This window comes from Dendroctonus ponderosae, unplaced genomic scaffold (genome assembly GCF_020466585.1).
Source record: "Dendroctonus ponderosae isolate FM_Combo_2020 unplaced genomic scaffold, Dpon_F_20191213v2 Dpon_F_20191213_2, whole genome shotgun sequence".
Lineage (NCBI taxonomy): Eukaryota > Metazoa > Arthropoda > Insecta > Coleoptera > Curculionidae > Dendroctonus > Dendroctonus ponderosae.
Genome location: NW_026018165.1, coordinates 10,512,134 through 10,572,789, shown reverse-complemented (window position 1 = coordinate 10,572,789; position 60,656 = coordinate 10,512,134). Strand labels below are relative to the sequence as shown.

The 60,656-nt window shown below is 32.5% G+C and overlaps 1 protein-coding gene and 2 long non-coding RNA genes across 3 annotated transcripts; 1 reads left to right on the top strand and 2 right to left on the bottom strand.

Annotated features, from left to right (window-relative positions):
* Positions 1–12,010: 12,010 nt before the first annotated feature.
* Positions 12,011–41,933, bottom strand: LOC109539018 (protein drumstick). The gene is made up of 4 exons (XM_019906529.2): positions 41,662–41,933; positions 17,171–17,742; positions 13,997–14,079; positions 12,011–13,827 (listed from the first exon to the last, which is right to left on the bottom strand). Exons 2-3 carry the CDS (start codon positions 17,389–17,391, stop codon positions 14,055–14,057), a joined length of 246 nt encoding a protein of 81 aa, XP_019762088.1. The 5' UTR covers positions 17,392–17,742; positions 41,662–41,933; the 3' UTR covers positions 12,011–13,827; positions 13,997–14,054.
* LOC125503477 lies at positions 22,508–23,773 on the top strand. The gene is made up of 2 exons (XR_007280897.1): positions 22,508–22,672; positions 23,470–23,773. It is a non-coding gene; the product is annotated as an uncharacterized LOC125503477 (long non-coding RNA).
* Positions 41,934–54,468: 12,535 nt separating the features above from the next.
* LOC125503475 lies at positions 54,469–55,294 on the bottom strand. The gene is made up of 2 exons (XR_007280895.1): positions 54,969–55,294; positions 54,469–54,914 (listed from the first exon to the last, which is right to left on the bottom strand). It is a non-coding gene; the product is annotated as an uncharacterized LOC125503475 (long non-coding RNA).
* Positions 55,295–60,656: the final 5,362 nt, after the last annotated feature.

The window sequence follows — 60,656 nt, the reverse complement described above, 5'->3', positions numbered from 1 at the left end:
TTTTAATTGATCTATCTTAGTAATATTAAATTTTTAATAGTAAATTAGATCGAATTTCAAAGCGTTGTTTTTCACTTCAAAAAAAACTGGTGGTTTTTGAAGGCAAAATTAATTTTAGTTTTAATATCTTTTGTTCGATTCTATTTTTATAATTACCAAATTATCCAGAAAAATTTAGTAAATAATATATYTTTYACTTTTATTCCTTCTCTATAAATTGAAGAATGGAATTGAACAAAAATTCTACTTAATTCTTCCTTATTCAAAAATATTMGGTCACTAGCAAGAGAAGTACCAGGGAAAATTATCCAGACAGACAAAATGCAGCTACTGAAAGCGCAACAAACAAATTTAAAGGCCAGACACTGARACATGTTTCTGTAGTATTCAATAATCATTTATCAATCTGATTCTGYGGCAGCCAGTTGTGAACAGAACAATTACGGYATTAGCAAAGAATTAAAATAGATCTGTTTAAAAAGTTAATACACAATTACTCAAATTGAATCAATATATTATAAGATMATCTGCAGCCTTTACCATATCCGCGTTTTTCCTCCTAAAAAACATATAATTAGAAAACGCCAAAAATATAAAAAATATTTGTATCTTTAAAAGTTACATTTCAATATTTCAATAAAATTAAAGATGAAACAGTTGACTGCCTCGAATGTTTTTAATATCCTATATTAAGTTTTTGTTAACATCTTATTGTTGAACTATTGCCTTTTTAAATGAATAATAAGTCACTAATAACGAAAACAGAAAGTGAGGGCTTAAAGTCTAATTATAATTCTTTTAAGCTTTTCATTTGTCAAAAAATTTTGTGTGAGCTACATTTTTAACTGTTATAAACTGGCTAACAAGTCACAGTTTGTAATTAATGTTAACTCCATGTAATAATAACTGTTATAACAAAATCGTCGCTTTAAACCAAACCAACTTTATCTATTTGTAATTCTGTGCAATCTTGTTTGCCAAATTCATTTGCAGAAGAACAATTTTTTGTTTAACGATAAAATTTTGATTAAGTAGATAAATGAATTACGTCTAGAAACAATAATAAAAACATCGGATGCCAATACTTATCAAAAAGATTTAATATGTTCATATCATATCTATACTGATATATCATATCTCTACACTTAAAGTAACGTTGAACATGAATAGTAATCAACTAGAAGAATTTGCCAATGAATTTCTTAAACAATGTTCAAGTGTAACTATTCACAAATTAATGACAATTTCTTCCTGAAGACTAGGGAACAATTGGCGATCTCATGCAAATTTATGCAGTAGGCGTGAAAACAATGGATCAAAGGGTGCGACTTTCACGACATCTAACTCATCGGAGAGAAAACCGGGCGGGTTTGTGGATGGGAAACATTAAAAGGAATTTGCTCATTCACAATTTAATTTCATTTTTCATTTACAAATCACCCTCCCTATAGTTACGAGAGTTGTCGAGATTGTCCCATGCTGATACCATCCGAGAAACTGAAATTGTTAATATATTGCAGATGATTATTATAATCAGATATTTGTTTACAGGTTGACTCCGTAAAGGTTCTCCAGGCTTTTCAGATGAAACTGCAACTGCACTAATCACACATAGATTATCTTCTTCAACGTCAATAGGTGTTTATTCCAATTTCACACAGTACCCAAAACTCCCTGTGGCTACAAGAAAAGAGCGGCATTTTACTTACAAACCGCTACCACATTTACATAGGAACGCAAAACGTAAAAACGTTCAGTTCCCAGCTCTCAGAACACACCCAGCCAATTAGGTTCACGGTTGCACTTTGACTGTCGTGACTTACCCTGTGGTACTTAGCTGAACGTATTACTCTGAAATTTGTACTACATGCCTTTACAATTGCATCAATGCAACAAACACAGACGTGTGTTAATTCAGTTGCAAATGACATCCGCTTATTAACTGGCCATCTCATAATTGTTGCTACTTGTATTCGCAATGTTTCCTTTTAATCTGGCATTCAACTTTCTAGTTATTTTAAGCCAAAAACTTAATAACATTGAGGCTTACCATTTTCAAAAATACTCGTAAGTCGATTATCACAACCATACCCAGTGATAACATTACGAACCAAGAACAACCAGATCCAGAATTGTGACAGACAATTTTCAGACAATTTTTTATGTTCTTGGACTAATTCAGAATTTCTGCTGTTTAAACTCACGAGATTCTCTATAGACACTTAATAAATTGATCAAATACAAACTGAGGATGTTAGAGATATACGATATGGGACTTTTTTGCAACTCTGCCATAAATAGACGTCGATTTCCTCTTCATTAGAGAATCCCATAATACTTTTATTTCTAATTAAGGGGCCGATAATTTTCCTGTCATTTTAAGGCTACATTTTGATTTTTTTAAGAGGCTCTTGACTCTAGTGTCTTCATCTCAGTCGTCTCTTCAGCGCCATTTCGTCTTCCTTTCTAGTGAAGTTTTAAGTGCGTTTATCGATTTCAATGGCTTCACCTATTGGTCCATTAATGTTTCAAGTTCTGCGATTGTTTAAAATATAGTTAGTAAACCTTCGGGAAATTGTCCTCATCTTCCAGTATTTCAACTGAGTCCGCAGCGTAGCAAATTTTCATCTATCTGGGTCTTTTTTTCTCTGTAATTTTGTTCATAATGACATTAAAAAGTTTTAAATAAAATCTATTTGATATTTGATTGCTTACTGTTTACTCTTACATGTGTGATATTTCCAGAGTTTAGGACGCAAAATAAATCAAATGTTTTGTTAGTAATTCACTATCACTTTCTCAAATGCTTGCATTGGAACAATAATGCACATGAAGACAGTTTGTTTAAACTGTAAAGTTTTTTTCAACATTTGCCTTGATATAAATATTCCGTTTATAGTAGACCTATTTTGTCTGAATCCTCGGTTATACCACTACGTGATACAGTAATATTTGTTTCATCTAAGTAGTCTGTAGCAGCCTGATCTCTTTCTTATTATTTTAGTTCGTTTTTTCGTTTTTATTAAACAGGATTAATTACTTATGCCCCTCTTTACAGTAATGGAAAGGTACTCTGGAAGCTTTTCCTAGTTGCATTTCTTTATAAATAAGACACCCATTTACTATAAATTTATTGCCGCTATATGCAATTGACTCGATGTTGATGTTATCAAATGTAGATTAATTTCCTCGTTTCAATTACTTATTATTAATTACTTTTTTCCAAAATATTTTTGTTGGGTGTTTTGCTGTAAAATTTTTTATGTCTTTAATGCGGATCGATAAAGAGTGCTCTAATGTCACAATGAAGACCGAATTCTTTGTGTAAACATAATCGAGAACTACCACCTAGAGGTATCCTATAGCACACTTAGCCTCAAGATGTAAAAGACAAAAAAATTGATTAAGAAAAATCATTTCGAGCAGTTATCTTAATGTTTCAATTACTATTCTGCCATCTTTATCAAAAGATACCCAAAACAGAGTATATTAACAAATTGTTAATCAACAAAATCTGTAAAAATTCGCCCTGAACGATTTTTGGCAAATCGTTTTGAGAAGTTTATTTTCATTTATTTGTTTAAAAAAACAAAGTATACAAAATTAATTAAGCATAGGATACACAACTATCCTGAATTTTAATTTAATTTTCTGTTGGTGGTTCCTTTAATAAAATTGTTCAAGTATCCCATTGAGTTTTGTGGCAATTATCAAATGCATGTTGAAAAATCGTTGTTAATTTTCAAATGTGCCGTATTTGATTTTTTATAACCTTTCAGGACTGAAGCTATAAAATAAATTCGCCGTTCTTGGTTTTCGATTAAATTTATAAAAATTTTGCGAAATTTGACTTATTTTATTAAAAAGTATACTCTTTATTATAAGACACCTGGTGACTCCTCAAAGAGAGCTGTAATTTTTCTTTCATAATAGAAACTGTAATTTCAACATAGTACTTCTCAAAATGAAAAGGAAATTTTTGATTTGGTGGAATTTGATAAATTACAATGTGTTTTTAATTTCGAAAATAGTAATAATATTGAACTTGCTATCTGGTGATTTAATTTTATCTGAACGGCCTTGAATAAATGGAATAAAAAGACTTGCAATAGGTAGGTTCATTTCGATTTTGTCTTTTATTCCGGATTTTCAAATTTATTAAAATTCTTGAAAAAGAGGAATTTGGAAGCTCTTTTGCAAAAGGGTTTCTCTTTTTTATTAATCACAATTTCCACACGGTTTTTCTTTCATTCAATCCTATTTTATTTTTCTGTTCTAGTGTGGATTAGTTCCCGATTGTAGGTATCTATTAGCATAAAGTATCTGAAGTTTCTTTTTTCATATTTATAATGTTATTGTTTTGGTATAAAGATATTTCTCGATTCGTTTTTAAGGTTTCTGATCATTTTTTGAATCCCCGTATAATTCAGTTTTATTATTTCATGAATATTTCTCCCAAAACGGCCAGTTAATTTTGATGAAAACATGCATTTTTACATTTGCTCTTTAAGGAAAATTTCCTAGTATATTTATTAATTTCAACGATTTGTATTTTTTAATGTTCAAGTTCGATTTTTTAGGGCTTTATTGTCATTTGCTTTATTAAAAACGATATCATAATTGTGAGTTGATCGCTTGGTTAACAGCATTATGATGGTTGACATCTTTGATATTATTCCTTCTTGCAACTTATCAAATCGTATTTGAAAATTAAAGCCCTTAGTGGGTTTGAAATTCTATAACGCGTCGAACTTCCAACAGAATGTTTTAAATTATAAGTAGTTAATTATGATTTATGAACTGGAGCTCCAGGTTTACTTATTGTTGTTCAATCTGCTGTTTTCCCTTGATCCATTGACGTGATTTCGTCACTTATTGCTCTTTTGCCTACCGCTTTAATAGCGCAATGTTGCTGCCCGTTTACACAATCCGCTTTTTACAGGATTGTATAGGCATTAATTCGTGATAAATAGATCCGTTCCCAAACAACCTTAAGAGGCACGAAACCGATTAACAATAAATAATCAAACGAAAATGTTATTGGAAAGCATAACGCTGATATACGACGTTCCCCAAGAATTATGAATACCAGTAGTGATTCTCGGTTACCGTAATTCACTCGCGAGGATTACACATTTTGATTTCTCGACTCACGCTGTTTTATTAGGGTGTACCCATATGGGTTATGGTGATCTATGGTTGATTCCGATGCGAACGGGAGTATATGGGCGTACTTTTTTATAGTTCTAGAACGTAAAAAGCTACAAATAAGGACCAAATTGGATTTCTTCACATGAGGTGGTTGCTAACCGGAAAATCAATTTGATACCATACTGTTCACAAACTGTTATTGTGCTTTTACTACTTGGCTAACAATGTGTAGTATAAGCACAAATAATTTATTGATGGTTTATTAAATCAGGGCATTTTTGTCAAATTACGTCGTAGGAATTACGACCTGAAGTTTTAAGTACTAAAAAGTATTAGTTTGCTACAAAAGTTTACAGTTAAAGTCGAGTAGTCGTGCTTTTTTCATTTTATAGAACTTACGAAGATGTTTTCAAATAGTAAACATTTTATGCAATTATAGAAATAAACGACACACCTGAGGCCCTACAGCCGAACTGTCCACTCTATTAGGACCAAGCATATTATGAAGGGAAATTATACATCCCATCAATTTAATGAGAAATATCAAAGCTCCGGGACCTCATTATATGTATTCAGAAGCGCCTCCCTTGATCAATGAGCGTAATCTGGCAACAATTGTAAGACTCTTCAATAACATCTATGACACTGGATATTTCCCCGAGGATTGGCTCCGCTCTACGTTTATTACATTACCAAAATCGAACAACGCAAATTCGTGTAAAGATTAATCACTTTCTGAAGATTTTTCTGAGAGTACTATACACAAGGCTTTACCAAAAATCGGAGGAAATAAGTGGAGTCAGTCAGTTCATATTGAAGAACGGATTTGGAACTGGAAAAGCGATATTCAGTATCTAGACAGTGGGCTAAAACTGTCAAGCTCAATTGTCTTTATGTATTTCATAGACTACGAAAAGGCATTTGACAATGTTAAACACAATCTCCTGATAAAAAACCTTAGAGATATATATGACTGAATGGAATGGATTCGTTAACTGTATTGGCACCAAAAAGCAGAAATTCGAATAGCTGATTCTAGAATAACCGAAAATTTTCAAATTGAAACGGCATTTTCCAGGGGTGCATTCTGTCCCTAATGTTGTTCAACTTATAAGTAGAAAGAGCTTTCTCCGACTCAATCTCAGACAGACCCTTTGGAATTAGAGTAACTGGAATCCCTATTAACGATATCCGGTATGCGGGTGACACCGTGATACTAGCAAAAAATCCACATGATCTCCAAAATCTCCTAAATCGGGACAATGTAGAAAGTTGAAGACTTTAAAAATTGACATCCACAAAACCAATTTTACTATAGTTGTTAGAAACGATATTCGACACACTCGAATTAACGTTGACGGAGAGAACATCAAAGAGGTGACACAATTTAAATACCTGGGATGCATGAATAACATCATCAACATTATCAACATTATTCAGCTCTACAACTCGGAGTGGGTCTTGGCTAACTGTTGAACTATCCTCCAATCAGCACGATCTTCCATCAATCCAAAGTCCAAAGGAATATTCATATTCTGCATGTCTGCTCTGATGTTGTCTTTCCAGCGCATTCTAATACTCTCAGGAGTCCGTTCTCCCCGTTCGGACCTCCTCCCATGCCAATCGCATCAGTAGTTCCTTATGAAGTCTTTCTACGTGGCTTGCGCATCATAGTCGCTCATACTTAATTTCTTGGACAATATCACCATCATTGTAAAGTTCTTGAATTTCGACATTAGTGCTAATACAATGTTGGGTAGTGATCGTAATATGGGGGGGCTTAAAAACTTTTTAGTTTATATTCGTTTGCTCTGGTCACTCTCTATGTCTCGCATCCATACGTTGTCACTGGCCTGATATGATGGTATAATATGTTTTACATGTCTTTATTTTTAATGTTTTCGTTAAGCTTTTTAACTTTATAAGGTTATTAAGTCCGTATGGGCAACGATTTTCAGATTGAATTATGTCTTTGATCTTCTGGGTTATATCATTGAAAGCGGTTACTGTGGCTCCAAGATTCTTGAGGTGTTCCATTCTTTCAAAATTAAAGGTGATAATTATGATGCTTTGTCCTCTTCTGTCTCTTCGTCCCATTTTGTTCATGCACATGTATTTCGTCTTCTCTTCATTGACGCTAAGTTATTAAGTTAATTTTATAGAAAAGGGGCAATAACATGGTTTGAGGAGGAAAGGAATGCCAAAACCAGATGGCAGAAAGACAAACGACAAGCAAGCGGATGATCCAACTTCAGAACCATGAAGGAAAAAGTAAATACGCGGAATGTTGGAAGAAAACAAGAAGACTAATAAGAGCGAAAAAAAGAGAGTACGAACGGAAAACGTTTGACGCACTAGAAATCTTGGAGAAATACGGTTTTAAGCTCAGGTTCATCCAGACACTTAAACATGATCATGACGAGCTAATTGAAGAATCTATTTTAATTTTTACTTTTTAGAACCACAAGAGATTTTGTCTCGGACATGATACCCGCAGAATTGCTGAATCGCCCAATACACAAATTAGTAACACTTTATGGCGAGAAGAAGAAAAAATACCCGCAAGATGGAAAAAAAGTATCATCGAGCACAAAAGGGGACAAATCGAAATGCTCCAATTGAAGGGGAATCTCCTTAACAAACGCTGCATATAAAACAGATTACAAAAGAAAGTACGAAATAGTTTACTACAAAAACAATAAATGCAAATGCCTGCTTGGGACGCAAATTTGGAACAAACAGCCAAATCAACTGAAATATCAATCAATACATTTGCAACAGTAATTTGGTAAGAAAACTGCGCTACAAAGGGCTTTCCATTGTTGCTTAAAGTTGAATTCATCAGTGAACCAATAATTTACATCCAAGTACTCAAGGTCTTTTGGCTCACACGGTACTGCCCTTGGTTAAAAGAAATGACTGGTTATTAACGAGAATGGTAATTTCCAACGATTAATTTGTTGTTTGCGAATGTGAGGCATGCATAACATGGTAGTCGTTTCAGTAGTCTCTCATGTTTAGACCTTATTAACCAGAGGTCCCGTTCTTTGATGCAGGTCAGTTCTGCATAACACGATAGGTGTATTGACAGTTTGATACGAAAATTGCTGTAATGGAAATTTTAAACGTTTATTACAGTTTAGCAATTGGCTTAAGCTATTTTCCGATACGCAGGCCAAGTGCGCCAATGATCTTTGTTTTCCTATGTCAAAAATCAAAATAATTTGATTAGAAAAATTACCATYTTTGGCACCTWATCGCGTCAGTAGAACTTAAAAAGAAGACTTTCCAATTMAATTCACCACCTAGTGTCTGGTGCAAATGTATGAAATAGATRAATTTTTGATTTTATGGTAGTTTTTCATATGATTWAATTAAAAATTGCATGAATAAAACCCGCTGTAGTTCTCAACAAAGTAGACTTACAGAGATGGAGGTGGATCTGTTTCAAATCKGGAGSAWTTTGGGAGCAATTTTCAAGYATCTAGTTTTACAACTAGAAGAAATATTATTWGTTACGAACATAATATTTCAGTGAAATCATTTTATGTGTAAAAAGCGAATATGTATTTTTGAAGCAAATCATCGGTTGTAGCTTTTAGTGGAAAAGYGGTTTGCTGTACATGGCAGAATATCTTAAAACCATGATTGAGCTTCCTTGGGAACCGCATATTGCCTGATAAATTCCCAATCACGCCTGTGTCTGATTACATAGTTTAACCCCGGTCCAGGGCAAATGCGGAAACAGCAAACGGTGGCCTCGTGGACACCTGGGGCTCCACCAACTGAAACCCAATAGCGTGACGTCACGTTCAGAAGCGGAAATCATCTTTTTACCGTTACATTTTGATAGAGCTTTTAGAATCAGGACTTATTTAACAACTAGGATCATAAATATCTTCAGAATTCTTTTATAATTCACTCATATAATATCAATAAAAAGTAAGTCATAAAATCGTGGAAAATTGCTTGAAACCGGCAGCTGGGATTTGTTACGCAATACTCTATAAAGAGACGCGTTTGGAATGTTGACTAAGTGAGATCTGAAGACTTCAATTGATTTCTTCAAATTTTAATTGTCGCAGCTTTATTCATTTGAAGGGAGCCAGACATACAGTGCGTCGCACTTCAGCTGGAATCAGCCCTGCATTATATTGACTTGTTTTTTTTATTTATAAGCATCCAGTTTCGGTATAGAAGTAGAGAGGTAGAACGTCATGAGCTTAATTGTTTGGGCTAATAACTTCTAGCTTTCTACCCCAGCCTATTACGACTTTGCGAGTAGGGGCTATTTTCTATATTTGGGATGCGTTAGCGATGTCGGAATAAGTTGCTAAAAAAGTTGTTCTGAATGTTATTTTACCTGAAAATTCATAGTTTTAAGTCAAAAAATCAAGTTTTTACATTTTGTCACGCAAAGTACAAAGTTTTGTATCTGAATTCATTCCAGAGCCATGACAGCAAATAAATCGCTTCTAATAATTGTCAATTTGCCTATTGAACGTCTCTAGATGTAACTAGACTAGTTACGGAAGAATTTAATATAAGGCATAAAATAATTGTACGGTTTCAAATCTGTAATTATCCCTTTAGCCATTGCGTAACTTTATTTAATTTTTGGGTATGGGTCTGCTAATTGTTAATTATTGTTTGGTCAGTTTAAGAATTTTCTTCCACCTTTCTGTTTAATTAAATTTTCCGCAGTTTTGCTTTCGTTTTTCTTCCATCTGAGATAGTTTGACTTGTTTTTTGCATTCCCTAGAACTTTCCCTCACATATGGACTGGTCGCTTGACTGTATATTTCGACCAGTCCATGGTTTTTAGTTTTTAATTTTTATTTGTTGGTCCGTTTTAATGTTAGTTTGTTCTTTTGTGTTGCGATTTTAATTCGGCACTCTTGAGGATGTAGGCTTATGTCTTGACGAGTAAGTCTGTAGTAAGTCTAACTGTTACCCTTTTGTGTTTTCCAATGGCCCCGATGATGAAGGGTTAATAACATATACCCCATATATTGATCATATACTTGATCCCAGAATGCAGAATTTTAATTAAAATTTAATGTTAACTTTGTCATCGTGTATCTCAAGACCGAAGCATAATTTATTTAAAATAATTATCTTGAATTCCGTTAGACAACAGGAACTTTTTATTTTATAGATTGACTGATCTTGGTGGAAAATACCAAAACGATTAAATTGATTAAAATAATGTTTTGTAAATTAATTAATGAACAATGTCAAAATCGACCAAAAAGAGTCACGAACACTGAAAATGATTTTTTAATATATTTTTGATAATAGGCGAAATACTTAAATGCACTCTAAAAACCAAAGGTTCTTTCGTGTTTTAGTTGAGTAAGCAGGATAATAAGTAAATATAACTAAATAAATATCTCCCTTAAGAAAATCAGTTGTAAGGTTTGTATTTGATTGAAAATATTGACTTAAATGTTTTCCTGTTTTGCTTCATTTTTGTCCTCTTTCTACACAGCTAAAATGTATTATATTCCGTTCTCATTCCGTTTCAAAATCGAATAAAATGACAAAATTAGTTAGTTCTCGAAAAAAAGAATGACGACATTTTACTGCAAGAGTAGACTTGCAAAATAAAAGCCTTCTACTGGGATCTTAAATGTATAATTTAGTTAATCCTATCTGGATATGTGAATCAAGTTTCGAACAAATAATTAACGTTTTTTTTAAATTTTAACTTAATTCTTAATTTTTCATAGTTTTCGAACCTACTAGTACCGTCATTTATAGACGTTCAACAACTTTCAGGCAAATTTTCAATTATTCAAGTTGGAGAATCCATATTAGAGTCATTCCTATTTAAGAACAAGAATTTCAAGCTTCTACTGCTGCTTATTTCAAAAGATATGTACATTTCAGAAAGTCGCGTATATTATCTTGAATGAAGTCAAATAGTCAATTTATCCGGGACGGTCTTACGTGTGTTTATAAAGCTTAAATTTGTTCAACACGGCACATTGCACTTCGCGTGAAATTAGTATCAAATATTAAATAGCTTTTCTGATTTTCATTCTTCAAAATTTCCTCAAAACCTTACCTTTCTCAATTTCCGGTTTTAAAGGGTTTCTGAACTTGATTTATTCTCACTTTTAACTGATATTGGTTCAACCAATGACTACAAGAGAAAATCCCTGAAAATTTACTACAAAAACCTTCCAGGAGAAACACCCTTTTAAAGCCTAATTAATCATTTGATAATGTATTAACTAAAACCTCCCTTTGGACGTTAGTGTGTTCAATGTTATTGGCATTGTTTTTTTTTACTAAAAGATTATAAAACAATAACAACTGTCAATTCCATTATTCTTATTGCGTTAATGTAGTTATTTGATCGTAACATTATATTGCTCATTAATTATTATAATTTCTTTACAAGAGTATTTAGAAATAGCTTTTTTAGTTTTACGAGCCACTTGACTTATGTTTTATTAGTTTTGCCTGTTTCGGTTTATAACGCATTTAGTGAAGCCAAAAAACTCAGTTTTATAAGACCAGTTGGTTGGTTCAATGCTTTATAAAATATTCAACAATTGCTTTGTGATAGTTAGCTGATTAAGAAGGTTTTATTTCACAAATTTGATTAGTTTCCACCCAATTTAACTAACTCGAACTAAAAATTCAATTGCACGTCGAAATACGTCGACGGAAAACTGACGAGTTTCTGCAAAAAAGTAGGAAAAATTACAAGAATCTGTGCATAAATTCGGACATCTGTCGATCTTCCACCATAAGGATTCTATTAGCTGGCATTCGTTTTGGTCAGTGCAGAATGGGGAATTCAAAATACAATCCAAAATACCGGGGATTTTCAGAAAAACAACAACAATTGAGTTTTGATTATTTTTATTTTGCGGAAACTTAAGCCTACCTATGCATTAATAAACTAGTTATAAATCTCGCGCAAAAATACATTACATAATAAAGGAAGAGCTAATAAATTGCGAAAATGATTTACATAAGCATTATTGCACGTCATTGTAAAACACTTTACCGCATCGGTTGCGCAAGGATCCAACTACACATGTTGGGTACAGGGTGGTCCAATGATTTAATCTGAGACAGTTCAACGGCACATTTCATGCTTTTTCTGAAAAACATATGCACTATAGTTCAAAAGTGTGGCCTAGCGAAGTTGACGACCTAAAGTGTACAATTGTACACTTTCACTTTAAAGTTTGGTAGATTAAATTTACGCCACCCCGTATATTAACTGAAATATGTTTTTGCCTCTGGCAAAAAATATACAATTTCCAAATTCAAAGACTAAAGCAAAAGGTGCAAAGCATCAATAAAATGGAAGTAGGATTAGCTAGACTTTGAAATTTTTGTAGATTCCTTTATTTTATACCAAATGGTTTTGCTTACTTTTATAAAGCTACATTAATTTTATAAAATTATAAACCGAAACAAAACTTAATGAACCTTGAAAAACATCATTAAAATGGACCTAGGTTTATACGGAGCATGAAAATTGTGGGAATTACTTTATTTTATGCTAAATGGTATTGCTTATATACAGGGTGAGTCAGCGAAACGAAACCCCCTCTTAGATCGTACAGTAATAGCGACTGAAAAATAAAGTTCATATAAAAGTTGTGGTTGTCGCTGCCAAAGTATTTGTTTCTGTTATTTTGAACTATACCGGGTGTATAAAACCACCCTGTATATAACACTAGACTCATTTAATAGAACTACAACATTTATTAAAAATGTGATCATCAATGTTTCAGCCAAAAGAAAAACTAAATCTAAAGACAAACAATCTAAACTAGTTCCAATTAAAACTTAAAAATTTTGGAAATCACTTTCACACACACATCACATATTATCTCACGTGGTTTTACTTATTTGTATAAAACTAGTGTAAAGGAATTGGAACATAAAATCTGATGACAATAAATGTACTAACAGAAACTCTGAATTAACAAAGTTCAAAATAATTGCACAACATACCGTCAATGTACCATTTAAATCACAAATTAGATATAAATGTGTTAATGTAAACTGGCACTACTAGTCATTTTTTAGTTTCATGACAAGCTATATTTGTAAACTTTGAAGCAAAAGTTTAATAAAAAACTTACTAAGAAAACTGGAAGAACATACGTATTTGATGTTTTCTTAGACACTATTAGTCCTTTAGTTCAATACAGTTAGGTCACAGTTACACAAATAAGACTCAAAATAATATAAAAGTATGAAATAATTTATATACACAAAAAATAAATAACAAATATTATAAACTATAGAAACACTTGGACTTTAAATTTCATTTTAAGCGTCAGTATAAAATCGCTACTGATTTAAAGTAATTTAAAAAAAGGCACCGCATCAGGCCTGAATAATTATTATTGGCAACACGTTTTTGCTAAACTTCTATTCAATTTCGCCACTGTGGGAACATTGACTTAAATTATAAATTTTATTATTTTAGTTCTTACCCAAGTGTTTCCCAATAATTTACTTACCTCACTATATTTCAAAATACTGTTTAATGTTAGTTTAGATCTGAATTAATTAATTAATTGTAGTATGTAATTACATGGAATTAAGACCACAGATTAACCATTAAATACGTTACGTGAAAACTAGTATCTATTATAATGCGTAAAAGTTGGGCTGGAACATGGGTAATGAATTGTCCTGAAATTTACAAAAATCTACGTTACATTATTGTAATTATTTAAAAGAAATGTCTACTTCTACTTTGTTGAACTGTAATTATCGACATTGAAAACAATAAAATCTTTACTATTTGAAGCATATGAATGTTAGTAGCTAATTTATGTTAAGTGTTAAAAAGATATCTTACATTGTAAATAGAAAGAGCACCTTTAAGCCCTTTTTCACCATAGAAGGTATTCACCACCTTATCGCCATACACACTGATTACATCTAAAATAGGATACCAAAATTAGAAAACAAACATATTTACAACATCAAATATTTTAAATATGTATCTACTGATTTTCACGATCGGTATAATTAAAATAATTTTTATTTTTAATCAAATCTTACATCAAACGGTATTGATTAAAAGTGCACGCAAAAGTTCAGTAATAGTCGATAAAATAATAATTCAGGTTTGCCAAAAAAATAAAAGGTAAAAGAACAAATAAATCTACAATATAACATAGCATTCATTTTTCCAGAACCACTAAACCAAACAAGAGAGTTAATAAGTTGAAGATATTTTTTAGTAAGGAAGAACAAAATGCTTAAATCTAATAATCGTGGTTAAGAGGAAAGTGTTCGTGCCATGCATATTATAATTTATTTTAGAATAAATTCCGAATAGTATCATTATTTAATTTATTCAAGTCCATTAAATTTTGGGTCTTCTGTTTCTAAACACAAATGTTTTTGTGGCTAACATATTGAAAATTGCATTAGCTGATTTTCTTGGTCCGTTTTCATTTCAACTCAAATCTTTAAACCTCGAAGGACCATATTTTGAGAGGCATTAAAGCCAATTTGTCAGGGTTTACTGCTGGTCTATGAGTTAATGTATTCGGCATTGTTAGAGTCGAAATTATATTTTTGGCAATGAAATGCATACGCCCGTTTTGATATACTGTGACGAATGTTTCTCCGTTTCTATTCAACACATTTTTAACAGCCTTTTAAAAACTGTAACATTTTTTAAGTAGTCTCTTGAGAGCTTTGGACCATTTGAATGCAGAGTCGTTAAAACCCAATGAAACACAATGGATTACCAGTGTTACAGTCAACCATATGCTAATGAAGTGATTTTTTACTCGAATTATTGGAATTCGAATTATTGGAATGTAAAAATTATCTTTTTTGACATGCGAAACAGTAAATTAATATCAATTCCCATTAAAGCAACGCAATTTCATCCAAAAACGTTCTGACTAGGCCATTTGTAGCCAGGGTATTTGTAGGAAAATTCAGCTCTATTGATAAATGTTTGTAATTATTTGACCGGCATTTATACGTCCCAGTAATGTGCCTAATAAGGCATTACAAGATGAGATCATCTCAATATAATCTCAATATATTGTTGTTAATCATATTTTTGTAGAGGACATAAGACATATCATCTTAAACTGCACATAACGCATATAAATATTTGAAAGTAAGCGAACATATTTAAATTGTTATAAATTGATTATTAAATAATATTAATTTTTATCATATCAACGCATCTAGTAAAATTGCATTCGTTTGAATAATAAAACGTATATAAATTATAACAAAAGTGTTTTGCTATTGGTTCTGCGATGATTAGAAAGTGTATTTCGATCAAATCTTGCTATTTGAAATTCCGGATATTAACATAATTATATTTTAATTTTTGCATTTAAAATTGAATAAATTCCAATCTGATCTCAAAAATTAATCACTCGTTGATTTCAACTTTGGGTTTGAGCTTCGAACATCGCTCCTAATTGCTTTAAAATGCAAAGCGTCTTTCTCTGTAAAAACTGGTTTTGTATATATGTATAACATACAGATAGATGTAATTGAGTGCAAGGATCACATTCATCAGAGAATATTTTAAATTAATTTTCATTTTTAAATAATCCAACATACAGTTTAGTATTCAACAAAACATGTACACATGAATTGTGCATTTAAATTAAGAAAAAAATATTTGTAAACGACCCTAAACTGCCCTAAAATTTACACTTGGTATGGAAGTCAAATAAATATTGAAGTCGATGATAAAATACCAGGTTTTCAATTTTCTTAATTTATTCGTTCTCTTTTCAGTTTATTTCATCATCGACAGAGATAAGAGAGAACAGAGAACTTGAAAAGTGTCCACATGAGTTTCCTCTCGATTTAAAATTATTTTATTGTGACGATTTTATTTTAATCTAAAATTAGTACATTATGGTCTTATCGCAGAAAGAACTGATTTTCTTTAACAAAAATGTTTAGGTTAAAAAAAAATAATTCTTACTCCGTTTTTCACTCTCTCCACTCTTTTAGTTTTGAGTTCATTATTTAGATACATCATTCTGCGTGACGAATACAAAATATTAGAAAATTTGACAAAAATTACTTTCAAAATATCGGTTTGATTTGATCAATTGCTCCATTATTATTAGCAATAATCATAATAATTACAATAATAATAATAATAAACGACTTTTAGAACACATTGACTAAAACCATCCAACTAAGAAGTATAAAAGTGCAAAATATTATAAATAATAGAAAAATTAAAAGTAATAAAAAAAGTTAATGAGATTGCCAGGCATTTAGTAGGAGCTTAAATTAATAATTTGCAGATACCCAACAGATTTAATATGTAGTGTTGACAGCTTTATTTGAAAAAAAATGTATTTTGGAAATATGGCGTAATTATTTCACTCACTAAGCTCGTCTCGCAAAAAGAAAATATTTTTGCTTAGGTAAGAAGAATATATTTAATCATCAAGCTTAAATATTCATATCGCAATAAGAATAAGCGAGTAATAATGTTACAAAAAAGACAAAAAAAAAGAAATTTTAACATGTAAAATTTCTTTATTATAGGTGAAAATGACACACATTTTTTCAAGCCAGATTCTGCGCTTTTATTGCACCCCAATCAGAATTAAAAGAACTTTATGGAGGTTTGAAACAATATTTGTTTAAATGATTGCTGGATATTCGTTGGCATGTTTTAAAAGCTAGCAGATTTACAGATTAGATTACGTGCGTAATCCAAAATGTTAAAGAGTTGTAGGAGTGATCACAGAATTTCTGGTTTCACATTGATTTTTATTGTGGTCCGATTTAAAAAAAAATGATTTAAATAGTTGCTGTGTTTCAAAAGTTCCTTGGACATTCCCTATCTGATCGTTTACATTCAATACAATTAATCTAATTTATTAAAGCGTCTGATTCAGATTTCAAGTTGTGGTTGAAATAATTGTGTTAACCGATGATCTTCAGTTGAGATATTTATAAATAAATAATGTCAGCCACAAAAACACGACAATAAAGACTGAAATCGATCAAGATAACTCACCTATGTTGCTTCAGATTGTCCTGCCTTTTAAAGCTTTTACCGCAGATCGCACAGCTGAAGGTCAGTTCGGGGCTTTTGTGGGTTCTTTCATGGATCATGAGGTTGTAAGGCTTGGTGAACCTCCTCTGACAATATTTGCACACAAACTCACACTTGGCTCTCATTTTTCTCCTGAACTGATCGCGAGAAACGTCGTTATCTATTTGCATTATAGCAAACATTTTGATCAGGTTTTATTTGGTGAACTTGCGTAAAAATTGATCTTTATCTCCGTTACGGAAGGATTCACGGGATTTTCCGGCAAAGTCTCGTGTGCGATCCTGGTGTGGAGAGATCCTGCTTTAGATAGTGGCCAAACCACTTTGTTGTCTTTTGTGCGGAAATGTGCTACTGTGATGAAAGCCAGAAATATTTCAGATTTGGCCTAATGACACAAATGATTCACTGAAGAGAATGTGAGTGAATAATCCACGATCCTGTCAAGATGTTTTACTATTTACGATGCGGTGATTTGATCTTGTTGTCTCTTGGGTTGAGTCAGCGCAGTTTTTTCAGACAATCTCAATGTGGAACTGAAAAAAAAAATTCGATCAATATTTAATTTTCAAACGCAATGACTTTTTAATCAGTTTGAAGTACTATTTTGACTGGAAATATATTATTTTAAAAAATTTACAAAATGCTTCCTTTCTGCATCTTTATGGGTTAAATAGCATAACCAGTAAATTTCAAAAGCGGTTTATATTTTATGTTCTCCGAATAAGTAGGAGAGAATACGGTGAACTTAACGGCCACACAGTAGCATGAAATTCGGCCATATTAAATGGCAATGATCAATAGTGATCAATCAAATAAGATGACTGTGATTCTTGCACCGCTACCCATCATAATTTGTTAGATTTTCGATTTAGTTTGATGAAAAAGTCTGGATTTTCATTTTGGTTTACATTTTTATTCACTGTAGAAATGTATGTCCCTTTGAGTTCCTTTGTAAGAATGGTACTCATTTGCTAAATTATAAATTAGATAAAACTCCTAAAAACCATTGTAATAATGGCAAATAAAACGTACAAACCCATCCGCGTTGAAAAAAACTGAAAGTTTTATTCCCGACAACTAGGAATTCTCGATTAATCATCAAAAGGAAATTCTTTTTTATCCATACTGCTCTTTTCCGGATGCTGTACGTAAGAAATGAAAACTCTCTGACATCATAGATGATCTAAACCTAAATACAGGCGTTTATGACGCACAAGAAATAACAGATAAATTCGCTAGTAAATTGAAAAGCCCATTTATTTATTATTATTATTATCATCCTGTCAGTGAGTTATTGTTTTTGCTTGTACTTTAAAGCCATTGTTTAATAAGTGAATGTGTGGGTATGACTAGACGTTGGAAATATTGATTTTCAGATTATAGATGACTAGCTTATTAGTTCAGAAGTTAAATATTGATTTCAATTGTTTTTATCATTGTGTTCCCATGGCTCGTGATGATCTTAGAAAGTAGAAAATGGTAAGTAGTTATTTTTAATTATAACGTAATGGCGCAATTATGTAAATTTAAATATTCTATCTGCCTTACAGAGTGTTTCAATTCTTCAATGCTACTATTTAACATGTGTTAACAAATAGTAGAAAAATATGTTTCAAATGCAGGTTTTTAATAGATGATTTAGTAATAATATTAATTTGGTTGGAATGGTTTTAATTGATGTCTCATAAAGTTGCTTCTTAAAACTAGCATTGTTTATTGTTTCCCAATCCGGATACTCGAAGTAATTGTTTGCATATGTAACTGATGGGCAAAGTCAGCTTTATTTTATCTACTGATTTTTATAGGAGACTCTGTAAGGGGAGCCTTTGATAAGCATCACTCATCACTTTCAAGGTTTTGAAATAAAAAAATATATATTTATAAAACTGATCTTGAAGATCCCGCAGTGCATAAACACACCTTAGGATTAATTTTCATAATTCAGCAATTTTATTGTGCGCAATCCGAACAATATTGGCCATTTATCTAATTTACATAATTAACGTTCGTTTCTCTAATTGTTTATATCCTTGTTTTAATCCTGCCCATGCCGATCACGATTCTAATTTAAAACTTTTTACAGTAGCGTGTTCCACCTTTAATTAATGGTTACCGTACAAGGTAATATTGATTGCAAGTATGCTGACGAGCTGAACGAATTTGCCATTCATTTTACCTTGTATATCAATAAGCATCATACGTCTTCATATTTTTATTTCCTATTGATTTATAGCTTTTATCAATATGTTTTCTTCTAGCCTCAAATCGAGCCTTTGAATTGAATGAATAATTTTATTTACGGCAATGATTATGCAAGTTTGCAAGATAGACAAATAGAGCAATCAACTAAGAAATATGTAAGTACATTCGTAAGGTAGAAGAAATCTCTTGGTATAGACAAGAGAATTAATAAATGAAGACGTGAAAAAAAGTGAAACACACAGTTGTGATTGGAAGTAAAATGAAGATGAGGAGACAGTCCTTAGTATGTACACGGAATTTTTTTCTTAGATAGCAGATGGAAATTGAATGCACGTTTACAGCAAAAGTGCACAACGCCACCAAAAGTGAACATCAAAGTCACCAAACGGACATTTTACGGGTAGTGAACATTATTATTTGGGGAAAAATTTAATGAAAAAAGGATGAAAATGTATACAAATTTATAGAAAGTTCACAAAAGACACAAACATAATTTAGTGTTTATATTTATGATCCCCAGCAGCAATTGCAAAATAAATAATTGATAAAAAAATTATGAATTTGAAAATATTGAATTGACCATATTTTCCATATGAACATGCATATTGAATCAGCTCTATATGTAATCACTCTCAAATATGTTTTTTGTGTTTTCCAGAGAACTACCGATAGTGGGTTTATAGCAATAATTATTATATCCGGAAATATGACGATAGATTTGAAACATATTTCAAAAATGCCTTGCATTTGTCCCGTAAAGAATTAGAAGAAGAAGTAGAAGAGTGGTTGATTTTATAAAAAAGCAAATACTCACGTTTGCTATACTCGACAACACTTAACAAAAATTGCGCCAACATAATTTTCCAATACAATTTGAAGACTTTTCACTGATTCAGAAATTCAACTTTGACACTGTCTTAACTTCGGAGGAGTTCTTCTCTAACATTAGAACACTTAACTCACAGATGAGGCTATAGTGAGGAAGCAGTTATTTACAAGTGGCGCTAAAATATGAACTGACTGATCGCAGATTGTGAAAAGGTGAATTATTTCCCTACTCCCGCGAAACAGACCGTTTTACATATTGATGTACATTTGTTTGGGAGTGAAGCCACACGGTTTGGTACTAAGGTACTTGTTTGGTTCATTGTTGATCGTACTGATCTGAATAGTCTGAGCTCAAATGTATTTTCAATAGGCCACCGTCAGTTGAGCAGATGCATCGAAAGAATCACATTTGAATCAATGAAGGAAGAGAAATGTGGGGCCAAAGTTTGATAATGGTATCTTCTAGTGGAAAAGGTCCTTAACTAAAACTGTCTAATAATAATTTTGCATTACAAATTGTATTACTTTGACTTTTCTGCAGAATTTTGTATATGGATTACCAATAAAGTACTGTTTCTGAAAATGTTTTCTCATATACCAATTGACATCTTGATGCTACTTGTCTGCAGTTCTAGTTTTTTCTATCAAAATGTCTGTAGGTATGTTTAAATTCAATTTTAAATGTATGAAAAACAGCTGCGTATTTCTAAATTACTTGTAAAAATCGAACCGTACAATTCAGCAGAGTAATTGTGCAAAATTAAGGAAAGAGTGGGTATACTTGATACAACTGAGCATAATTTTTTGACATTATTTCATTATTTGTGATGTACATATTTCTGAAATTATTATTATTGATACGACACATTTATTCTGACTCGTTTAGCTTTGATATATATAAATAATCTTTATTTCCTATAGAAAAGGGCTATCGACCCAATCGGTCTTTCTGCCCTTTAGCGTTGATTAACACATATTTTTCGCTTCAGACCCTTACTTTCTTCACCAAGAGTAAATCAGCTTTATTTAGCAAAGAAACCTTGTCCTTCATCTTTGCTTGTATCTGGTATAATACTTGCTCATTTAAGGATATTTAGAGGTATTACCCAGAACATTTATTGCTCATACCTAAACAATAATATTAATTTGTGAACTGGTTTTGTTTTATCGATTTTGCATATAAATATGAATTAACTTGCATAAAATAATAATCTATCCTGGCAATCTTTTGATAACAATAGCTATAATAAATGTGGTATTTTTTCTATTATATTTGATGCGCTAATTAAACAAAAATCAAAAGCAATGTGATTATTTATGAATCTTTACGTTTAACATGAATGCAAAGTATTACCAAACTCAAATACATGAAAAGTTTTAAAGATTCATTTGGATCCTGACGTTGTGCGAATATAAAAAAATGATTTCAGAAAATCTGCTTCTACTGGATATAGTTCTAGGTAAGCCATAACTAATTTAGTTAATTTGGTTCTTTCCAATCGCATATCTATATTTAAGATGCGATAAGCATGTACCTGGAATAAAAGTAATCAACGATCCTTTTTCCTGTACCTAAGCATACCTACTAGGTAAAGGTCAATTACGAAGGCGCGTCTTCCAATATGAAAGCTTCTTGTTTTCAATAATAGGTGTGCCTTTACTATGCACTGATAAATGTTTAAAAATGCGCTATTGAAACTGAAAATAGCGCAACTTGATGAAAGTGATGAAGCGAACAAAGAGGTTGAGTAATTTCAGTGGTATCTAGGCATTAGCATTGTATTTGTCATTTGCATAATGTTCATATTAATTCTATTTATACAGTTTTCATGCAGATAGATAAATCATTAGTCAGCTGAGAATTGTTAGGCCATTAACGATCCCCATGGGTGCCAATGGCATCTTTCCCAGTAGGAGAATTCCATAGACAATAGTGGGACCTCTTTGAACCTCTCTTTGCTAAAGCCCACAATTTATCATAATTTTATCAACTGCCTCGCTAGTCAACACCCATTCGATTCTTTCGCGTTCAATCTATCTAGATCTAGATGGGGTTTTGTCCCTGTCTAAGTCCGTTTGTTGAAGAAGGTGAGAATCGGACTTTCCTATATGATCAGATTAGGATCGGTTCAAGATTTCAATACCTCTTTTATCCTTGTTGAAAACACGATAAATTGACTGGCTGAGTGAGATGGAGTGATTGGTGATTCGCAAGTCATCGTTCTATTAGCATAATGTAATAATTGTTGTCATTTTTGACGGCACTGGCATTATTCGAACATGGTTTTTATTGTGCTGCTTTTTCGATATTTCATTCGACCAGGAATTTTTGGTGTTGTATCTGATGCTGGAACGTCGACCATTGTTGTACAATTGACGGCATATGAGGTCTTTTTTGTTGTTTTCAAGAGCTTTGTACGTCACCAACTATCAGTAAGTTCACCATCAATGATCAAGAAATTTTCCTAAGCCAATTTAAATTTAAGGGATTTATTTTATTTATTTATTATCATTGCATAGCGTTCGACAACAAACAATATTCGCGGTGAACGGGTTTTTGTTATGGAAAGGGAACTGTTACTTTAACGGAACGAAAACATTAAACTCATCCCTAACTTGAAGAATAACGTTTTATATTGGAAGGATTCGAACATTATTATGACTAAAAGTTGCATCAAAAGTCAGATAATGTTTAATTCGTAAATGAACTGCAACATATAAATATTATTCAATTTAGTGAAGCAAAATAATTAGGGCCCGGTTGTCGAATGGACGTTTTGGCTTGGTTCATATGGACTCAATCTGAACTTGAACTAGAAAGGCAAATTCGTCAACATTGAACGTACGAGCCAAATTTACCTTCAAACTCTAATTCAACGGCAACTGAGAGTTGAACTTAACCCAAGCTTAAGGTTCGTTGTACAACGGGGCCTTAGTATTCTGGTTATGGTTGGTCGATGCATAGAAATATTTAAATTTTTGATGTTTATCGATGGACGCATCAATGCATTTTTATCCGAACATATTCGGCAATAAGTATCTTGTAAATTCAAAGCAGTTTTGATGACCAAATACGAAATATCCAAAACATGTTTGGCAAAAACAAATTTTTAAAACGATCCTGTGACAGGCAGTTAGATAAGGAAAATATACATGCCAAAATTTTTGAGAAATGATTATCATAGTTTTTCATGTTTTTTTTTTCATGTTTTGCTGACTGAATGAATCAGACTCTGGTAAGGCAGACGAAATCAGTCTTCTATTTGAAGATAGAAATAGAGGACAGAAATGAAAAGATGAATAAACACCAGATAGAAATTACGACTGACAAAAGGGATAATTTCCACATTTATGTTACATCGGAATTATCCAAAGAGGGACGAACCCTTAATGAAAACCGAAACAAATACATTGAATATCAAACATTCAGGTACAAGTTTACGCCAAAATTTCCTTAAAAAAAACGTTTTCTACATAATGTAAATCTTTTGTTGGGTTACATTTAGGTGGATTACAATGGACTTACATATATAAGTTGGAATTTTTAATTGAAGAATCCATACTTGAGTAAAAGCTTTTATTTTCAAATCAACAGTTCAGAAGCGCGCAAAATTCAGGTTTGAATGCGATTTGAATTAATTTTTGAAGGTTTGAAGAAATGTTGATGCCATTAAGAGCGCACTTTTCTTTACTGAACGCACAACTCTAAACTTGTAGATAATTTTTCGTTTCTCAGAAATTTATTATCGACAAACGCGACGCAAAATGTGTCCCGCAACTACGAAAAATTATCTTAGCCATAAGTGAAATTTGAAATGTTGACAATTAGGGCGCACTCTTCTTTATTGAACATACATATCTGAACTTTTAGAGCATTTTTCGCTGATGTTTTGTTGATTCGAGTGTTCGAAATTTGGACAATTTTAGGGGCGGATTGAAGCTTTGCGAGGCCCAGGACTGGAATTTTAACACCTAACAAAAAAAGGTCACCACATTCTTTATTAGTAACATTTCACCAAATGGGTTACGGTTTAAAAGATCTCGCGGGTCGACCCCATGTGGTGCAGACTTCCTCTTTGATCACCCTCTGCATCCAAGACATTCTCAGCATCCTTTGATATAGATACTCAAATTTTAGAGGCTTCCAGAGTCTTTCCAATTGCAGAAGTCAGTGTTCCAATATTCACCCTCTACCACAGTACGGAAAAAACATAGAATTTTAACAATGATTGATCTTGAGGTTTATGTTCAAGTCATGGCTCTTGAAGCACTTTTTATCCTGCCGTGATTTCCTGCGAACGTCAGTGGTTTATTCATCCGATTGGTGAAGATCCCGATTTATTTTATAAACGGACGAATCCAGTTTCAGATCAGATGGAATATTCAACAGAAGGAATAACCATGTTTGGGCCAGAGAACATCCACGCAGAATACTTGCTGGAAGTCAACAGCAATATACGTTTGTTAACGTGTAGGCTGGTATTCTTAATGACCAGTTTGCTGGCTCATACCTGCTGCCTAATTTGCCTCGTCTAGCAGGGCTTATCTACGGGTATTACATACAACTTTCCTGGTACAACTTTTTAAAAGCGTTCAATAGCAAATTTCGCTTCTGCATTTATTGAAGGGACTCGTAAAGTATAGCGTTTACGACACGCAAGTGTTAACAGAGCAAAACTTGATGGCAAGAATTACAGTGGCATTTGAACTCGTCCAAAACGACTGTCACGGTTTTCACTCGAATCCGCATGTAGTTTATGCGACGTTTGAACAAGTGTATACAAATTAAAATTAAATGCGTCTTTGCACATAACAGACTTAAAATTACTTCCACTGCCGCCATAAACAATACCAATAAAATCGTTCCCATAATTTTTAATCACTCTGTATAATACGTGGGATAGTGGGCTTTTAAAAATATAAAATCCTATTATAGGAAACAAAATAGTAATCACCCACACCTACATTGCAATAACAGCAATGTTGCAACTGTTACCCAACTAGCATCTAGATGGAAACCCAAACTAATCACCGTCAAAGTGTATGCATTTAAATAGTAATTCATTTCTGGTTCTGTAACAAATGTTAATTCTTCGTCGGTTCCTCTGACCTTTTTCATATTCATATGACTTCTGGTTGCTGTAATAAATGAATCTAATTAAGTGCAACCGCCTAAATGTCAATGCATTTGTTATCTTCAGGTGTGAGTACATTATGAAATTATCTGTATAAAATAATCAGGTAGCTTGTGGTGGCATACAATGAAACTTATTTTTCGTGAAAAACATTCAGTTCTTTACAATTTTACAAAATTACTATTGTTTGCTTATGTTTAAGTGAACTTACTTATTTATAGTGATATGTGGTTAAATGAGAAATTACTTAAAGGTGAGTGTTAAGTTTGTAGCAAATTTGTTATTGATATTATTGATTACCTAAACGCTTTAAAAAATTATTTTGAAACTCGATATTTCTCTATCATTTTTTCAAACATGTTTACTTGATTTGTTTACATCGCGATCCAACTCCCCATCCGGGGTGAAACCTTTTAAACTTTGTTGTAATTATATCGTCTTGCGATAAATGCGAAATACGTATGTTTTCTTTTTCATTTTTTTATTTCCTAAATTGCATTTTGTTATCGCCGAGATCTCCGAAATTTCAAAATGGATAAAACAGTGAGCTTCATATAAAATAAGTTATTGCTCGAATTCCTCTAAAATCCTCAAAAGCAAACGGCAGATTGTGAAAAAGCTATACATTTCGACAGCGATTTTGTATCAAATATTTTACTTACAAACGTCTCTTGATGTCTATGTATTTTGTACATAAACCGTTAGAACTATAAAAGCAACATTATTGACGACTTTACCAACTAATACTCGTTCTCGATTCGTAAATTTCTTGTGAGGGTTGGTGAACAGACAGTATTTTGCTACCATTGTTGAGATTTAAAAATTAAAGTTGATCAATTCGGGGCCCAAGCCAATTGTTAAGCACTTTATATTTACTCTGCATGTTGAAATGCATTTCATTTTCAAATTAGAACAATTTACATGTGTTTCATATTTAGGGTAAATTACATCTGCACTCTTCAATGCTCTGGGGTTAATACTTTCGAAATAAATTAATTGGGACACGCGAAGTGCTCCACAAAGAACATGTTTAATTTTGCTGTCAATATAAAAAATTATGTTGCAGCAGCTGTTACATTTACAGTCCGAAGCAGATAACTGGTTTATCGAATAAAACTTGACCGAAATAATTTTTAATAATAATTTTTTTGCTAGGTGCAACGGTATAAAGAGTTAACTGGATGTTAAAATATGTTGGTGCTTGTTATTGGTCATTGAAGAAACATTAACTGTAAAAGATACACACGACGAGTAATTCTAAATCAACTCGAAGACTGGCAATATGTTTTCCTTTTATGTTCAAGTTGAGGTCCGTCCTTTATTTAAGTAATGATTTACATTTTAACTAGCCAATAATGACTATTCAATTGCATTTAGTTCTATTTGTTGTTAATGTTTGTCTTTTCTTTTTAATAAGCATTCACATTTACCCATTAATTCATAATTCCAGTATAGAAGACACATTTATGAAATAAAAAATACAACAAAAATGTTTTTGAGTGAGATTTATTTGGATGGATGCGCTTTCACACTTGCGAGACTTCAATTCCTTGAACAATCTCTTTGAGCACTGCATGAATGCCTTTAGCTCGGTTTTTAATATTAAAATCATTCAAATCAGTTTTTCCTTGCCGTTTGTGCCAATTTAGAAGTTAAAAATACTTCTTATGTTGTAAAATTTGCAAAAATGGTTAACTGTTTATTGAATGTTAATTGTGAGGTAAGTTAGGTATAACAAAAGAAGCTTAGTATATTTGATATGATTCGGTGAAGAATGAGGAAGAAATTTGAATAGTTTAAAGCAGTTCTATTCGAATCTGACAAAGTAAGTGTTTGGAGCAATTTTAAGGGAGATGTTCTTCACATAATCATATTAAGATGAGATACGTATCTCCCGTAGTTATGTTAGCTTAAAAACAATGAACTTGTTTATAAGATATTGCATAAAAAACAACGAATTGTTATCATTGTTGGTTCCTTGAATGGCTACTTCCAATTGATTCTGCCCACTTAACAATAAGATTTAAACAGGGTGTCTGAGACAAGAGTAATTTGTGTGCATTACTGATTGGTTATTGAGTGTATGTAAAACCGGAATTCGCGACAACATAGTGAAAGTAAAAAACACGAATTGTGACCCGATTATTAAAATTTCATGTACAAACAGGCACACCCACAAGACGCGTCCCAGGTCAACATTATGCAACGACCCTGTATACACTGGGTAATTACATTTCGCGTCGCCTCCTACGATGATACACAGCAGTATCGACGAAACAACGACGAAAAACAAAACAGGGGAAAAAACGATCGAAGCGCGCGATATTTAAACAATAGTGAATATCAATAGGCCGTATACAATGGAGAGGCGGACCATCAACCGTAAGCTTTATTAGCATAAATATATGTTATTTCGCCCGGTGACATTACTGCGATGTTTCAGGGTGCGGCCTCTGGTACTTTGCCCTTTGCAAGATGAAATGTTACTTCCCAGGGGCGGGGTGGTGATGCTACAAATTCTTTATTAGGTTACGGCCTTTTAATTGAATTTATTCAAATGTGATCGCTCCTCTTATTCAATTTGCTTTACAAGTCACCTGGATCCGAATCTGGGTTGTCGGCGGGACGCGAATGACATTGATTGATTCCATCGATGACGGAATCTGTCCACGATATACCTACGTTCGTTGAAGCATTTAAAAGTCAAGAATGTTTATTTATGTGAATACTCAATTGTATTGAGTAGCGCAATTGAATTGATTAGGTATCAGTTGCATCTTGTGAGAGAAAAAAAGGGTGCGCATTTGTTTTATTTATTCACAATAAGTGGAAGAAAAAATTAATTTAAATAAAAGTAAATAATATTTAGTTGGGAGGTGAGCGAGCTAATAAGTATAGCAAGGGCAAGTATGGGACTACCGGAACCGTAAATGATTCGAAGGTGGTCTAATGGCGAAAAAGTTGAGCAGTTGAAAAGCTAATAAAGTGGCGTTTTGAAACCTTTGTGACAAATTTTCTGATGAAGACACAAAAGTTTCCAATTTTAACGTCATTTTTTATATCAACACCAAAGCTTGAAAAAACATTATTAAAACACGCTCGTGCTTGTTTATTATCTAAATCCAATATCCATTTTCATTCTGAATTCAACGATATTATAAAATATGAACAATTAGTTTGTTTGGGTTTGTTTTACCTCTTACCTACCTGTATTAACATGTTTTACATACAACTTTAAAACTTTAAATTAATCATAGAAATTTAATGCACAAGTGCAGACAACTGTTGACGAATAAATCAATTTCAAAAAAATATTCAAGAAGCCTCCTACAAGCGAGAGGGAGTACCAGCAGGCGCAGTTCGGGGTTCAAAAATGTATGGCTGCTAGTTTAGAAAACTTATCAAAAGTAAATAAAACACAACTCGTTTCCATCGTTCACTTCAGCAAGTATAGAGATTTCTAAATATATCTACTAATAAAAAAAGGACCGTATTTCCAAAAGAATAGTTGACGCTGGGTTCTCGAAAGCAAAATACTGATAATGTCGTTGTAAGAACTTTAAAAAAATATGAGAATTTTTAGTCGGTTTTGTTCCAGCTCTGATATCTATTAGAAAATGGCAAATATTTGTCTAAATTATTGTGTTCTAAACAAGAGAAGCTTTTGCTGTTAAAGGTTGAAATCATTTTAGGCGTTTTGAAAATATTCACTCACAACACAGGGATACTTTGGAAAACTGGATTGGTAAAAATCTATTTCACATCTTTGTGGTAGGTACCTAGGGCAACAACTAACGCTGTTTCTGTAAATTTTCGTCCGTAAATCGTACTTACTATGCATCTTTTACCTGGTATTTACATACAATGATCAGACTTTTTATCAGTGATTTAACATTAAATAACAAATAACTCAGTATCAAAGTTTGGGTTATTTCAAAAGCTAAATTTTACTTACTAAATCAATTAACTAAAAAGTCGTAATAAGTTATGTTGAAAGTAATATGGACTTCAAAAAGGTTTACAAGTAATAAAACATCGCTATTGCGTCTAGTGTACGTATGGAAGATGATCAATCCACCTTTATGTTAACTCTTCTGAAGTAGGTGGAACCTAGTGGTGCTTGGCATTTCATTTGCACTAATGCCTCAAGTGCGTATTACATAAAAATGTAAGATTACAACAAAACTGTTTGAAAAGAAATTCAATAATATTCAAGATGGGCATTGGATGGATTTTCTAATCAACCGTTTCTTTACCGCCCTAACCACTCACATACGTAGTAAAATGATTTGATTTCGCACACTCTAAAAAATAAAAAAGTATTGTATGAAGGTACTGTATCAAATTCAGGATATTTTAAATCCTCAAATGCGATATCACAAAGCTAAATGAACATAAGTAAACTGAACACTGCATATTTATTAAAATTCCAGAAAAGTTCGTATTCATAACATGTGACTCATTGGCTATAAAGCGTCAATAATATTAATATTATCACACAGTTTAAATCTGATGCTAACTGAAAGTCAACTACATGTTTACATTGGCTTCGTAAGTACCACCCAAAGGTGCTCGACTTCGGTTGGACTACCGAAATACGCGGAACCCCGTCGCTTTGCTACTGGTTACGCGATCACGTAGTGGGGTACCGCGATCATGGTATTGGTGAAACAATTGCCGACGAGCTACCGGGTACCTCCGATACCAATTAAACGACCACGTGTGGTTGGTGAGACGCATTTGGTGCGTGGTAGCTGTTGGCAGGTTCTTACCAATACGGGGTACTACTGGGGTCGTGATCCAATTATGTAGGCTGCACTTATTGCTATCGAGCAAATGGAGGTTACAAGTAAAACATTAAGTGGTTTAAGTTTTGGAAGGTCACTATTTTAAGTTTATATTCTTAATAGTTGTGAAAGGCTACATTTATTGGTTATTGACCTATAGAATTTTTTCACAGATTTCCACGAAGGATTTTTGCACTCTACATTGATAGAGAAACATAATAGAAAATTATCCCTAGATGTCAATTGATTAAGAAGAAATAGGTAAAAAGAATTTCAACACCTTAACTTTTTTTATAAACATTGTCTTCAATATTTAGACTATTACAATTCGACGTAAAAAATAGCTTGTTTCTAGTTTGTTTTATCTTTGGTAATATAAAGGAAAGGCAAATAAAGCAGACCTGGAATGTTTCTTGATATGAGACAATAAAAATATATTTAATTCCGGCAATACAATCATCTTGCCTTAACTTTGAAAACTTTGATTTACTGTTTTAAACACAATTTCGAAAATATTGTTAGATTTGCAAGAAAAATGACTAATGATTTTGCGTCCAAGTTGGGCTGAGAATTCCAGAAAACGTGTTCATAAGAGAATTACTACTGCCAATTAAAAGAAGAAAATGTATTTCCTTTAGGAAAATCTGAAATATTCAAAAAGATTATGTTGCTAACTCAAAAAATTGAAAGAAAGTGACGACTTATTTTAAAAAAATCAAAAACGCGTTTCTGGGTCATCAGAGTATTCCTGGAGATCCCGAGCTCAAATAGATATTTTGAAAATCTCATAATTTTTGCGTAGTAAATTTGTACTGTTCAAATACATTCAATGGTTATTTCTTTTATTCGTTGAAATTATGTTACTGACAAATAAACGTGAAAGCACTTCAGATTTGAAACAAAAGTTTCTCCTAATTTCACTTAAAATACTAACAACTATTCTGGAAAAATAAATTTCTTTAACCAGAATATTTACTAGACAAAATCAACAATAGCAGTAAAGCAAACAAACTTCTTGTTATTAGTAATTTGGAGCACTTAAAAGCTGATGGACAAAAATTTATAATCGATTGCAAAAATAACTATGAAGAAAATGGAAGATGAATAACTAGGTATATTCCAACATAGAATTAAAAAAAAATGACAGGAAGACAAATTGCACTCCCATTGCATGGAAGGAGCTAGTCGGAATAAAAGCGATCCAAAGAGTAATTCCCTATAGTTTAGAGGAACTTTAATATGACTAACAATCAATTTTTCTGAAACCTTTTGTTGCTAATCAACTTTCACTTGACATAATGGTGAAGCAAATTTAACAATTATTTATCTTGTCTTAAAACAATCCCCGTTTCTTAACCTGTATTTTCCGCAAAATGCCGTATTTTGCAATGACGTGAAAAAAACGTGAAAATAATATTAATGGCTACTTCACCTATTTTATACATAAGCTTTCATACTTTAAGAAAACATAATGCCGTGTTAGTTCTCTTAAAAGCCATGCAACAAAATTTGGGCTTTTAGATCTGATTCCCTAATTGATCCGCAATAGTTTAGCTCTAATTAAAATTGATACTAAAAAATAGCAATAGCATACCGATTTATTTTCGCACATGACAATCTAAATGCAGCTCTGTTTAACAAATTTATTCCAAAACCCGATAAATTACAAATTAGTTGAAGTCTTAAATCATTGCTGACCGATTGCAAATTGATAAATTCTATAATACGGCCGAGTCGAGTAAAATTCGTTCAATCTTCTACACCGTCAACTGATTGAATTCTCACAATAAAGTCCCATGCAACCATCTATTAACCCTCAAACAAATTACACCCTGCAATCAGAAGAAATCAATAATAAACCAAATAGTGACATTATATTTTTTATAAACGATAATCGCCCAAATTTAATATGATGTGTTTAGGAATAATGGTGGGCGGGACCCGTCTACAAAAACTAATTAAAAAATCATTCGGAAAGATAGGTGGATTGGTCATCAACATCGCGTTGTTTGTTCGACCTCGAAGAATTTTTATTAACACTACTATTATTATTTCTCGAAAACGAGGATACCTGTGTCGGTGTCTTTGTCTATAGACGTTTTATTTCGGATGGAAACGGTAGGAAACCTGATATACCTTTAGTTTTTATGGTTTTATATGCGAGATGTTTATGCGAATTGAATCTAGTACTCGGCTCCGTTTAAATCGAAGTTTAAGCACCTGAATTGGTCACCTTATTATTACTTGACAACGCAGCTTTCAATTAGTATTGACTGGGCTTTCTATTAAAATATAATACATTCGAAGTAGAAACTATGTTTCCCAAGAGTTGTTAATCGCTGAAAAATTGGGGCTTTCAAACCAGAGGGCTTTGAAAGCAGCACGAGGAGCGAATATTTATGGTTCTTCGCACCGGATAACGCTTAAAAGACATGCATACTTATTTGTATACTTTCTATTAGCATTTTCATAATTTTCGTACTTTTTTACTATAGTTTCATTCGAACCTGCTGTTACTCCCAAACGTTGAAATGAGTTTCTGTTTGTATTAGTTTCTAATTTGTTTATTATCACTTTTTAATTTTCAGAAAAAAGTTATAAATATCTATTCAAAGTGTCCAATTTCAAGACAGTCCATTATATACGAATATAGCCGATGTGGCTTATTTACTCAAAAAATTGGGTAATATATTTTCCATGAATTCGATTTATTATACATCTGACATCGTATGATGACCAAACATCGATTTATTAACATAATATTTCTTAATTTTGAAACATAAACCTTTAATAAGTAAAACTTCTCGTAAACTGTTTTAATCTTTCGAAACTTCCTTTAATATTTTCAGTGCAAGAAAAGTTTTGTCTGAGTTTCGTTTGGTTTGCAAGATTTTAGTGTTTTACTTTTTGAGAAAATTTTTAGTGCAAATTTAAATTTGTTTCTAAGATAATGAAATTCCAAAATGAATCTAATATCAATTCTTCTAGTTCTCTTAATAACAAGCATTTATAGTTCGTATCTTTACTATTTAACTACCTATCCAATTTAATTCTCCAAAGCTATGTTCTTTCGAAAATGTTTAACTCGTAAAATTAAAAGTTTTGGAAGTATTCTTACTATGTCAACTAGAAGGCACATTTTTATATCTGAAAGTTGTCAATCACTTGAACTCCAGTTTATTTCTAGTGCAACCTAAGTAAAATAAACTTTTCAATTTTAATGATAAAGAAGGTAAACTGAATAATTCAAATATTTCAAAGAAAAATAGTGGTCATTCGACCTGGATTGCCAATAAATCAATAATTATATCCAAAGCAATAATAGTATCACACTTTTTTCTCCGTCTCAGTGTTCACTAACTACCGTCTCTTTTTAAGTTTAGATGTCACGTACTCCTAATATTTTACTATTTTATAACAAAATCTCTTTATTTAACTCGTAAAATATGTAATGACAAATAATTTTGTTTCCTTTGTAGTAATTTTTTTTCAGTTTAGCAACAAAGTCTCTTGAGTTTAGCTTAATTAGATCAACAGTATCTTGCTCCTATCTATCAAAAAGTAGTCGCAAATTTAATGAGATAAATCAGAACTCCTCTAAAACCTAATTTTTGTGGTCCTTCGAGCCGGATGAACCATGAATCTTGCCGTCCCATTAAAAAGTACATGTTTTAACCTCTGAGTAGTCCGGTTTGCTTCTCGCAAGCTATCAACCTTCGGAAATATTTAATGGTAGTTATTTATGCTTATTTTATGGGAGCCCTTTTTCATTGTGTCAACCAGAAGGTAAACTTTTATTCATGTAAATTCAGTTTTCAAACAAATTACCTCCAGCGTAACCTTCTTCTTCGCATTAAATTTTTATGCTCAACTGAATGTGGGGCATCAATTTCGTGACGCAATTACATTATGTATGTATTTGAACTCTGATATACGAGTACGTCAACTACTCAAACAAGTTACGAATGTGCTAATGACACCGTAATGGTCTCAATTAATATACCGAACAGCGCAAACATAAGGTAAATAGCATGAATAATGCATAGAAAAAAATCACATGGTGTTACAGGTTGTATCGAAAAGTGCGTGGGCCGTCATTAATGCAACTTCTTTTAGTGAACCACTACATAATTTCACCGAAAAAGCTCCTTAATGGACGTCAGATGTAATTTATGAATCAATTTTTAAATTATATTTTGCATAAAATAGTAATAATAGTTTAATTGGCTATTGGTCTGTATTCGGTTTACAGTTGAAAATCTGAAATTGGTTTATCCTACCTCCGGTTATTTTTTCGGTAGTGGTTGTGCGTAGGATTTCATTTGAATTTTTAATCATATCCATTGGTAATGTGGGAAACGTTTTTATTTTAGTAAGATGATTGACGAGTTGTTGATTCCTTCCACTCCCATTTGATTCGTAGCATTTAACATGAACCGAAGCTGAACTTGAAATTTATATCAATTTTTTCTACACGTTTTATATATGTTCTGCTGCTTCTCTAAAAGTATATGGAGAATAATAATTCTCTTTCGATTTTCTTAACTAACTGAAAACTCTCTTTAACTAACCGAAAATAAAATATTTACAAATTAGGAAATTTTGGAAAGCAGTCGCTATTTTGCAATTTTGCAAAGCTTGTTAGATTTGAATATAAATACGCTGCTTAAAAAAATTTACGGAATACTCTTCACAGACAACTTAAAACTTCTGCTAACCTCCGAATAAACCTTTCTCGATTGCCATTGTACAAGAAGTGTCCATATTTCTAGATGGTTCGTTGGACGTCCTGGATGGAGTAAAGAAGAATAAACGGACCTTATAATGAGATAGAAAACCTTTATAGCTGCAAGACATGTGGCTATGGTCTTTGCTTTGTTAGGCTAGAGATATAAAGAAAGATTTATAAAAAAAACAATTGGAATTAAGAAAAAATGCAATCGAAACTGAGATACTAACATATTAGTAAAAACACAACAGAAATTCTTTGGTGGAACGGTTTTTGATTAAGATCACAACACCAAATATGGGCCAAAAAGTTTAGTTATTTGCGATTTTAGGTATTATGATAAAGTTCAACTGGAGTTTTATTTCAAATTGAGTTGGTCAAATTAAAAAAATTTCGTTATATCAAAAACATCTTAAAATGATTGCTGATAAATTAAGCACAAACGTTTTTATATCATTCCTATTCTGGATCTGATTGAGCATCACGATCCAAACCCGTTCCACTTTACTTGCATTACATATTCATCACTTTCAGTCGGTGTTAATGATAATCAGCAGATGATTATTGTAAATGCTATCAGCCGCTTCAAAAATGCAACACTACACAATTTATTGTTGTTGCTGTCGAAACATGTTAAATTTAATTGCATGTTAGCGCTTACCCTTCTACATATTCAAATTTAGCAAGTAACGTGTTTTCGTAATTATTGTGCATAATTTCATAAATAATTACAATGTAGCCGATAACAACCTTGCATTGCCACCACACAAAAGGAAATAAAACATTTGTGCATGCAAATGTGTGAGATAAATATTGTGAAATGCGATGAATCGACTTGAATTTTTCCATTGATTATTCTAATAAATGAACACGATTATGAATTAATGTGTTAAATAAATCATTCATTAATATCGACCTAGAATTTATCTAAGGATCGAAAGTAGTTGATAATAAATTATTTTGGTCAGTGATATGGATAAATTACCATACGTTACGAATGCAAATTGATTTAATTGGCTGATAAATCTAATTAGCAGCGACACTGAAATCGTCTAAGTACGTAAAGCCTGGGAGTTTTCCTACTAGAAATTTGATTTCAAATATTTTTTTAAATAGTTTTGCCACAATTTAACTCGAAAGGTTTGTGTGAATAGGGAAACCGATATTAAATTGCATAATTACTAAGCATGTTTGCTACCAAAAAAAATGCAAAATTTCATATTAAGATTGATCTTGAAACGCTTTGTAATAGGTAATGGTATATTTTAAAATAGAGATCTTCTCTTTTGAGGTAGGTTTTCATTAAATTTATTTTAATTTCATCTGTTTGATAAGTAGTTATTTTTTTGTCATAGTATCTATTGTTTGCTGTTAAACGTGTGTTGGGATCATGACGATAGTACCCTTCATCAGTTCTGAAATAAATATCAGAATTATGCAAAGAGCTGAACACTTTCTAAATTCAATGAATGAAGAATTTAAAAATGATGATGAACAAAAAAAGGAAAAGCGGTTAAAATTACCATAACTTAGAAAAAAATACGCCAAGTAGATTGTCGTATTTTTTATCATAGAACATGCCATAAAAATTATGCAAGTTGATCATCTTGCATGTTTTTACAGAACAGCATCACCATTTTATCGCGCATAAAAGGATTAGATAATCCGTCCTAGTGACAACATAATCCACTCGCAATATACGTGGTAACGATGTGAAAAAGTATTAATTGCTTTCGTAATTAATTTATTTTTTATATAAAAGCTACATAGACCACACAAAATAAATGTATCTTGTTGTACATATTTAACTGAATATGTTTATTTGAAATATAATAGTCTACATTTTGCTTTCAAAAAATAATTAGGTGGTCGTCTTACATATCCCAGTTGATAAAACATGTTCAGTGCTAAAATATAAAGTTAATTAACTTATCGATGGAAAATCAGCACAATTTAGTCACTGGTACATTGCTTTTGAAAATGAACAAGACACCAGCTAGAACAGAAACACACAGAAAAACAATTTATTCACCTCTTTAATGAAGAATGATTCAGATTCAAAGAATAAGAAAAACTATTAACAAAAAGATGTTACCAAAAACGTTACTTTCAGTTCCTTAAACCTAAAATTAGTCGATTATTGCAAGTGTTTTTAAATAAACATGAAAATTATGTCTCACTCGAAGCAAATTTCATGTAAATTCGGTAGAAGAAAGCAGTAAAGTCAGTCGGATTGTTCGCAAGAGATGACAAACCTTATAAACCGATTTTTAGAGCATTCTTTTGAAGGGCTAACATTAATGGACTGTCCACCAAAACTTCATTTTTCAATTTTAGTTAGGTTATTCATTGTCTGACAAACAAATTTGGAAAAAGATAAGCTTTGCATCTTAAGCAGCAGGCGCTGTCCCGTGGAAATTTCAATTAAATGAAACAGTTGCTTCAAAGTAGAGGATTTCTAATATAATTGACGCTTTGGTAAATGTAAAATCTGATTTTTACCAGAATGGGAGAAGTAAAGTTTTATAATTGCTGTGTGAGATAAAAATAAACCGAATATCGAAATATTAAAATAGCCTGTTGTGACTCTGCACCATTCATTCCGAGACACTAGTGGGACGCAATAAAGAAGCTTTAAATATCAAAAACATTTACTAAAAGGTATCCAATGAAATAATTTTCGTGCAACTCATTAATGAGTATTGCATGTCGAACGATCGGTGAATTCCCCATAATATGTGGTCATCAGACTCGACTATTTGCCAAAGAATAAAATTGTCATGTAACTCAAAGTCAAACAATAAGATTTCTGGCATTCCAGCAAGACCTCGTATGTGCTTATGAAAGAAGATTATCAGTGGGCAAATATTTACAGGACCCAAAAATAAAGCTTGAATACATACCGTCGGAAAAAGCAAAAGTCTGGTATTATCTTAAACAAACATCTGAATGCAGAACACATAGACAAAAGAACAACGTAAGTAATTTACAACTGGTTGTAACGTGTCACCTGATGGATTCGTGATAAGTCAGATTTTTGGAAAAAATTAAAGTCTTACGTAATTGTAAACTTACTACATCTCAAATAATTGTAAACCTCGAAACTTATCAGCTTTATTAGTGCACTTTATGTGTCTTTGACAGCTTGGGCCGGCCCGGATGATCTTTATTATAGCTGTTAAGCCGTGATAAGTGAATAGGGATTAGAAACTTAATATACACATGGGAATATATTCATCAAGCGTCGGATATAAGTATGCTATTAACTGAAAAGTAAATTCTCCAAATCGCACATGTGTAAATCAACAATTATTAAATTACATGCTCACTTTAAACAGTATGCATTTTTATACAGAATGTAATTTGAATGCTGTCAACAGTTTGATTAAGCACCGCATTCCATATGAAGAAACCAAGTATTCCAACTTATTGTACAATCTGATTCGTCTCGTCTGAAGGTGCGGCAAGACAGTATATACAAAATATTCGATCATTTCTAAGTAAATTAACTTCAGTTCACTTGAAGCCAGCTATTTTTAGTTTTAGCACAGTAATTTGTTAATTTTTTACTTTCGCTCAGTCTAATGGCAGCCGAGACCATTAAATCATCTTGTAATTAATTAAGTATTCACCTGGGAAGTCACGTATGTACTCCGACATTGCTTCAAAGCTCAAACCGTTCATAATTATATTTAAAAGCCATTACAAGATGCTGTATGCCATTAGCACAATTACACAGGCACATTTCCTGTAACATATATCAAACAAACTTTAAACATTACAGTTGCAAAAAATTGGAAATGTTAAATACTGTTTTTTATATTAAATTAAACGCAGAAGTATTTCCGAAATGATCACCTAGCAGAAAGTGATAAATAAATAAGAAATCACTGATTACCTATTGATGGCTTACACTAAGTTTATTCAGCTTCAACGTTGGACCATTTGTTGATAAGCGCAGCTGCATTATGTTATCATTGATATAAAAACGAGCAATTTTAATATATGTAGAATAAAATGTGTTTAAAATATGCAAGAAAACAGAACTAGACACAACCTAGTAATTAATGCGGCAACCTAAGTATTGCAAAGGGTGTAGAGCAAATATTTGGCGATAAACCAAAATCAGCTAATTCCGATATATTGAAGAGCTAAATATGGCTTTTGAATCCTCTTCATCTGACGGCAAAATTGAAAATAAATCCCCAAATAATCTAAATATCCCTTGCGGTTTCGATCATCAGCACCTGTTTTCGAACCGTTCAAAGCCCGAAAGCTTACGCCTTTGCACTACTGGTGTTACACGCCTCTTTGTTACCTCGAGCTTTTGGAATTTCCAAGAATGGTCGAGTGCGAGACAGAAACAAAGTCCGCGACAGTCTTACGCGACTGACAAAGACGAAAGTTGGTTGGTTGGTTCAGATGGAGGGAACGAAAAGCAGCTTAGCGAGTCGCTACCGTGTTACACCTCAGGATTAAGCGCGCTTGAACTGGGTTGGAAAGTATGTCGTAATATCTTTCTTTGCCAGTTGTTTAGCATTTTTTTTGCGTTTTTTAACGGCTTGAATCTGATTTAGAAATGTTACATGCTTGTTGAAACAAGTGGTAAACATTTGCGTACTTTATATTCCGAACTTTTATCAAAAATTGTATGGCGAGACATCACGAAAATTAAAAAAAATATAAGACAGGAATTGGTTCACCTTCAGGGCAATCAAAGATGATGAAACTTTACAAATTCACCATTTAATTTTGGTCAAAGCTACTAAATGTTTCAATTATTTTCAGTGTCACGAAACCATAACTATATATGAAAAAAATGGGAAAGTTAAATTAAAATAGTGCTTGATACTAATTAAAATAATGAGGAGCACTGAGCAAATCGCGATGTCCGCCTTTAAAAAGTATGTTCGGTCTTAAATTCTCCTAAAACTTACTTAATAATTTTTTTAACTAAATATTTCAACTTTTTTTTTATTGGGATTCACTTCCGCAATCAACAGTTTAATGGATTTCACTTTTAGATCATCAATTGAGCCGAGTGTTATGGTCACTTTTTTGTTATTCTTTTTAAACATGTGAAGGTTTAAAAAGGTGAAGAAAAAGTGCCTTTTCCATTATTTCACAAGAAAAGAAAGCCCATTAGGTGGAATCGAATTAGAAAAAAGGCAAGAAAATACTGCAAAAACAATAATTAAATTTCGTTTATGCAGACTATCTTCATAGTTGACAGTATATTTACAACCATGTGAAATTTGTCAATGGTCAGATCTCGTTCATTCTTAAAATCTCCCAAACGCCGCACCCATAATTACCACATGTTCCTGTCAATAATCTCAAAATTTCTAAAAACGCCTAATACCTACAGCGCGAGGTATCGAAGAGAACAAATTTAATGAAATTCTTGTAAAAAAATATATTTTATGTTTTAAATAAATCACAGAACATTTTTTATTCATTCGCTCAAAAAAACTGGATAACTTTGTATGTTGTGTGYATTATGCAATTATTAGYCATWCATCCAAAATTATCTTATTGYATTTCAAAATATCCCGAAYAACTTGTTGCTTTTTCGCAAATSCCTCGAACTAAAAACATAATCTTGTRTTTTTCGGGCTTTTAGGCTGTCGGACAATAGWATTTCCCGATAGAATAGCATTATTAGGCAACAKTAACCTACGTTAAAAATTWGAGAAAAATATCTCATAAACTGTAGGAATTAAAGAGAARATACCAACATTTTCTRGAAACTTTAACACCCTATCTATCACAGTCTAAACTTTTCAGCTCCATATTACAATATTTTAATAGTCAAAATACGAAATACTAATTTTCACAATTCCCTTTGAACCGAAAAAATTCCCGAAAAGTCATCCTGGTATCCAGGAGAACTTTACTGATTCCACTAATTTTAAGGCACTGTTGATTTTGCAACAAAAATTTTAGAAGTTTAGAATGGACTTCATCAAAACTATATCTAATTTTGATGGTTCTTTTCCATGCTATTTAATCAATGTACTCATTTACCCTGTTCGAACGGCTTTAAGTGGAATCCTACGGCTGAATTATATTTCTAAAGCGACAGATTAAAATATTTATGTAATGCATTTACATACATTAAGTCTAAGTGGTGAATAAGGAATAGTTATAATTGATGATTTTCAGTCAGTAACTTGTGAGATCTAAGTAATAACATAAAATTCAAAGTATGCACTATTTGAGGTTTTCCTTCGTTTATAAAATTCAGCTTTTGACGACCAATGTGATTTTATTAATTGCTTATTAGTTGGTCACAAAACTCCATCGAATTATCCAGCTCTCAAGCTTGTTCTAAGCCGATTGGACTGATTTTTTTATACTTATAATGACTTTAAGTTGACGCTCAAATCTTTATTTTAAATTATTGCTCCTCCAAGAAATGGCCTTTTACTGGAATTATTTAGTTTTCTTGTCAAATTTAATTGCTATAAACTTTAAAATCATTATTGTCATGTTTCAATAAGGGTTTAAAAAAATGAACTACCCAAAATCTACGTACTTGAAATGATGTAAATCGCAATAATCGCCGAGTCAATACATTAAGGTACTTATGTAGTTCTATTTTAGTACAGCAAACGCACGGATATATTTGATATGTTATATAGAATGGCCTTTATAGGGTAAACTATGGAAAAACACTCTAACGATTCACCTGGGGTTATAGTTTACCGACTCAAAAGTTGCAATCAAAAAAATAATCACATGTTAAACAACATAAATGCTAACACTTACCATCAACTAACTGGATACTGTTGGCAGTGATATACTGGAAAAAAGTTCAAAACTTCTCAACACACAGACGAAGAGTCAAAACTATGCTCAAAACTATATAATTCTTCTACCAGCGAGAGCTACAAAACTACTGATCTTAGCTCTAAAAAGCTTCTGTGCCTATCCACAAATGGTAGTTCAATGGTTCACTTAAGAAGTCGCTACAACACGGTACCACCGCGTCCTCCTCGCCCCTCAAGGGGTTCTGTTCGGTACTGCCTACCGCTCGTGTAGTCCTAAACAGCATTGGCCATAAAGGCCAAGTTGCTGCACCCGTGAAGACTGGAAGCCGTTTCGACTGCACGGGAAATTCGTCCTAACGAAGGTGGTACCTACAGAGCGAGCCGGAATGTGGTACCGGCTATTGATTAAGTTTTTAAAATGAGTCGTTTTACCACTGGTATTCCGGTGCCACCATTGGTGTGGTGATGTTTGCGCTAATTAGAGGAAGATGCTTGATAGAGAGAGATGCCGACGAGGTACTACTGGTGTTTTTGGTGGTGAGACCCGGACTGCATTCCTGCATTTTCGAGACATATTACGGAGATTTTATGAGTCTGATATTTCGAAACAGTGTACCTGACAATAGATTAAACAGCTCTTTAAAATTCGTTTTCGTAAAAGGGGCAACATCACTTTTTCAATCGGCTCAAAAATATAATACATGACGGAAAAATGGCGGAACTAGGAATTTGCATCTTAATTGGTAATTAGCCATTAATAACACAAAAAGGCAGTTTTATCCAAAGCTGCAAAACTGTAATCAACGAAATTGCATTAACGTTCCTACCTGATTGCTATTTACAGTGCTATTAACGTTTTATTTGTATAATTCTTTGCGGCTTTTTACACTTTTGGTTATAAAGCGAATGTCCATTATGTTGCGCAGTTATTAAACTACTTTTGTAGGCATTGGATATAAATAAATTAAAAATTCATAGATAAAATAGTGCCTCGTTTTTTAATCTGCATCGTAAATTGGTAATGTCGGGTTTAAAGTTAATGAAGCTAATATTTTTCTCACCTTTTCTTTGTAATCTAATGGATGTTATCTGCTTATCTGTCCATCCACCCGGAGAACTATTTTTTGCCAAATAATTGATTAATAAAAACGCCAGATTTAAAGTCTTTGTATATTCCGACAATGAGTTATATTCAGATACATATTAATCTATGGCAAGCAACTTTTGGTTAATTATTTTAACAGTGTCTATTCTTGTAAGCCCATTTTCTATTGCATCGTAAGACGATTTCACCCTGTAAATAACTTAGACATTCTTGAATAATTAATTGTAGTCAGGTTTTTGTACAGACAATTATTTTGTTCTTTCAGGGAAAATAATTATTTTCCTAGACGCTGCAGCGCCTAAGTTCGATTCTTTCTGTTTTTTTGCTGGGCTGATTAGTGCTGAATTAAAATTTATTAATAGTTTTTCTTCTGTCACGATCAAAGATTATCGAAAAACACAGATTTCTCCTACCAACTTTTAAAAAATAACTAATAAAACAAGTTTAGTATGTATCTGGAAACAATTTAACATCGTGATAGTAGTGTGTTTATTGATATCGAAATAAACACACTAAAATGCGTTATTTCGGTTAACAGGTTAAAACGTATCAAGATTTAAATATTTAAAAAGGCAATTCGTGGTAAGATGCAAGAAAATATTTAAACGTTGACTAAGAACACAATGCTTTGAATTGGAATTGGAACCTTGGAACAATTCCAATTTCCGATTTATTCTACGGGTTTTTGGGCTTCAAATTACCCAAAAGGTTTTCGATAACGACAGGTTATTGTCGAAAAGAATAAATCAAATATTTGTAAGGATGACGATTCTTGAAGGAACTGAACCGCATTAATCTGGCCTCGTAGCCTTTAAATATGATGAATAAGAAAAATGGACTGTTTTAAAAGCTTAACCGAAAACCTTAAATTAGAAACTAAAGCTCTGAACAAGTGACATAAATAAAACAAAACGTACTTAAAATGTGCTTGATTCCACATATTTTTCCTTTTCTTTCAGATTAGCTAAATCAGGGGTAGGCAGTATAAATATTTGCAAAATCAAGTTAGTTAGTTGGAGATATTTTCTACGTAAAATTGCTTATTAATCGACATAATTAGCGTTTGTGCCCTTCTGTTTGTCCAAATACAAGCTAAGTTTGTCTCATAAACCTTTTGACTCTGGCTGAATATATATTTACATTTTCTAGTATTTATTTATAATTTCCTTAATGTCGATTTATCTTTCTTTAATATCTATTTATCATTTGCTAACGTTTAATTAGTTTTGCTCAATACCCATCTAAGACGAAATAGGTACTATTGAAGTGAATATATTTTACACTCTACATGATTTTCTATGGAAACAGACTGCTATCCGAACAAATACAATAGCAAAATCACGAATAGTTTAGATATGAATGTCGTTCCTCAGTTCCAGCGGAAACTTCAGTTCCAGCGGACAAGACTTTTTTCAAAAGCATCTTTAATTATGTATTAGAAATTATCGCTAGCGACTATCGGAAATGAGCGTGTTGGTTACTCTGTTTAAGCTCTTGGTCATCCACAATTTTAAAAGATTGCAATCATTTGTATCATATTATTTATATGTAGTTCGATGTAGAAAATTACTTTTTATTTTTGCTCCAGTTTTTGGTGAATTTAAATTTCAAATTGTATTAGTTAATTAATGTCTTTATTATGCACATTCTAGAAAATATTAAAAAAGTAGAAAATAAATTTGGATGAACAGTTTACAGTCTACACTGTAATAATGATTTTTCGACTGGCCCTTGCCAGAGTCCTTACATACAGTTGTTGTATAAACAGTAATATAATTTAATCCTTGCACGAATTATGTGCATTATTAATAACTGAGTTTGTTTTCTATCAGTAAAATCCTGTAAGCCCATTCAAAATATTTAAATATCTACAGCTTACTGTTGTTGTACTTTCGTTAGAATATGTAAATTACACTCCATAAAAATATGTTCAATTTCTCTGGATGAAGATCTTCCCGGTTTCAAGAGACAATGAAAAAGTACCTGTCAACAATTTTGACTTACATAATAATTTAACTTATTAAAACTTATCATCTTTTTGTTTAATTACTATTATTGTTATTACTAAATTAATTCCGTCTAATTTAACGGCTTATACAAAAGCACGACTTGTAAGGGTCTTGCTGCAAGACCAAGACCAAGACCAACACCAAGACTGCAATTGACTTGCAAGACCAAGACACGTCACAGTTTGATCGCAACAACAAGAAACTAAATAATCAAAGAATCGATCCAGGTCAATCGAAAATAAAATCTAAAAGAAGAATTAAGAAATACAACAATAAGGAATTAATTCTCTCAGTTCCTGTTCAGGTTCCTGGCAAAAGTAACACCTTGAACATGTGGAATTAAATGACCTGAAAATGAACTCAGAGAAGCACGTAAATGCTGAATGGCAAAATCATGATTTGAATCAACTAGTCACAATTTACACAAGCGTTTCATAAACCTGAACAGTTCAATTATTTTCCGGCATTCTACTGCTAATGGTCTGCTTAACAATAAAAGGTGTGAATTAAACACTAGACACATTTATCGACGTGTGAACTAATTTTGTTGTGGTAGCAAAGGCAGTTTCTCAAGTTGATAGGTCCATTCAAGATGAGAAAATACTAGGCGCCTTCAAGGAAATAGCCCCTCATTCATTCTGAAATCGTTTGTTTGCGGTTTGGCGCAGTTTTAGCGGGTAAAGGGGCGAAATCACAGCCTATTTGTGAAAAACAATATTCAGGTAAAGCCACGAACCAATTTGCCTCAATTTTTGTCGATTGGTTTGTCGCCACGATTCCCACAATATTTCAAACCAATGTTCAAGTCAGTGGCGTCCTAGAATTACAAAGTATAGTAATTTGCTTAGTTCATTTCACAAACAAATAGCATGACATTTTTTTACAAAAATCAAAAACCTTCAATTTAAAAACTAAATTAAATCCACCTTTGCAGTAAGGAAAGTAATAACTTTAACTTTGAGCTTTGGGCTGAGAATATTGCCATTTTGCCGACAATTTGCACCATCTTCCGGAATTCATACATTAAAACTTAAGAGGGTCACACCTAGCAAAACCACACGACTATTTTATCTGTGCTGAAAGGAAGTGACTGCTTGCAAACCTTAATGAAATTTGGCAGGTAAATATCAAGAGGCGACTTCTAGGCGCTATTTAGTACAGTGTCGTGTGTCGGGTGTCGTGTAAAAATTAAATTGTTATTGTGTTTGATTAGTGCCATTTGCACGGAAATAAATAATAAATATTTTATGCATCCTGTGTAAATTTTACCGGAAAAATGTCGGATTACAATTTTATTGCATAGACAAAGTGAACAACGGGGGATGTTCGCTTTAGACAAACARTTTAGAATGAGAAAAAAATTATATTGAGTAAATATTATTCGTAAAAACCACAGGTGTAATACGTRACCACCGSGTTTCGTTAAAGATKGSTGAATCATGCAATCAGCACATGATGGATTCTTTTGTAAATAGGTAGWACCTAAATATATTATTACTTTTCCGGTCATAAAAAATGTTTCCAATATTAGGTAAAAATTCTTTACGTYTACAAAAATGGTYCAATCCCAGTGATCGTTTGGCATTGTCTYATATCCGCTAAACTCAGCTTGAAATCTCCAATTTTCCCATGACCAAATTTTGTTTAGAAATCTTTCATCGATTAATGGGCAATTTTTCCAAGTTTAAAATGAGGTATATATACCGACGGATCAAGAGATTTTAATAGATTAAAATTTCATTTGACTAATAAGTCGATGATTCTTCAACTGTGCATATTTACCCTAAATTATCGCCAATCTTCCCGATCTGAAATGTTTAAACTATTTACAGTGAACAATACTAGATCAACATTGAACGTACTGTTTCATATCCGCAAACCCAGCGTGAAATCTTCGTTTTTTYCATGACTAGCCGTTACTCATAACTTAACTATTGTCTATTTRCCATGCCATTGGTATCAAGTATACATCCTRTTAACCCGCAAATAAATATCTTCTGCTCTTCAGCTTGATAGACTTTCCAACCATTTGCTTACGGATTTTATTATTGTTCAAAACTTAAATATACTGTAAGTAAAGGTTTCTATCTAGTACAAGCAATGTTTAAAATATTTTTAACGAAGTGTTTCGGGGCAATTATTAAGGATATACTTTTTCTTTAGTAATGTATTTCTTAGTATTATGTCTGATAACACTGAAACGAACAGATCAATAGACTGATTAAAGCTGGGATAAGGCATGGAATGTTATATGAAATTAAATTTGTGAACTCATCTCAAAGTACATGATATCATTTAATCATTGCATTCAAAATATGTTTAACTTCAAATGACAAAGAACAAGATCAGTTCCATTCTTCAGAGCTTTAAAGATAAAAAGTCTCCTTAATAAGGGTAACTTGGAAAACGCTCAACATTTTCCGTTTATTTTCTATACGCCCTAAAAACATACAAAATTATGTATACAATTGCGTATACAAAATTTTGTTTTTAGGAAGAATTTGAAAAGTTTTCACTTTACTAGTTAGACCACTTTTGAATTTTTTAAGAATCTGTGATCAAATTTTACTGCGTATACTTGCTCGTTTGGCACCTTGTAGCCGCACTTCAAGCAAACATCTCTGTTCAAATCAAAAGACAATTGATTTGGTAATTGTTGTATGTATCACCTAAACGCCTTTTAAATAATGGTATTTTTAATTGCAGTTTTGATTTATTTTCCAGAAAAAGCCGTAAAACTCCGATTTTGCTTACATTGAAGACAGAGCAGACAGAAAGCGACATTGCAGAAAACCTTTCCAGATGTTTCAGGTTAATTTGGCGGTTTAGAAACCAAAAGTGGCAAATTTCACATATTGGGCTATTTGAAAAGATTTGTCTTCGGTTCCCGAACCCTTCTATTCCAAGAATGCCTCTTAAAGTGCCAACGGGCCGCCACCGTGGGAAATAAAAACGATTTATTTTCAACATCTCTTTACCTTTACTATGTTGATCTTTCTATTTAATTTGCCAACTTTGGCAGGCGGATTAGAAGGTTTAGGAAAAAATATTTCAAATCTCTTCCATATTGAAATGCCATTTAATAACTTACAGTCAGTGTTTCTCACGCAAACTGTTACTAAATCTCTTAATCCTTTGGAAAATTTGCGAATGAAAGTGAAGAAGTAAATATGTTTTTATGACAGTATTTTCTCACACTTTAGGTACAAGCCTTTATTTATCTAAAGATTAACTTCAAAGCCTTTAAAGAAGAGTTGTAGAAAATAGTTAAGGCATTGTGATAGCAAAAACATTTAAATCTTGGTGAATCAGTTTGCAACGAAGCTAGTTAATATCTTTCGCGTTTTGCAGAAATTTTATAACACTGTAATTTCGAATATTTTTAACACGTGAATAATTTTCTACGAAAGCTTTATAATTAAATTATTTAGAATAGCTGTGTGCCATTACCAAAAATAATTTTTGATCTACAGCCTTTGACTGGCTCCAAATCATTATTAATGTTATTATTTCCTTATTTTTTTGTTGTCATTAGTGGAGTAATCGGTTTCTATAGCAGCGAATACAATTATTTGAGATTTTTTTAAAGCCTCCCATCCTATAGGTACCAAGGTTAACTTTCGAAAAAAAAGCGTTTGCAAAAGATGTAAGGAAAAGGTGAATGTTATCACCAAAAGTTGAATAGTCATTTCAACATCGTTACGTGTTTTAGCGTTTTCACAAAAGAATAATTTATAAAAATGATTGGGGTGCTATGCTTTATGTTACAATTTACAATCCTTTGTAAAATGCTACTAAGATTATTTATTTGAATAAAACAACATTTCTTCTATCTTAACTTGTCCATAAAACGGAAATTGATGATACAGACGCTATACCGTTAAACCGGCATAAAAGTAGGTAAACCAGAACCAACTACCATAAAATAGGGAAAATCTATTAAAACTGGTAGTGAGCTAATTGCGAGCTTCTTCAGGTGCTGGCTGAATACGCTTTGATTGGCAATTACATCGTTATTAAATCAAATCGCTGCCTCTACATACTAAACTAGATGAAATATTGGGATGTTTCGAATGCCTCTCGATTAATTCTGTAAACTACTTGTTGGCCACTGCTGTGTACTTAATAAGCTTTCAATTCGACCAAGCAAGGAATGTTACAGGTCGCAGAACCGGAAGAAAGTTGTTGCTCATTTATAAACAATAATTCTTCGATCATGTTTGGGAACTTACATTACTTTAAATTAGCGTTTACAAAATGTACCTTAACAGGGTTTATAACAAGTACGTTGTAAACATACTTTTGATGTTAGTTTATACGATGTAACTGTTACTTTGAGATCTAAAGAGTGCAGTTATGATAAGTTACACATTTTCTCCGTTGCTTAGAAGACTGAAAAAATTTCAAAATTCTGCTTATCTGAGATTTTTAATGTTAATGTCTCAAAATGTAGAGAACAGATCCAGAAAGTAGACATTGAAATTAAGGACCTGAAGATTTCAAGCATATAATCACACTTGGGGTAAACCTTGTTGATTTGGAGCTTTTAAACAAGTATGCAACAACACTTAATCAACGTTCTGAAATGGCACAAAAAGTGTTCGAAAAGCGATAAAATAACATACAAGCCCATAATTGCCTGGTAAACAAGGCGGCAGCGGCAGATCTCAAACAAGTGTAAATAAATGAGAATAATTAAAATGCCTTTCTTCAAAGCCCCACGCAGCAGTATTTTTTTCTTGTAACTCGTAAAGCTGCTATCAACAAAAACGTTTGCTAGATAAATTTTTCTCGGTAGGCGGTCTTTTGTGTCAAATTAATGCGCTTCACTACAGGATTCGAAATTTTCTGGTCCCCAATCTAAACCGATTTTTATTTGAACAACGACGTTGATTTTGCTCGATTACTTCTGTTTATACTTTGACTCCAGGACTTGTAATGGTCTACGCCTTATAGTTTAGTTATTTTACCATTTATAACGGTTTTTTTTTCTTTTAAGATACTTTTTTTTAACTGCCAAAACTATATTTGAAACATAGAATAGAATAAAATATATTTTTACTATCAAAATGAACCGTACATACCCAGCACGAAAAGAAGAATTCAGAACCTAACTAAGAACACCCATAATAGATAAGATAAGAATAATTATTGAATGGACCTATACATACAGGGCGGTTCCAAATTGAAGGAAGCCATTGTTCGACTGTTTGAACTTCGAAGCATTGTAGTTTTTTACAGAAACAGAATCGCAAATTTTGTTAAGCATATGTTCTGTTTATGAATGAATCCAAATTTTGTCATGAAATGGATTTACAAATACGCGAAATTCGAATTCGCATTCGCGTTCTTATTAATCTTCTTATTATACTAATCGAATTTCCACAACATTTACGATTGGAGCTGTATTTAACATACTTTTTACTTTACGCTCCTTCTTTCTCTAGAAGTTAACATTGTCCATTGCTCCTTAAAACGCTCTAAAGATATGACCTTCGTGTCACCAAACACCGTGTATAAAGAACGAATATGAAAAACCAGTTTTTATTTAAATAATTTTGTAATTCGTAATTCGTAAATATAGGCAACGAAATGATAAATAAACTTATCAAGAAATTATTCTTCTTTCGCATTTTCACTGGAATATAAACATGTTTCTTGCAAAAGAATCTTATTTTGCCGCAATTTAAACTGGACCTTTGAATTAATTTAAAATACTCATTTATTTTTTCGGGGGTTACAAGTGCCTGCGATCTATTTATTTTATATAATATTTTTGTTTGGACTTTTGCAAACTTATTCATCTCACAGTCGATTGTGAAAAAACCGTTTCCCATCAATATCTTTTGAGCCGATACGTCTTTTTATGATCATTTTTAATCCCGGTTATGAAAGAGAAAATCTTGTACTTTACATTCGATTTGCTTAATAGAGCACCATGTGAGTCCAATGTGTTTTGCGATATCCCACAATTTTCCACTTCTGGTCTGCTGTTAACTTTTTTTATTCAATCATTATTAGCCCAACCTCGTCCACTCCTGAACGTAGGCCTCTTCCAATTGTCTTCAGTGTAGTCGATCTTGGGCGGTTTAGATCCGGTTTTTCCAGGACAGGCTTCAATTACAATAATAAATGTAATTAAAATGCATTGTATTATTATATGTCGTAGTAGTTTCAATCAAATAACAAAATCAATTTTCTTCTATACACAACACTTCTCTTGCACCAAAATGGACGTAAAAAAATGTCATAAAAGATAATTGCCCTCCCTACAGATTGGGCCCATATTTTGTTCTTCGACTAGATTGTTTTCTCTTATTAATTTTTAATTTATAATTAGAAAAGAAACAATAAATATGACCCAGCATGAATTCGTTTAGAAGGCATTCAGACAGAACACTTGCGAAGACAAGAAACATTTCACTTGCGAGATTTCAGTAACTAGAAATATTGCTCCTTGTTATTAAATAGGTCGTTTCTAATACAACCATGTTAAGTATCTTAAATTTGAATATCTTGTCTTGATTAAAGCTTTTTCTTAACTACCATTTTTTTGCTAATAAGCGAATATCAACTAGGAAAAATGTTCGAAATTTTACGTATAAATCGTAAACTCATATATAAACTATTTTCAGTAAAAAAATTCAGCTTGCATCTTGCTCATATTGAATGATGTTAAATAGTTTTTTCATCAAAATTGTTCATAGCATAGGGGCATCTTAAAAGAAGCATTCGAAACAATAATAGTAGGTATATTTTAGAGTCGCAAAATGTGTGAAATTTATGAATGTGCCTGGTTATACCTGTGATCCTTTACAAGCTTCAACACGTTTAGAATGCGGCATTTGCACATCAGCGATTTAAAGCTTAAGCTTACAAAACGTTGAGAAAGGCTACACATGGGAAAATATTAGCAAACGTTTCTTCCGGATGGTATTTATTTTTCCTGGTTTTAATGTCCGCTTAACAATGACTGGCAGTACTCAGGAATATTACCTACTCATAACTATTTTCTCTAAACTTTAAACCGAAAAAGACAGTTTGGATTTGCTTATTTATCCGCAACGGATGATTATCTACTACAAACCCTGTTAGGCTTGTATTAGATGTTCGAAAATGAATAAATTTGCATATCTCCATTAGAATTGGCGTGACACTTGGATATGGAGAAGCCATTCTTAAATATGGACGTGTGATTATTGCTGTTACTATGTCTCCTCCTTATCTGAATCGGTTGAAAAATTGTTCGCTTGATCAGCATAATTTCGAGTATCTTCCGCATTCTTCTAATTGTGTGCAGGAGGATATCAAATAATAAAAGTACTCTGGTAAAAGACGTTTAACAACATTTAATAATCAAAATTGCATAACATTTACTAGCAGCGACTTTCCTTTTTATATACAGTGCTCCTTTTCTTCGCTCCTTTTCTTCCAGGTTTCTTTCTGCTTACCAATTTTTGCTTTTTGTTTGTTCTTCTCGGCGCCCTTTGCACTGATCGGTATCCTGTTTTTGTCATCGATCTGGTTTTTCGTCTTGAATGTCTAGACGAACGCTCCGCATGGGGAGCGGTGTGTACACTTCGTTCAAGCATGTTGGCTTTTTGTTCATGCACTCTTTGTTTATGTTTTTCAATTTCGTTCTTCAGACACTCATTTTGGTCGGTCAGTGCCGAATACTTTTCTTCTAGCGACGAAATTTTCTGATTGATATCCGTGAAAGATAGGGCAGCTTTCCGTTTAATGTGCCGCAAGAGGTGAATTATCTCACTCCAACCTGCCATAGCAACAATAAAATTTCCTAAATCTTATGGTAGGATTTGCTGAAAAAATTTGCATTTACTTGTAAGAAAAACGTCAGAATTGAAATATAAGTAATAATAATAAATGACATACAGGAAAGGTTTGTCATCGTTATTCAGAATTGACTCGACCATGTCGTAGATTGTTTCTTTTGAGAAGGTATTCAAATACATGCAATAATTAGTGAAAAAAAGAGACTATGATGCACAAAAACATCCAATGTGAACTATAAGCTACGTAGATATTATTGATATGCCGAAACAAAATATTAACTAACAAAACAAACAGCAATAAAACTTTAAAAAACGAAGCCATTAAATTTGCAATAGTTAAATCCCGCGTTATTCATTGTTTAAAATTAATTTTGCCGCAAGTAAGATATGCTGCAAGAACATTTTACACTTTATGTTATGTCTTATACGTTGTATCCCATATTTCCATTACCATTATTTTCACATGGTATTTCACGAAAGAAATTTATGGTGACGACTCGACTAAATTCGTTCTTTTTGGTTGAATTATTTGTAATTCCAAATCAAATCTATTCCTGGGTTTCAGTCATTTATTGTCTCTATTTATTAATCAAAATATTCGGTGTACTTTTCCACCATCATCAGTTTTTCTAAAATAACAGATAGTTAAAAAAATGTTTTCATTAATTTAAAAAAACAATCACAGTTCGTCAACAGCCTCATCATATGACATATACATCACAATTGCAATACTTTAAAACATTCTAAAATTAATTAGGCCTAACAGGTCAGGACAAACAAATTTGGGAAGAGACTAGAATTCTTCGTTCAGATACTTAATTATTTTTACTTACATATGTAGCGTTGTTGCTGCTTTAAGCCTTGACATGCATTATGAGTATTAATTTTGTTCATTATCGGACACAAAACGAATAAAATACTGTTTATATTGATTTCTTTTACTTTCAGCTATTAATCTTTGCATTCTGAGGATATTATTTTTGGTTGTTTTCTTTTAAATTAATGAATTTTTTTTAAAAACTATCTGTTATTTTAGAAAAACTGATGATGGTGGAAAAATACACCGAAACGTATTTTGATTAATAAATGGAGACAATAAATGACTGAAACCCAGGAATAGATTTGATTTGGAATTGAAACACAGTCAGAAAAGTATATACAGTTATTTATAATAAAAGAATGTTAGGTACCAGAAAGCTGGAAGACACGACCCTATATGTACATAAGAAGTTTAAGTAAATAAAGATATAATATAATGAAAGTCATTGAAACTAACTAAAAACAGCGAAACAATATTATGACAATTTCGCTAGAGATAAAATGTTCTAGAACATTTAACATTACTTTTGAGCTTCTAATTTTCTGTTGTTGTGAATTGTAAATGTAGCCGAAACTTTCGTGGTGACTCAGCCAGAAAGAAAATTATCAAGAAATAATCGAATTCAAAGCAAAACCATACAAAACAAAATATTCCAATAAGTAAATTGAAATACGCACTACCTCTAAATCATGACGAATAAAACCAGACTTGAAACTATTTAAGAAGCTATTATTCCAATAGGACAATAACAGTAAACAGATACTGGCATAGAAGAATAACTTAAGTCATGCTTATACCAAAATTCAAAGAATCAGACAGTAAAATGATAAAATTGAAAATAAATTGAAATTAAATAGTTCATTCAAGAATTCAAGTTCAAGGTTTCATTCATAGCTTCCAAGCCTAACCAACATGTTTTATTTATTACATTTGTAATTTTAACAGTGAAAATAAAGCAAAACAATATTTTTACGTAAATACGGCAGACAAGTCACAGTGATTTGGCTACGTAATTATCCGGATTTGTATATTGAAAGTGTTTTTCAAATATTGTTGGGTCAAAACAGCAGTGGAAGTGATCTGTTTCTAAAATAATTTAATCAGGTAGATATCAGGACTGATACAGGTAGGTACAGACATAATGAAAAAAATACCCTCATATCTGGAAGATTTCAGAACCCTTTTAGCTTACAAAACATAGCAGACATTGATTAGCTTTTTGGGAATTCCCGTCTCCACCATTGCGTCCCATAGCTTAACTCTTAGAATACTATCGTATGTTTGCCCAAAGGTGATGAACAGTGAATGAATCACTTTGTTAAATGCATTTTTCTAACATTTGCCTTATTGTAAATATCTGGTCGACAGTAGATCAATTTTCACGGATCCATGATCCGACGGAACTCGGCGGATCCGCACTGGTAGTCTATCAAGCCTGACTCCACGATCGGTTGAAGGCGTTACAAAAGTATGTTTGCAAGGATCTTATATGCCGTGTTGATTAAAAATACTCCTCTATAGTTACTACAATTTGCGCTGTCTGCCGTTTTATGGATACTGATGATCAGGCTTTCTTACCACTCATCTTGTATGTGCTCCTGACCCCATATAAGGGTAATAAGTCTATGTAGTTGTCTTTGTAGGGCTTCTCCTCCATATTTAAGGTCTTTTCCTCGAACTTTGTTAATTTTGAGCGTTTTGATAGCTTTGATAGTTTCTTCCGGCGGTTCTGCAGTTTCGTACTCGGTTGTAGTCTGTTTATTTTGTTGATCTCCGTTTAAAAGCTTGTCAAAGTACTGCTTTCATATGTCGGCTGTTTCGTTTTTGATCTCATCTGGTTACTAAAATTACTCAAATTACAAAAAAAAGGGGATTACTAAAAGAAAATGGGAATAATTAATTGGTTAAAAAGTCACACGTGTCACAAATACCTTAATTCCAAGTAAAAGTATATACGAAATGTAGTCAAAAGTCAGTCAGCATAATAAAACGAATATGCAGGAATGGAAAATTTTGATAATGTTTTAAGTGCAGTAAATAATAGCGAACAACCGTGGTGTACTGGTCAATCGATGAGCCTTGCAATATGTTAGATAATAATTACGATCCATTCTTGGGTGTATGATTAAAATGCCGAAGAACGACGATCGAGCAAACCGTCCGTTTGCAACCGGGGCCTCCATCAGCAGGGGAGCAGGGGCTCCGCTACTGGGCCCCCGGGCTCTTCCCATGCCTTCCACCTACTCTTTGGGTGCCCTCAGGGAGCTCCCAAGCTGCGGCGAGGACTGCCTGGCCAGTGGCGTCTCCCGGAAGCTTCTTGCCTACCGTTAATGGCTTTTTAATGGACGGTTTTTTTGGTCCAATACAACAACGGGGCCATTAATTTTAACTGCTGATGACAAACATCTTATTTACAATATGCAATATTGGGACACTACATTGCGCGACTTCCAACCATTTTCTTCAAATGTTTTTGTTTCAGATGTACATTTTCGGACGCTGGGGTATACTATATTATTTGATGTCTTTCTTGAATGGTATGAAAATGCTTCTTCTTGATGTTTGCAAAGTAAAATTCAGTGCTAAATTGAATTTTCCTCTTCATCTTTCATGTGTCTGTCGTGTTCCATTGCTCTTGTAAAATTTCACCAACAAAAGCCCAAAGTAAAATTACATCAAAGTGTTTAAGTTTTTATTAAATAAAATCGTGGCCCTCGTCGAAACAGTTCAATCTTTTACAGCAGGTTTTTGTTTTCATTCCTGTAATTATTCTTTGAAGTGCATTTGAATTGGACGGTATAAATTGATTACGTACTTGAAATGTACGCCAATGTACTGGGCAATATTGCGCCCCGTTTGATAAGTGGCCTTCGTGCGGGTATGGCAAATTTCTTTTGTTTTTTGATTGTTTTGATTGGTGCACGGTTGGCAATTGAACATTTACGTGATTTTAGGGTTTTTCTTTGCTCCGCCGTCGTGCAAAAGTAGCCAGAATTGCAATGGCGGACTATGTAATTTTTTACTTTCTAAGTCAAGTGTTCGTTCAGACTGATTAAGTCCATTTTATACCGTCGCTGCAGAAAGAGAAACACTAACCTAGTCATGGCATTAGAAGCATTCTGAAACTAATCAAACATAGGTAGAAGGCCTGTGGGTAATAGACGTAGGTACTGGTAAAGCTAAATAGAAGGAATCGGGAAGTTGAAAGATTAAGTTCTAATAAACTGATAAGAGTAAAAAATGTATATTTGTAACCTTGAAGTGTTTTTGAAAAATAATTCGTTTGGTACGAGCAGAGAACTTTCCTATACGACCTCAAAAAATGGACGATCAAAAAATAATTCAGTGCAGTATATTGTGTTCAACTGAGTTGCAATATTTTATGAAAATAACTTCGAGAGCTCCGATCACCTTTTCGTTCAAACGTATATTGAACTTTGAATTAGTTATTAGAAGTTAAGGCTTTTCTTGAAGCAAAATTTATAGAAATATAGTAAAATGTTAAGGCGAGAAAATTATGATGCTTTTAGGATAGTGCCGATACGAATTTTCATATATTTATTAAAAATCACAATTAATAACGGGCAAGGATCAGGTGGAAAATGGTGTTTAGGTGCCAACTTTAAGAAAAACTAAATTTTAAACGAAACACTGGAATTGATGAAATGGGGATTTAGTTTAAGGGATGAAATCGGCTTTCTGCGATTTGCGGTGAAACGTGACTACCTAGCGGAAAATTTTCAATGGCAGAGTTGTGGATCGTTAAAAAATTTAAAACTTTTACGTATAACCTATTTTTCAGTATTAAATTTTTTTCTCGCTGAAAAATAATTTAATTGACATGAAAATTTGTCAAAGTATGTTATTTTTGATACTGAATAAGCCTGAGTTTTTCGTAGTTCAGAAGGTGGCTAGTTTTCGATTTGGGTTCATTTTTCCAAAAACTACCCTTATCTTCCACGAACGTCTTGATTTTTTTTGGTATTTGAAAAGTGTAGAAGTGGTCGTTTTAATCGTTGTAATGGCTACTTTAAATGGTTCTTGTGACTTGGTGGTTTATTTATCGTTAAACCGCTGAAAGTAGCAAAAAACTGAATCATAATTTGTTTAATATGGTTAATAATTTTTGATTTTCTTCATAATTTCTTTCTTAATAGTGGTTATATTTACATAATATAAGTGGTTTTATGTAATATTATTACAGTTGAATTTCTTTTATTGTAGCTTATTGTGAACCATGTTGAAAAAGTTAAATAAATAGCATAACATCTGTGCTTAGGTACACATATTAACGCTGGAATACAACTATGATCAGAAATTAGAAATATTTGAAATCCACTCTCATGAACACTAATCGAAATGGAAATACAAAAAATATCATGACAACTTTCGTGGAAGAAAATGGCAGTGTGTTCGAAAAAACTGAAAAACTAGTCGTATTATGAACAGCAAAAACATCATGCTTATTCAACGCCAAAAAAGGCATACTTTTACAAATTTTCATGTAAATTGAATCCTTTATGGGCTAGAAAAAAATGAAAACCAAAAAATCGGTTTTTGGTCATTTTAAAAAATTTCAAAAAGTTTCAGATTTCCGTACCATTTACAACTCTGCTATTGAACGTTTTCCGCTAGGAGGTCGCTATTCGCCGCAAATCGCAAAAACTGTTTTCAACCCCTAAAATGTATCCCCATTTTCCAATTTCCAGTGTTTTCGTGTCAACATTTTATTTTTTCTTAAAGTTGGTACCTCAACAACATTTTCTACCTGGAACTTGCCTGTTATTACTATTATTTCTTTAAATTAAGACTATTTTGTTATATACATTACGTAATTCAGTATATTTTGAAAATTATTTAGCTGTCTTACAATATTTATATTTTTCCAATTTGAGTAAGTAATTTATTGAGTAATTTCATTTTGCTTATCAATCAGAAAATTCCACATGCGTATAATTATTTTATCAATTGATTTACAGAGTGCAGAAAAAATAGTAAAATTTATAAATTCTTGCAGTGAACTGAGATATTTGCAACAAAAACTAGGATATCAAAGATTTGACAGAAATGTACAGGATTTCGCCTTCAAGTAATCTTTTGCGCTCATTAATATTACGGAAATACCGGTTACTTTATATGAAAATAAAAAACTCTATAAAGGTTAAAACTGAAASWAAAAGGCAAATCATTTCATTAACGGAATGTTTCGAAATTCAGTTTTTCTGTTGAGTTTGCGGGCCAAAGATTTCAATTTTTCATTTTTACTTCAATTTTCAATTTCAARTTACCTGTATTTGAATTGRTGCACAAATTATATAAGTTTTGTCAAAAAAATGCTCAGCTTAAACTATAATTTGATGCTAAGTTCAAAAGTTTCAGATCAAAGAAGTTTTGCACACAAACCTTCAATGATTATCCATGCATTGGGGTAGTGCTTGTTTCCATCAAAAGTTTTTAATTCGACTCCAGCAATTCCAATTCCAATAATTGCCGTAGTGCTTTTTCATCCATAGGGACTATTTTGAATTGTGTATATTTTCCTGACATTTTATTGTTTACCATTTAAAATGTCACAAAAACGTTTCGGTGTTTTTCTCCACCATCATCAGTTTGTATGTATGGTTGTCTCTACCTTCACATTTGGCAAGCCACTCATGTGTTCATAGTCAACTATTTTGAATTAAAAAGTTGCCAAAATAGCATCCGTAAGTTTTGTTAACTTTCGTAACGAAAAAGTTTCTTTGACTATTGGATTTTCTGATTTTAACAATATTTACTTTCTCTCTAAGTGGCATCTTAGGGTTTTCAGTAATGGAGTCCTCAGTTTCATAACCACAGAAGCGTCTTTGCCATAAAATATTTTCATTTTCAAATTAAAAAAACTTCAAGTAGCCAGCATTTTTTTAATGATTCTCATAGTCGCTCTACGTGACAACAATGCCTGGTTATTTCACGTTAAAATGTCTCATTACATCTCCTTAAACAATATTTTTGTCGTTTTTACAACACAGCAGAAGTTTTTTTAACGAAATATAGATAGATACTTAAGTACCATGTTCACTTCAACCAATCTGACGAAGAAATCGCAGGAAGCTTGACAAAAGTGCAAATTTAGGTATAAATAAGTTTTAGATTCTCTTCTCGCAGCACATTTTTAACTTTGAAACTTGAATTTGCAACGTAAGTATAAAAGTACATTCTAAACAACAACTTTTCTTAGTGGAACTTTTCTTTAGGTATCTTGAAAAACGAAGCCACTTGACCGGTAACGATTGTCACTAATTTGTTTATAAAACGCCCAGAATAACCCGAAATTGACTAACTTTTTGAGAGCTCAGTTTTATAGCAAACAGGACGGACCCCCCGTATGGCATTAAAAAAATTGTTTGTTTGTTTGACCTTTTGTTAGACACACTGGTAGGTATAAAATAACTGAATAAAGCAAAAGTGCACTGCCTTGCCAGAACAGTACCTACGCCTAATGGCACCTAATTTTTTAAGATATTTAATAAGTTTTTAAAATACCGATTTTAATATATTCTCGCAATGTTTTCTGAAGGAACACACTTCTCTTTGAAGTAAAAGATCAGTGTGTTTACCATTACTCAAGATAATGTGTTTGCCAGGACATGTTTTATCATGCACTTAGTTATTTAATGATTGAATAAAACCATGCCATGCAGCAATTCATCATCATTCATTCGTCTGTAATAAAGCGATCTAAGAGGAGCGCACGCGACCGAAGAACCAATGCCCGGAAGCCAAAACCCGGTAGCCAATCGGCTGCTACCGGAATCCGCGGCTGCTACCGTTGGCCCTCTTACGAACGACAAAATACGCATGGGCGGAGCTCAGCTGCAGGAAACTCAACTTGGAAAAATGTGATTTAGTCTAAGTGCAAACATTTTTCAAAAAATTGTCGAACTTGGCTGAAATAATAAAATTTAACCTTATCAGAAACAGAAACACAATATTCTATCTGGCTTGAGATTAACTACTTAAAACAGTTTAAGCACACCTTTCTATTAAATGAGCCATGTGGTAGGGAAATGAGTTTAGCTGAATGCCTGGTCAAACAAAACCAACTTCCTTTTAAAAAGGTCTTCACAAACGGGATAATGTTAACCACAATTACATCAATTCTGTATCAAAGGTATTGCTTGCTCATGGTTAGGCCCAAAGATTAACAGTTACTGAAAATATTTGCATAAAACTGCACGAGTCAGTATTTGCAGAAACTTTCTAAATTTACTCAGCATTGTCGCG

Coding starts and splice junctions, on each gene's coding strand:
- LOC109539018 (XM_019906529.2), bottom strand. CDS start 17,391: ATGTTTGCTATAATGCAAATAGATAACGACGTTTCTCGCGATCAGTTC. Junction 14,080..17,170: donor GACAATCTGAAGCAACATAG/GTGAGTTATCTT, acceptor ATCCTATTTTAG/ATGTAATCAGTGTGTATGGC.